We start from the raw sequence: 52,974 nt of genomic DNA on the forward strand, positions 1-52,974 counted from the left end.
CCTCCAATCAGTAGATGTCTGATGTATGTGTACAAAGTACTGGTTTGATACTCATTCAAAGTACTGTAGTTGCAATGAACCTATTCAGAAACTGCTCAAGGAACATGCACACAATAGGACTAAATGTACATATAGTTGGTACCAAATGCACAGGGGCTATACACAATAAATACAATCAAAGTACACGGATGTTTGGAAAGTACACTGCAGGCTCACAAATGGGCAAACAGGTGTTTTACACAGTAGACACTGAATAAATACGCCGTTGCTAAATATCCAATAGTTAAACAGGCTTATTTTGTCGGAGTGTATGCAACAAATGTGTACACGGTAAAAGTGAATACAGAAGAGTTGAAAGCATTCATTAAAATGCTGACTCCCAGTGACTTTTGGGGGGTAAGAATCGAAACCCCATCGCTCTACCTGTAACCTTGGATGAAATAAAGATTTCCTCCTTTACTTGGGACTCAGGAGTCTAAAAATCCATAATCCCCGGGGAGCAAGCAGCTTCCTGCCTTCCTTATTTCAAAGCCCCAGAGGTGTCAGTGTCTAGAGCTGGAGCCTAGTACATCTCCCCCCAACCCCGCGGGCCAGCAGAAGGGGTCCTTTGCAATCGGGCTCCCAAAGCCGCGTTCCGCAGCCCACACCGGTAAGACCAGGGAGAAGGGACACAGAACGCCGGTGCCGGCATAGCGACCCGGTTGAGGTCTGCGAGGGAGTGCCGGTTTGGCTCCACCACCCACGGACACGAGCTCCTCTTCCGGTCTCCATAATGCGCATGCGCATCACTGGCCTTTAAACGTGCACCGCCGGTCCATCCGGAAAGAGGATCCGGCAAACTAATTACAATCTTGTTCCTACGCCGTTGCAATGAACTATTTTCTCTCAATCGGGGGTGGTACTTTTGAGTAACCCCTTCCAAATAGAACCCATAGCAGCCTATTTAGCTCGGTCTCCACTATATGAAGATTTCCTAGGGCTTGGTGTGACGCAAGGTATACGAGGCTCGGAAGGACACCGCGCGGAAGGATTCGGTTTGTTGTGGTGTGGGGAGGGGGAGACGCTGACAAACCAAGATGGCGGCGGCGGCGGCGATGAAGGCCGCGGTGTTTGGGAGGTAACTGTGGTGGCGAAGGCTGCGGTAGTGGGGAGGCAACGACACAGTTTGGAAGAAACGGAGCAGGACGAAGAGGCGGTAGCAGTAGCGTCAGCTTGAGACTCTCAGAGCACGACGGCCACACGCCCCCCTAGGCCCTCGGCGGGCGGCGGCTGCCCCGCTTAGGGCCTAGCCTCCGAGCATTGCCTCGGCTTCAAACAGCGGCGGCGCCATGAGTCCTTAAGGGCGGTCCAAGCCCTCCTGATCCCTGGCCCAGACCTAGGGCCCACCATGGAGCCGGGGTCCGACGATTTCCTACCGCCGCCGGAGTGCCCAGTGTTCGAGCCTAGCTGGGCCGAGTTCCGAGACCCTCTTGGCTACATCGCGAAAATCAGGCCCATCGCAGAGAAATCGGGCATTTGCAAGATCCGCCCACCTGCGGTAAGCCCCGGGGCCGGTTTTCGCCGGCGGCGAGAGGGGAATGAAGCAGTAGGATAGCCAGCGGCGAAGTCTGGGGCGGAGGGCAGCTCGAGGTGGGGAGAGTGGGTGGCTGGGACCGTTGTGGTTGCGGCGCGGATCGGAAAAAGGGTGTTGGGCCAGGGGTCCTCTCGTTGTGTGAGGCCCACGGGTGACCTGGAGTCAGAGATCTACCCCCACTCTGGCTCTTCAGAATCACTCTTGGTTTAAGACCGGGATTCCTAGTGGGCCGGAGGGAGTTCACAGAGAGGCACCCCGCACATCTCTTAGTTAGCCCGGGCCACCTAGGTCGAGGCTGTAAAAATAAGGCGTTTCTCCAATCTGTTGTCATCACTTCCCTTAAGGCACGCAGCATGGTATAGTATTAGTAGAAAGATCGCAGCCCTGAAGGGAGACAGACTTGAGTTCAAAACTCCACTTTGAAGCTTAGCAGCTGTGTGACCTTGGGAAAGTAGAAGTAATCTCTCCGAGCCTGTGAAATGGGTCCCAGGAATGGTTATTTAGAGGATTGAATTAAACTAGGTAGCGTCTGTATGCAGTAGGCACTAGATAAGTGGTAATTATTGTGACTGTGAGGGTGTTTGATGTGGTCATTGGTTATTCCTATGTAGGTTGACTCATATTTACTCATACCCTGCCAGGCCAATTCATCTATGATAATATCCTGGCCTGCTGGACCAGTCAGGAAATCAGTCTCACAGGGATTGCTCTGTCTCCCTTGAGGTGGGTTCAGGGAATTGTCCTCTTATTTTCCTCATCGAAGGCAATGTCAAGGCCTTTTCTGCACATCATCCCGCAGACTTGACTTCCTATGGAGATGTTTGGACCAGTCAGCTTGGTGGTGGGGTGTGAGTCCTTCTCAGATTTCTACTCTGTTCTGGTCCAGGATGTAGGAGATCCCAGAGGATAGGGCACTCTTGGGCCCCCAGAACAGAATGGAGCCGTGGAATTCTGTCCCCTGTGGAACATGATTCACAGGGGTCAGCAACAAAGGCCATAGCTTTCCTCCTAGGCCTGGCTTCAGGCTAGAAGTCCCTCAAGAGCTAGGGCAAGCTGCTGCCTTGCTGGTATGGTGGAAAAATGATGATAATGTTCAGTGATCACTTGGGATTCCAAGCGCAGAAATTGAGCTTTGCTGGAAAAGGGTGTTTTTGAGTGGGTGTCTCCTGGCTGAAATGGAATAGGAAGCTTCATTCCTACCTGAGGAGGGCACCACAGGCCTTCTTATCCAACTTGGTGCTTTCTGGTGCTCAGCCACAGATCTAGGATGGTTTCAGATAGATCTTCTAGGAGGTGTTGGGTAAGCTAATTTCTTCCTTCTTGGAGTCTGGCCATAGATTTCTGAGGTATCCTTGTCCATGGTGAGGGAGTGGCAGTGGGTAGAGGGTCAGGAAGGCTAGTGGAAGGGAGAGGCAGGAGTCCTGGGCAGCCTCAAGGAGGCACTCCCTGAAGTAGTTGGGCAAACCTGTGGGAAAAAGAGGCGTAGGTGACATGGGGGTAGTTGAGGCCTGAATTCCTTTTTTTCTATCTTGGACTGACTTAGGCAGGCTGGCCTTGTGCCGGTGTTGTTATCCTGCTTTGGGGGATCAGGAAGGGAAAGAATGACATGTCCCAGGTGTGCATGGCCAGCAGGAGGCCATCCTTTATTTTGCTTCTTTTCACTGGTCAACAGTGTGCTTCCCTCTAATCCGGGATACCTGGCTGTCTGGTTTGGTTTGGTGTTTTCCTTCTCTATGGCTGCTCGTAGGACACCTTTAGGCAGCTGGCCTTCTTCTGGTTGAAGTTTGAAGTACTTGCTCAAGTGATGCTTGGGCCCAGGGTGGGAACCTGTATATGGGTGGGTGCCTGGGAATTGGAGGTTTGCTGGAGGAAGGATGGTTTCGGGCCTGAATTGCTGGGCAGGTGACTGCTATGCCTGGGAAAGATGGGTGGGAGGAGAGTTGTGGGTACCCTGAGTAGACCCAGGGGAGTTTGGAGGGATCTTACTTTCTTCATCAGGTAGCCAACCTTTTTTATCACCACATCCCAGTAATACCAACATACTGAGCATTTGGCATACAGTAGTCTGGAAATGAAGGCAGGCGGTTTGCAGGGCCTTCCCAGGTATCTGTTGCATCCATGGCTCCTGCTGTAGCATTCCAGGGCTGCCATTTCCTGTCAGGTGCTGATTGTCTAGAATTTGATTCAGCAGGAAAGAAGAGTGCCCGGAGTTTGGGGTTTGAGCACCTTTTTAGCTGGGTTACCTGTGCTGAGGGGACTGCCCTATCCTGATGAGAGGCAGGCGGGCACGGGGAGCTTGTCTGGATTTGAGCCATACCATTTTGGCCTGCGTTTTTTTTTTTTTTCTTTTTGGTCCCTGCTTACTGAGCCCCAGATATTTGCCACCTGCTTTGGCTGGTAGGGGAAGGGGAGTGTGGTCTGTGTATGCATGCAAGTATGAGTCCTCTAGCCCATTTTCTAAAAGTGTGTGTGCAGAAGAGGTCAGCAGATTTTCTTCTCTTTTACTGTCTCCCCCCCACCCATGTGTATGCATATATGTATGAACACTGGTGTCTGGTGTAGTGCAAAGGCCTTGGATCAGAGGTCAGAAGACGTGGGTTCTTGGCTCCGCCACTAACTCAGCATGTAATTTTGGAAATTTCAGTTTTTCTTCTCTGAGCCTCACTTTCCTCGAGCATTGATTTAGGTTACTTTAGGTTCATTTTGCCAACCCAGCAGGAACCAGGGCTCTGGGAAGGAGAGGACTGCGTAGGAGGTTGGAAAGGGGTGTTGGAGAGTGGGTTCTTCACAGCTGACCTTTGGGCAGGACACAGCAAGCTCCAAATTGGCAGGGCAGAGTTTCTCCCACTTTCATGATTCTTACCTGACTTCCCTCCCCAAATCCTCCCATTCTTTGCCACCACGGTCAGGCATCCCAGCTCTTACCCCCACCCCCTGGAGCTCCCTCCCCTGCCTCTTCCTGTACCAGGCAGGTGTATGAGAGAGGATCCACAGGAAGCCTTCCAGACTGGGTGAGTGATACACGTACTTGCTCCCTGTTCCTTGCTCTTCCCTGCAGTGTCTATCTCAGGCCCTTAAACTGAGAGAACAAACATTAAAGGGCCAAACCTTTACGTCCTGCCAGAATCGGAGCTAAGCTACCCTGCATGTGTATTGTGAGGTGTGGTCAGCCTTACACGTCAGGTCATAATGATGACTCCTTTGAATAACATTTTCATTTGAAAACTAGTTTTAATTTTTCTTATTGGTCTTGTGTGGAAGCCAGGGCTAGAGTTCATATTCCCACCTCACAGATGAGAAAACAAGTTCAGAAAGCTAAAATGTCATAGCTAGTAAGTAGCAGATCTAGAATGTGAACCCATGTCTTCTGACTCTAGATCCTGTGTGCTTTCCAGTACTCCCAGGCCTGTGTGTCCTACAGCACATGCCTAGGGGATAAGGAGTTAATGTGGGTGTGGAAAAGGTTTAGGGTCAACAAAACAGAGGCTCCATCTCTTAATTTCTTGAAATCCTGGCACTGTACTGTTGGGTGGGACTCAGGAGAAGTTTCCTAGGGCATGTGCATGGGGCCTTGGGTGTGGACTTGAGGGCTGCTAGACTCTTGTGAGTTCTGGGGGGAGGTAGGGGTGGGTGGTTGGGTAGGATGTTTGCAGGTTAAAGGGTCTGGAGTGGCTAGAGGTCTGGGAAGGTGCCAGTGAGATTCCGAGCTGCTTTTGGTGAGTTCGGTCTTACACTATGCTAAGATAACTCAAGTCCCTTTCCCCTCTCTACCCTCTCAGGACTGGCAGCCACCCTTTGCTGTGGAAGTGGACAACTTCAGGTTTACCCCCCGAATCCAGAGGCTGAATGAGCTAGAGGTGAGAAGACTAGGAGCTGGTGGTGGGGTTGGGAGAATGGATACCTGAGTTCTAATCCCACTTCCCTTATAGTTTCTCTGACTGAGGTACTTTACCTAGCTAGGCCTTTATTCTCTCTTCTGTGAAATTGCATTACTTTAGTGTGCCCAGGGCATGGAAGAAGCTTTAGAACTCTGAATATAACCAAGAGCCAGGGGCATTTAGCATTTGTGATTTGATAGCCCAAAGGCTAGGGACATATATCTCTTTCTCACAAAGGTTTGTTACTTCTGAAGCTCCCCTGTGAACTAGCCTACCCTAGCTGAGTCAACAAAAAGGAAATATGGAACTGGCTGATACCCCTTCTTCCTTGGCCAGCTGAATGTGGCTTCATATATCCAATTCATCCACAGCCCTGTGCTTTCTACTTTCCTTCCATGGGTGCTTGGTAAGGTGGGAGTTTAGGTAGATGGGCAGAACAACACAAGAACTGGGCTCTGTGGAGGCTGGAATGGTTAGAGACTTGGCCAGGGGTCAGGCAGGTAGGATTTTCCTTCTCCCTTTTGTTCTATACAGGAAGTCCAGGCCCTTTTCATGGACAGGTGGGGTTTTCCCTGCTTGAGAATGCCCTGGGGTAGTGAGATTAGGCTCACTGAAGCCATTTCCACGTAAGATCCTGGAGTTTTCCATGGAAGCTCTAGGTTAGGCATATGCTGCCACTGCCTCCCCCATTATTATGTACCCACAAATCTTACTAGATGTCCAAGGGGTGGGGATTAGGCCCAGGCCCAGCTGAATACTTACACCCTAAAAGTTCACTTGTGTTCTAGACCAGAGTTCCTCAGCCTCGGCACTATTAACAGTTTGGGAAGCTAAGGTGGGAGGATTGTTTGAGTCCAGGAGTTCAAGACCAGTTTGGGCAACATAGCAAGACCCCATCTCAGAAAAGAAAAATATATCTTGTCAGGTTTATAGGGGTACAGCTTGGGCAAGATGTTGCCTAGCATGACACAAGGGCAGGTTTTCTATAGAGGGAGTGCTGGCTAATGAGAAGGAGCAGGGATGAGGCCAACTTCAGAAAGCTAAGGGGCTGAGGTCGAGGGAGCACTTCCTTGCCCTTTGAGGGTTCTCACAGCTGAGGAACTGTAGGTTGTTTCTTGGCACAAATAGACCTTAGTTTTTCTCAGCTATGAAATGGAAAGAGCTGCCTTTGTTCCCCCTAATGGGGATCAGGGCAAGGTAGTGAATGGTAGTGACTATCTAATTCTTCCAAGAACCAGGCCCTCTGACTGGAGTGAGGAGGTTATAGACTTGGGGCCTATGGGAGTCCTTCTTGGTTACTGAGATTTCAGGGAAGCATGATACATATCTTGTTCCTAGTCTCTTTGGCCCACATTGGGTCCTGGGTTGGCCAGGTGCTAGTGCTACTCTGATATACCATCTCTTAGTTCTAGGCCATTCTGTCTATAATTATAGCATGCACTTTCACCCTTCAGCCACCATGGAACAAGTTTGGTGGTACATAAGGAGGTGCGTGTGCCTTTTTGGAGCTTTCTTTCTCTGAAACATGCCTAGAGCTTAGATATAATTCTGAAATTTGCAGAGGATCTTCACTGTTCCCCTCATTAAGTCTACCCCTCTGGGGTAAGTGGACTGTGCAGTTATTTTCTGTTTATAATTATTAATAAAAGAAAAAAGGAGTCCACAGTGAAACTGATTTGCTCAAGACAATATAACAAATAAGTAGCAGAGGGAGAGCCAGAGCTCAAGTTATGTGGCACCAAAATATCTTGATGCTTGCTGTGTGACCTAACTCCTCTGAGCCTCTGTTTCCTCATCTGTAGAGGAAATGATAATACTCACATGACCCTGTCAGGGAGATTGACAGAGGACATATCTAAAGCTTTTGGCAGTTGTGACCCTCTCTATTGGGACTTGGGCTTCTCTGATTGACTAGAAGGTGACAAATGAAAGAGAAGTGGCTGGGTGCAGTGGCTTGCGCCTGTGATCCCAGCTCTTTGGGAGGCCAAAGTGGATGGATTGCTTGAGCCTAGGAGTTTGAGACGAGCCTGGGCAACATGGTGAAACCTCATTGCTACAAAAAATACAAAAATTAGCTGGTCGTGGTGGCGTGCGCCTGTAGTTCCAGCTACTCAGGAGGCTGAGGCAGGAGAATCACTTGAGCCCAGGAGGTCAAGTCTACAGTCAGCCGTGATTGCACCACTCCATTCCAGCTTGGGCGACAGAGCAAGACCGTCTCAAAAAAAAACAAGAAGTGAGAACGAGGTGGGGCTAAGCACTGCCTAGAGTCTGGGATCCGGTTCATTGGGAGAAGCCCTAGGTAGTGAAAGTGTGGACTGCTGTATTCCTCTGTTCTCCCCTAAGATTGGACCCAAAGATAGTGGTCAGTGGGAGGGGGTGGCCAGCCTCTTTGAGCCATTTTTTCTTCAGGCCCAGACGAGAGTGAAACTGAACTACTTGGACCAGATTGCCAAATTCTGGGAAATCCAGGGCTCCTCCTTAAAGATTCCCAATGTAGAACGGCGGATCTTGGACCTCTACAGTCTCAGCAAAGTAAGAACAGGTTTTTGTCAAGCACCCCCCCACCTCACCCCAATATCCTTGGTACTGTGGGGGCCCCCTTAGTTTGAATATTAGATCTTTAGGCTGCAATGGAAGGGGCACAGCTTGGTAGCACACAAGCTGTCATGAGAACATCTTGGAATCTTTTGCTGCAATTTGAGATTGGGATAAGGGGATAGCCTCCTGTGAAGTGAGGGACTAGAGTTTCCCTCATTGCCCTTTTGCCCTTTCTACAGGCCTACTCCCTCACAAAAATACACATGGCATATCCATGTCTTTTCCTGCTTGTTTTTTCAGATTGTGGTGGAGGAAGGTGGTTATGAAGCTATCTGCAAGGACCGTCGGTGGGCTCGGGTAGCCCAGCGCCTCAACTACCCACCAGGCAAAAATATTGGCTCCTTGCTACGCTCCCACTACGAACGCATTGTTTATCCCTATGAAATGTACCAATCTGGAGCCAACCTTGTGGTAAGGATGTCAAAGTGGGGCAGGGCGCAGCTTTACCCTTCAGCACAGATTTCCACACTTGCTCTTAATGAAACTGGTTTAGTGGACTGAAGATCTGGGAGTTGGACTCTGCTCTTTCCTAGTGATGCTTGTTCTCTTTCTGCACTGCTCAGGGTCAGAGGTCCTGGAGTTATCTGTACGGCTAGCTTATTTGTTATGTGACAAAAGTTTTAACTGATAGAGAAATCAGATAAGGGAGAGCTTGGGCTAGAAGGTGTGGGAAGAGATGGCGTCTGATTTAGTTGGGGAGATGGTTGGTTGGTGGAGGAAGTGACTGGAAGGGAGGAGTGATACAAGCAAAGGCACTGAGAATTCCCAAAGTGTGTACTTGGGTCAGGTGAGTGGACCACAACTTTGGATGCCACTGGGTGAGGGTAGAGGGAAGTTCTTGCTTTTGCGGGCTGGAGTCCCATGTCCTGACCCTTACCCCTCACCTGTCCCCAGCAGTGTAACACACGTCCATTTGATAATGAGGAGAAGGACAAGGAATACAAACCCCACAGCATCCCCCTACGACAGTCTGTGCAGCCTTCCAAGTTCAACAGCTATGGCCGGCGGGCCAAGAGACTGCAGCCTGATGTGAGTACTCCCCTTCTTCGAACTTAGAGCTTTGAGGTGGAGGGAGTCCTTTCCTTCCCTTTGGCTAAGGCTGTGTTCCCTGTTCCACTATCCCTTCTTTTGTTCTCTGAGTTCTTCTGAGCGTTAGTGTGTGCCTCTCTCTGGCTTCACTTTTGCTTTTTTCTCCCCTCTCAGCTGAGCTGCTGAGCTGGGTCTTGATCTGTTTGTGCAGCCTCTTTTGTATGTCTGCTCTTCTTGCCTGTTTTGTTCCTTTCCGGACTTACTCTGCTCATAGAAGTAGAACTCTTCTTTCTCCTTATACCTGTGTCTTTTGTTTTGTTTTGAGACATAGGGTCTTGCTATGTTGCCCAGACTGGAGTACAGTGGCTATTCACAGGCTTGATCATAGTGCACTATAATCTTGAACTCCTAGGCTTGAGTGATCCTCTCGCCTCAGCCTCTTGAGTAGCTAGGACCACAGGTGTGTACCACTGTTCCCAGCTCCTTATGGCTATGTCTTCAAGCAGAAGCTTATGTGCGAGGCATTCTTCTTGGCACTGGGAATACAACAGAGAACAAGATGGACACTCCCTGGGCTCAATGAAGCATGTAATTTAGCAGATCCTATTAGTCACTGCCATTTGTTGGTAATGCCAAACACTGCTAGCTTTTTCATATATATTATCCCTAACCCCCCTCATAACTATAAGGGAGGAGGTAATATTCTCATTTTACAGTTGGGAAAACTGAGATATCCTGTCTTTTATTCCTTTCCGAGAGAGGGCCGAGGAGGCAGCTCACCTACCCTCAGTCTCCAAAAAGCAACACTGAGTTCTTGGCTTAGCCCATCTGTGCCTCAGCCCCCAGCATATCAGGTGATATGTAGTCTGAGTTATTGTTCTTTTAGGATGGGACAGTCTGCCCCAGATAGCAGTCTTGATTCATTTCCTTCTTTCCTTCCAGCCGGAACCCACAGAGGAAGACATTGAAAAGAATCCAGAGCTGAAAAAGCTACAGATCTATGGGGCAGGCCCCAAGATGATGGGCCTGGGCCTCATGGCCAAGGACAAGACTCTGCGGAAGAAAGGTAAGTCCTAACAGGCTGGGGTGGCCTCACCTGAGGAGAAAAGTCAGGGCCCTAAGTGTCCTAGACCTCTGTTTACAGCCATTTTTCTCTCTCCCAGATAAGGAGGGGCCCGAGTGTCCCCCCACAGTAGTGGTGAAGGAGGAGTTAGGTGGGGATGTGAAGGTGGAGTCAACTTCGCCTAAGACCTTCCTGGAGAGCAAGGAGGAGCTGAGTCACAGCCCAGAACCCTGCACCAAGATGACCATGAGGCTGCGGAGGAACCACAGCAATGCCCAGTTTGTAAGGACCCAGCCCTGACTTCTTAATGCTCTGCTTCTCGTCCCTTCAATAAGCATTCCCCTGCATGGCACTGGACCAGGTCGCATTAACCACAAAAGCGGGCCTCCATGGGCCCTGCCCTCAGTTAGCTTCCTTAATTGGGGAAACAAAGCCAACTCACATGGAACAAAGAGCAAGAAAGGGTGATCAAGTGCTGTCAACATGAAGTGCTGGAAGGGTCCAGAGAAGGAGCCTCACCATTGCTTCAGGATAAAGGCTAAGCTCCTCATTGCCATGCATGATCCAGTCCCTGCTGACCTCTAGCCTCATCCCCCAGCACTGCCCACCTCACTCCTCTGCTATAGCCACACTGAACTCCTTGTAGGTATGTTCATTTTTCCCCGTAAGATGCACTATGCTTTTTCATCCCTATCCTTTGCACATGTTGTTTCTTCAGCCTGGAAGAGATTCCCCCTGTGCTCTGCCCTGTTGCCAAGTTTTGTTTTGCCTTCAGGTTTCAGCCAGTTTCAGGTGTCACCTTTTCAATGAAGTCCTTTCTCAAGGCTATCCCCCCTTATCTCCAGCTGCTTTGAGTGCTTCCTTCTCTAGGCTCCACAGTGCCCTTTATGGACCGCTATTGGCAATTTTTAATTTTTATGAACACATGTCTCTAGAGTACTGTATATACTTGGAAGGATACCATGTCTTGTTTTTGTGCTAGAGTCCAGTGTAGTTCTGAACATGGGTTTAGTAAGTGTTTATTGAATGAATAAAAATGGGAGGATTCAAGACTGGATGATGAAAGACTGGTCTCGCAGCTCTACCTGCTTATTTGGGGAGGGTACATACATGCAGTTGAGCTCCAGACCTAGCATGACTAGCTTGTACAGGACTGTAAATCATTCAGCCAGCAAACACAGTGGATTTCCAATGGAGAACTTTTGCTCTTCTCCCCTGGCAGATTGAGTCATATGTCTGCCGGATGTGTTCTCGAGGGGATGAGGATGACAAGCTCCTGCTGTGTGATGGCTGTGATGACAACTACCACATCTTCTGCCTGCTGCCTCCTCTGCCTGAGATCCCCAAGGGTGTCTGGCGGTGCCCAAAGTGTGTCATGGCGGTAAGGCCTCCCCACTCCACATCTGTGTCATAGGGCTTTCTTGACTTCCTTCATCTGGCCTTATTGAGGGCAGCTTCTTAGCTCAGCCATAGTCTTAGGTTTTGGATCTCTGTGGTGGGATTAGGCTGGGCAGAGCTTTGGGAGAAAGGAGCAGGAGATTCGGCCTTTGCTTTTGTCCTCTAAGAGCTGCCAGACCACCTGGAGAGGTAAGCATCATAATTAGACTGTATGTGGTGACATATAAACAGAGGCTAAATTGTGTGTTAGGAGCTCTGAGATAAACAAGTTCAGAGGAGAGGAAAATGGCTAAGGGTAATAATCAGGGAAAATGTCAGAAATGAGACTTGAAGGATAGGAATTTTTTTTTTTTTTTGAGACGGAGTCTCGCTCTGTCGCCCAGGCTGGAGTGCAGTGGTGTGATCTCAGCTCACTGCAAGTTCCGCTTCCCGGGTTCACGCCTTTCTCCCGCCTCAGCCTCCCGAGTAGCTGGGATTACGGGCGCCCACCACCACGCCTGGCTAATTTTTTGTATTTTTAGTAGAGACAGGGTTTCACCTTGTTAGCCAGAATGGTCTCGATCTCCTGACCTCGTGATCTACCTGCCTCGGCCTCCCAGAGTGCTGGGATTACAGTCAAGAGCCACCGTGCCCAGCCGAAGGATAGGAATATTAAGAAAAAAATGTTCTTTCAAATTCTGAGTTTTTGTTCTTTTTTTTTCTTTTTTAGAAAGTTTGAGGCTGGGCATGGTGGCTCACGCCTATAATCGTAGCACTTTGGGAGGCCAAGGTGGGCGGATCGTTTGAGCCCAGAAGTTTGAGACCAGCCTGGGCAACATGGCGAAACCCCGTCTCTACCAAAAAAGATACAAAAATTAGCCAGGCATGGTGGCGCACGCCTGTTGTCCCAGCTACTTGGGAGGCTGAGGTGGGAGGATCGCTTGAGCCCAGGAGGCAGAGGTTGCAGTGTGCCGAAACCATGCCACTGCACCCCAGCCTGGGCAACAGAATGAGACCCTGTCTGAAAAAAAGAAGAAAAGACGTTCTGGAAAATAGACAAATTACTTGCCTTCCCACCACCCAGTGATAGCCATTGTTAATAGTTTGGCATATTTTTTTCTCATCTTTTTGCTGTTACTTATATGTAACTATAACAAGTTTGAGATCATGTTATATATTTTCATTTGTTACTTCATAACCATTTCTCTGTATTATTAAGTTTAATCAAGGTCTGGAATTTTTTTTGGATGGTATATCATGGGTATAATATTTATATAGTTGTTTTCCTCTTGTTATATTTAGACTGAGGCCGTGATACAGGCTTTAACTAAAGAGGTGGGTGGCTGTTCAGGACTGGGAGGTGGAGGACTAGCAGGAACAGAGGTATAGCAGGAGAGCATGCCTACTATGGGTATAGGAGCAGTAAGGAGAGCAGCTGAAGCAGCAGTAAGGGCCAAGTGGCCAGGAAGTTGGGCAGGTACATTTCATGAACTTCCTACCTTCACCCAAATTCTTGGTGCTTATCTTCTACATTTCCCTCTGGATTTCTGGAGAGCAGACATTCGCCTTATCTTAGGGACTCAACTGTGGTTGTAGAGACCAGGTGTGCACATGCATACATACACACACACAGACATACACAGATGAGGAAAAATCAGGGCAGTGCATATTGGCCTTGGTAGTGGTGGAGATTCCAGTTGGGGAGGAGTTTGGATACCAACAGTATCAAGACTGTCGACTCTACTTGACTCTCTAAGTGGTTGTAAGTCAGTGGATCAGACTGACATTTATTTTTCAAACATAAGCATGGTGTGTGTCTGATTTTGGGGTACATATCGTTCTTAAAATAATGAACATAGGTACAAAATGAGGTAGACCCACATCCTGTCTTCTGAGACAGTCTCAAGAACAGAAGTAGTGGAGGGTTTATACTGTAAAAGCCAGTGTCTTCATTTTCCGTCTTTCTTTTTCCTTTTTTTTTCTTGCGACAGAATCTTGCTCTGTCACCCAGGCTGGAGTGCAGTGATGCCATCTGTGCTCACTGCAACCTCTGCCTCCCAGGTTCAAGTGATTCTCCTGCCTCAGCCTCCTGAGTAGCTGGGATTACAGGTGCCTGCCACCACGCCCGGCTAGTTTTTGTATTTTTAGTAGAGACAGAGTTTCACTGTGGTGGCCAGGCTGGTCTCGGAACTCCTGAGCTCAGGTGATCTGCCCGCCTCAGCCTCCCAAAGTGCTGGGATTACAGGCATGAGCCACCATGCCCAGCCCCATTTTCCATCTTTCAAGGTGCTAGGATATTCATTGCCATTTTCCCAGCCGTATAGTTCTAGTCTGGGCATAAAAAAACTTCCCTAAGCATCCTGCATAGAATCACATTTTAGAGGCCGGGCATGGTGGCTCATGCTTGTAATTCCAGCACTTGGGAGCCAAGGCGGGCGGATCACAGGGTCAGGAGTTCGAGACCAGCCTGGCCAACATGGTGAAACCCCATCTCTACTGAAAATACAAAAATTAGCCAGGCTTGGTGGCGGGCACCTGTAATCCCAGCTACTCGGGAGGCTGAGGCAGGAGAATCGCTTGAACCTGGGAGGCAGAGGTTGCAGTGAGCTGAGATTGTGCCACTGTACTCCAGTCTGGGCGACAGAGCAAGACTCTGTCTCAAAAAAAAAAAAAAAAAGAATCACATTTTAGTGAGAGAGGAAAAATGGTGGCAGAAGAACACCGGATAGCATATTAAAGTCAGAGCCATTTAGATAAAGTCCTAAAGGAAGAAAAGAGCATGAGATGACTCCCTGGAAGTTGTGAGACTGGAATTGAGTTTTGAAGAACCAATGAAAGAAAGTGGAAAAGGACATTTCAGTAGGGAGGAACTGAGCGAAAAAAGCATGATGGGGAATGAAAAGACTAAGCCGAAGTGTGGTAAGAGCAAAAGGTACAGCTATAAAGTAAGGCCTGCCTCAGGGGCCTTGAGTGCAGACCTAGGGCTCTTCTCCCTCCCTACCCCTTATATTCCAGTTCCACTTGTGAGGATTCTTCACCTCCTTGCCTCTGTTTTGGTGACATGTTCTCCTTTGGGTTTTAGGAGTGTAAGCGGCCCCCAGAAGCCTTTGGCTTTGAGCAGGCTACCCGGGAATACACTCTGCAGAGCTTTGGCGAGATGGCTGACTCCTTTAAAGCTGACTACTTCAACATGCCCGTGCATGTAGGTGATGGAGGGCTGAGGTAGTGTTGGGCTAGGATCATAGGTGTTGGTGCCAGATGGTCTCAGCTCACATGGGTCAATGGGTCCAGGGTGTGATGGGCCATGGTCAGCTGCTACCTTTCTTCCCCTAGATGGTGCCCACAGAACTTGTGGAGAAGGAGTTCTGGAGGCTGGTAAATAGCATTGAGGAAGATGTGACTGTTGAGTATGGAGCTGACATCCATTCCAAAGAATTTGGCAGCGGTTTCCCTGTCAGTGACAGTAAACGGCACCTAACCCCTGAAGAGGAGGTGAGTGGATGATCATGGTTACATGTCAGCTGTGTGAACTTAGGCAAATCATTTAATATCTGAAAAACTCAATATCTCTGTAAGATGAGGATAATTATGCCAATCTTATGTAGCCGTGAGATTGAGATGAGATGAAAGAAAACAGTCTGGTAACTGGCATGTACAAACATGAGATGGGTTCTTTCACCTCTGTGAGCCCATTTCCTTATCTCTAAAATGGGGATAATATCTACCTTGCAAATTTGTTATAAAAATTAAATGAGAAGGTATATGAGATCCTGGCTCATCCATAAGAAGTGTTCAGGGAGTGGGGTTTGTATGCACAGGAGAAAATGAGGGCTTAGTTGTGCTTCCAAGAAAGGGTACATTTTGATCCAGAGCAGGACTTTTTTTTAACTTGCAGGTATTTTGGTAGATGGATATATCTGTAAACTTTGCAGAAATTGAAGTGAATAGAATTGAAATTTTGTATGTATGCTTTTTGGTGGAGAGGTAGGGAGAAAACCTATATGTTTCTTAAGATGTTTCAAAAAAGTCTCTGACCTCAAAATTAAGGTTCCCTAGGCTAAAGAAAATGACTTAAGATCTCAGTTCCTTAGCATAACCCTCATGCCCTTTTTACAAATACCTGACCTGGCAGGAGTATGCTACCAGTGGTTGGAACCTAAATGTGATGCCGGTGTTGGAACAGTCTGTACTGTGCCACATCAATGCAGATATCTCTGGCATGAAGGTGCCCTGGCTCTACGTGGGCATGGTCTTCTCAGCCTTTTGCTGGCATATTGAGGATCACTGGAGTTACTCCATTAACTACCTCCACTGGTGAGTGGGGCCCTGGGGAGCCAGGGAATCAAGTCAGTGTGGGCTCCCTGCATGACCAAGGTGTGATTTACTGTGTGTGTCCCTTTTCCACTTGTGCAGGGGTGAGCCGAAGACCTGGTATGGAGTGCCCTCACTTGCAGCAGAACATTTGGAAGAGGTGATGAAGAAGCTGACACCTGAACTATTTGATAGCCAGCCTGACCTCCTGCACCAACTTGTCACCCTCATGAATCCCAACACCCTCATGTCCCATGGCGTGCCAGTGAGTACCCAGGCAACAGGGACAAGCAGCAGGAATGATTTAGTGATGTCCTTTGTGATGGTGGTGGTGGTGGTTGTCATCTAGATTCTGCCCCTGTCCTTTCTTCGTTGCTGTTCTTAATTGGGCTACAGGTTTGACTACTCTAGTAGAGACCCAAAATAATAGTGATTAGATGTACCATATGATGGTATACCCTCTGGGCCATGTGATAGAGGGTAACACCTAAGGGGCGGCTTATTATCACATCTACATTCCAGCCAGTGGAAGAGGGAAATTGGAAAGGGCAGGGCTAGACAAATCTTTCAAGGGCACACATCATTTCCATTCATCTTCTGTTAGTAAAAACTTGGTCATGTGACCACATCTAGCTGCAGGGAAAACTGGGAAATGTAATTCTTATTTTGGATGGTCAAGTACCGCTTATAAACTGGAGGTCATGTTGTTATGGCAGAAGACAAGAATGAATATCAGGGTACAACTAGCAGCCTCTGCCATACTTTGTATACTCTTACCCTTCTCAGAGCAATGGGTAGGTCTTTTTATTTAACAGGTCAAAAGTTGAACCCAGAGTTCTGGGCTATCCTCTGTGTACTTCTCTCTTACCCTTTAAGACATTTTGCTGGGTATACAACGTGGCTTACCTGTGAGAGACTTTATACTCCTGGGAATTTCTAGCATTGATTAGCATCAGCCAGTTTTCTGGTGTGGATCTTAAAACAGCCTGATCACTAGTCCTGTAAGAACAGGAATTAGTAGATCCTGTATCTCTGCTTTAAGTGTTATCTGGGGCTGCTACTCCTCCCTACTCCCTTCCACGCTCTTTGGCCTTGGACACATTACCACTTACTCTAATGCATGAGGTAGTCAATAAATATTGAATTAATGTCTCCTTCAAATATTCCTAGATATCTGTACAGTAGGGCTTTGGACTAAGTCAGTGGTTCTCACCTGCGTTTCTTTTTACCTTCACCTTGTTTTGGTATACTATATGTCCCATGAGTAATATTTTTTTATTATAAAATTTAGTGATATTTAACCAAGGACTTGGGATATCTAGGGAATTGGACAGAAGGAGGTGTCCTATAACAGTTTAGGCAGTCTTCCTCCACTCAGGGAATTATCCTTTTCTCTCTCTACCTCACCCCATTTAAGGATTACCGGACTCGATGATCAAGGGCTTGAGTTCTGCTTCAAAAATAGACATGGGGTCTGACTTTCCTCAGACTTCTGTCTTCCTGACCCATAGCACAGCATCAGTCCTTGTCATGGAAAACTGTAAAAGGGGATTCTCTTGGCCGGGCGCAGTGGCTCACACCTGTAATCTGAGCACTTTGGGAGGCCGAGGCAGGCAGATCACTTGAGGTCAGGAGTTTGAAACCAGCCTGGCCAACATGGTGAAACCCCAGTCTCTACTAAAAATACAAAAGTTAGCCGGGTATGGTGGTGCATGCCTGTAATCCTAGCTACTCAGGAGCCAGAGGCAGGAGAATCGCTTTAACCTGGGAGGCAGAGGTTGCAGTGAGCTGAGATTGTACCACTGCACTCCAGCCTGGGCAACATAGTGAGACTCTGTCTTTAAAAAAAAAAAAGAGCCGGGCACAATGGCTTATGCCTGTAATCCCAGCACTTTGGGAGGCTGAGGCGGCCGGATCACCTGAAGTCGGGAGTTCGAGACCAGCCTGGCCAACATGGCGAAACCCTGGTCTCTAATAAAAATACAAAATTAGCCGGACGTGGTGGCGCATGCTTGTAGTCCCAGCTACTGGGGAGGCTGAGGCAGGAGAATTGCTTGAACCCAGGGGGCGGAGGTTACAGTGAGCTGAGATCATGCCATTGCATTCCAGCCTGGGCAACAGGTGCGGGACTCCATCTCAAAAAAAAAAAGGATTCTCTGAAGGATTTGGGTAGCTAAGAGGCATATATAAGAGGCATATATGTGTGTGTGTGTGTGTGTGTGTGTGTGTGTATATACATATGTATATGTATATGCAGAAGGTCATGGAGCTGTTTAATCCTTACCTCTTTTTAAAAAACTTTATCACAGACTGAAATATGTGCTTTTTGCTTACACCTCCACAGCATTTCTGCTGCTCGTGACTCACCGTCTTCTCTGGCCAGCTACTACTTTGCCACCCAGCTCTCTGTCTGCCCTGCCCTTCCTATAGGTAGTTCCCAGCATCTCCGGGCCCTTTGGACTTGGCAGTATCCCCTTAATTGAAGCATCTGTGATGTTTATGTTCTCATGCTGGCAGGCTGCAGTTTAGCCAGCTGGAGCTCCCCCAGAGGTATCTTTAGCTCCCTGCCCCCACCGCCCTGCCTTCCCCTTTGGTGGGAGAAGGCCATTTCTTTTTATAGATATGTAATGTAAGTATTATTTTCTTTTTTTTTTTTGAGACGGAGTCTCACTCTGTCACCCAGGCTTTAGGCTGGAGTGCAGTGGCACGATCTCGGCTCACGATCTCAGCTCACTGCAACCTCCTCCTCCCAGGTTCAAGTGATTACCCTGCCTCAGCCTCCTGAGTAGCTGGGATTACAGGTGCCTGCTACCATGCCCAGCTAATTTTTGTATTGTTAGTAGAGACGGGGTTTCACCATGTTGGCCAGGATGGTCTCGAACTCCTGACCTCAGGTGATCCACCCACCTTGGCCGCCCCAAAGTGCTGGGATTACAGGCGTGAGCCACCGTGCCCGGCCTATTTTCATTATAAAATAAACATGCCCTCTTCCCAGAAAATGGAAAACAGAAAGTTTGCCCCTATTCTCTCCACCCTAAACATCTAAACATTGTTATGTTTCCAACTGTTATTTTTTATGTAAAATTCGACATAGCAATAATCAGTGTATGGTTTTTATAATCAATTTAGTAAGTTTATTGTTGTAGAACTGCACTGTCCAATTTGGTAGCCACTAGCTACACGTGGCTACTGAGCACTTGAGATGTGGCTAGTCCTCACTGAAATGTGCCAAAAGTATAAAATGCATGTTAGCTTTCAAGACTTAGTACGAAACAAAGAATGCCAAGTATCTCACTTAATACTTTTGTGTACCAGTTATACCTAGAAATAATAATATTGTGGACATATTAAGTTAAATAAAATATATTTAACTTAATTTTACCTGTTTCTTTTTACCTTTTTAATGTGGCTACTAAAAAAATTTTTTTTCTTTTTTTTTTGGAGAAGGAGTCTTACTCTTGTCACCTAGGCTGGAGTGCAAGTGACATGATCTCGGCTGACTGCAACCTCCGCCTCCCAGGTTCAAGCGATTCTCCTGTCTCAGTCTCCCAAGTAGCTGGAACTACAGGCCTGAGCCACTATGCCTGGCTAATTTTTGTGTATCTTTAGTAGAGATGAGGTTTCACCATGTTGGCCAGGCTGGTCTTGAACTCCTGACCTCAGTTGATCCTCCTGCCTCGACCTCCCAAAGTGCTGGGATTACAGGCGTGAGCTACTGCGCCAGTTTTTTTTTTTTTTTGTGAAGGAATCTCACTCTGTTGCCTGGGTTGGAGTGCAGTGGTGTGCTCTCGGGCTCACTGCAACCTCCATCTCCTGAGTTCAAGCGATTCTCCCGCCTCAGCCTCCCGAGTAGCTGAGATTACAGGCGTGCGCCACCACATCTGGCTAATTTTTGTATTTTTAGTAGAGACAGGGTTGTACCATGTTGGCCAGGCTGATCTTGAACTCCTGATTTCAAGTGATCTGCCTGCCTTGGTCTCCCAAACTGCTGAGATTATAAGCGTGAGACACCACGCCCAGCAAAAGAATTTATTTTTTTTATTTTTTATTTTTTTTTTTTTTTTTTGAGACGGAGTCTGGCTCTGTCGCCCGGGCTGGAGTGCAGTGGCCGGATCTCAGCTCACTGCAAGCTCCGCCTCCCGGGTTTACGCCATTCTCCTGCCTCAGCCTCCCGAGTAGCTGGGACTACAGGCGCCCGCCGCCTCGCCCGGCTAGTTTTTTGTATTTTTTAGTAGAGACGGGGTTTCACCGTGTTCGCCAGGATGGTCTCGATCTCCTGACCTCGTGATCCGCCCGTCTCGGCCTCCCAAAGTGCTGGGATTACAGGCTTGAGCCACCGCGCCCGGCCAAAAGAATTTAAAAGTACCTATGTACCGAGCATATTTCTCTTGGACAGCACTGGTCTAGAATGATTTTCGCTTTGTTACTATATGAATTATAACCATTTTTAAAAGTTTCATTGCAGTATGATTTGCTACATACCGTAAAATTCACCCATTTTAAGTATACAATCCAGTAAGTTTATGGAGTTGTGCTACCATTTCTACAATCCAGTCGTAGAACATTTCTACCACCCCAAAAAGATCCCTTATACCCATTTACAGTCACTCCCCTTTCCAGCCCCTAGTCCCAGTCAACCATTCATCTGTTTTCTGTCTATAGATTTGTCTTTTCTGGACAGTTCATAAAAATGGAATAATATGTGGTCATTTGTTTCTTCTCTCACTTAGCATGTTTTTGGGGTTCATCCACATTGCAGCATGTGTCAGAACTTTATTCCTTTGATGACCCAGTAATATTCACCAGTTGATGAACCTTTTGAGTTGTTTTTACTTTTTGGCTATTCGCAGTTGTCATTTTTAACAGCTGCAGAATGTGAGGAGAACTTTTCTAAATAACCACATAGGAAATAGTAAAGTGACATTGCCAGAATCAGGGTGCAGGGTGAGACAGAGTTATGAGCATCAAGTTCTACTCCTGGCTCTGCTACCTGAGGCTTACCTGAGACTTAGTTTTCATGTCTATAAAATTAAGGCTGGCATAGTAAGACCCCTTCTAATTAATTAATAACAAATAAAATTAAGCCTGGTACTAGATCATTCAGTAAATGTTGCTAGAGCTCATTCTTTGTGCAAGGCCTCTCTGGTCAACACTCTGAAGGCAAATAAGCCAGTGCCTGCATTTGTGTATGCATAGCTGAGTGCTGGACAGAGGAGTAAATAAGTGGAATAAAGCATTAAAGGTGCTAAAAAAGAGCAACAAACGAGGTCATTTAGGAAGCGGGGGTTATCAGGAAAGGTTTTGCAGGAGCAGTGTTCCCTGAAAGAAGAGTAAGAGTTTACCTGTCAGAACTGTGACTTAATCATGTGGGCATGGGGATTCCAGTGAGGGACTCTCAGCTGAGGCTGATTTGCATTTTTTGGAAGATAGTTCCAAAATGGTCAGATTTGCATTTTTTGGAAGATAGTTCTGGCAGTTAGTAATTGAGGCCAATGCAATAATACAGGTAAGAAAGAAATGCTGATGTTGCCTCTAAGTAGAGGTAGATTTGAGAAGAAAATATGATGGAGGTGCAAGCTTGATGCATGGTCCAAATAAATGGGGAGATATGTTTATGAATGGGAAGATTTAATATTGTTAAGATGTTAATTCTCCCCAAATTAATTTAGACTCCTGGCAGAGGAATCATTGGGTTGAAGGGTTCTTGATATATGTTAACAAATTTGTTTTCCAGAGAGTAGAATGTATTGATTCCCTTACTGGCACTGTACCTACTTCACTGTGTCTTCAACAAAATTGAATGTTTACCTTAAAAAGCCTTGTGAGGCTTCTCAGTAAAGATGACAGATTAAGCATACACATGGCTACTTCCATTCTGTACTGAGACTCCACAAAAATTACATAAAGGGATTTTTTAAGGTGAAAAAAATTACAGAGATGGAGAATATGAGAGAGGAGACAATGATAAAATTCTTGAAACTGGAAAACAGATAGATGAGAAAACTGAAACATAAGCCAATACTGAGGACATCTTGAGAACCAACCCAGTTCATACCTCTGAATTCCCCAAAGATTTGTTATCGGTGGCACCAGGCATTCTAGGGGTAAAGATGGATGGGGTGAAAGTAAGGATTGGTTCATGTCTATATAAGAAGCTGTGAGGGCCGGGTGCGGTGACTCACGCCTGTAATCCTAGCACTTTGGGAGGCCGAGGTGGGTGAATCACAAGGTCAGGAGATCGAGACCATCCTGGCTAACACAGTGAAACCCTGTCTTTAGTAAAATTACAAAAAATTAGCCAGGCGTGGTGACGCACGCCTGTAGTCCCAGCTACTCAGGAGGCTGAGGCAGGAGAATGGCGTGAACCCGGGAGGCAGAGCTTGCAATGAGCTGAGATCACCCCACTGCACTCCAGCCTGGGCAACAGAGTGAGACTGCGTATCAAAAAAAAAAAAAAAAAAAAGGCTGTGAGATCTCCCGTGCTGGGCAGCTAGAAATGTCTAGTCACTCTAGTAAAAGACTGAAGATTTATTTCTGAAGAGGTTAAAACAGAGTCTCTGGATTAAGTCTTCTAGGTACAATTGAGGGTGGAGTTATAGGGAATGTAATTAGGATTTATCATACTGGATGCTGAGGTTCCCAGCCATCATTCTCCACTTGGCTGTTAGAACACTGGTTGCCAGGCCTTTTTTCCTACAGACAGAAAAAAAAAAAAGAGGGTTTTCTCTGGGGAATCTGACTGGCCTGCGAGGAAAGACCTGGAGTTTCCCAAACTAAATGACTTAGCTAGATCACCCTACAGTGAAGCTTACAGTTGACAAGCTTCATTTGTGTACTCAGAGCTTCCATTCAGCTTTTTAATCTCTTCCTCTTAAATATAAGCAGGCAGCCACAGAAAACAACTGAGAGGCTGGCACGATGGCTCACGCCTGTAATCCCAGCAATTTGGGAGGCCAAGGCGGGTGGATCTCCTGAGGTCTGGAGTTTGAGACCAGCCTGGCCAACATGACAAAACCCCATCTCTACTAAAAATACGACATGGTGGCGTATGCCTGTAATCCCAGCTACTTGGAAGGCTGAGGCAGGAGAATCACTTGAACCCGGGAGGCGGAGGTTGCAGTGAGCCGAAATCGCGCCACTGCACTACAGCGACAGAGTGAGACTCTGTGTCAAAAACAAAAACAACAACAACTGAGGAAACCCTAAAAAATAAACCCCCCAAAAACAGAAGCACCTTGGAGATACAGAGGCTAGGCACGGAGAAATAAACTTCAAAAGAAAAGCATATACTGTAAACATGAATGAAGACCAGAATACTGTTTAAAAAATAGCATATGCAAACAAAATTATGGTAGCAAAAATGAAAAATGTAAAAAGTGTATGTTTTCCACTTTTGAAAGATAGATAGTTGAGGAAATCTTCCAAAAAATAGAGTAAAAAGATGGAAAAGGGTAGAAAAAATTAGGGAATTTTTCTAGGAGGTTCAGTATTCAAATAGGAGTTATAAAAAGAAAATAGATGAAAACTGAGAGGATGAAATCATTAATGAAATCATTCAAGAAAATTTCCCTGAACTGGAGAATCGATTTTCCAGAGTCAATGGGCCTACCCAGTACATGAGTGAAAATAAATTCATGCCAAGATATATCTTGTAAATTTCCATGTCAAACACTGAGACCAGAAGAATCCTATAAGCTCGAGAGAGAGAAACAGGTTTCAAATGCTTATCAAAGCATTAGAAATCAGAATGGCTTCAAACTTTTCAACAGTAACACTAGAAGATCTGAGCAGTGTGCCTTTAAAATTATTTTCGGAGTCAACAACTATGGGAGTTTAAAAAAAAGGATTTTCATCTTAGAATTCTATATACAGTCAAGTGTGAGAGTAAGAATAGAGACTTTTTTTAAAAAAAGAAAAGTAGGTTCTTCACACCATTTCTCAGGAAACTGTTGGAGGATGTTCTTAAGCATAGCAAAGGAATAAACCAAGAACGAGGAAGACATGGGATCTAGGAAATAGGAGATCTGTCACAGGAGAGTGATGATCCAGGGAGGACAGCTGGTCCAGATTGGAACAGATCAGAAGGTTGCATGAGAGACTGTTACAGAAAGATGAAAATTGATAGGAAAAGAGATTTGAATATTGGTCAGAAAGTTAGGGATATATGCATAAAAAACTAAAATTGAGAAACAGGAGGCTATTTTTAACATAGTCTAGAAGCATGTTATTTAAGGTAGTTATAATCAACGCCAAAATAATCAGAAGAGGTGGAAGTGATTGGGTCTGGGGAAGGGAGAATATCAAGGCTGGCAGATTTTATAACAGATCTTTATAGAGCCATTTGACTCTTGAAACTGCATATATAACTGATGAAAGTAAATAACTAAAAAAGCTTGTCCAGCTTAATTAAAAGTGATATTTATAATTTTTGCAAAAAGAAGTTGGAATATTTTGACATATATTTTTAAATCTCAAATCTCCCTGTCATCTCAACACACATCAAAACCTTGAGAGCAGAGACCAGTGGTCCTTCCTTTCAAGAGTTGGAGAGTCTGGGATTCTGTTGTCAGACTGTGTTCTCTGAGGCTTTTGTCTCCTTAATGACCTTGCACTTAAGTCAGGTCTGCATACAGGAAAATCTCTGTCTCAACAGCCATGGCCTTTCTTGTTCCTCAGGTTGTCCGCACAAACCAGTGTGCAGGAGAATTTGTCATCACCTTCCCCCGTGCTTACCACAGCGGCTTCAACCAAGGCTACAACTTTGCCGAGGCCGTCAACTTTTGCACTGCCGACTGGGTGAGTCTAGAATGTGGTGGGATTGGGGGGAGAAGCAGGAGGGTTGTGGAGAACCTGGGGCATCATGGCTGCCAGACTTGGCCACACTCAACCTTGAACCTGCCCACAGTTGCCTGCTGGGCGCCAGTGCATTGAACACTACCGCCGGCTCCGGAGATACTGCGTCTTCTCCCATGAGGAGCTTATCTGCAAGATGGCTGCCTGCCCAGAGAAGCTAGACCTGAACCTGGCGGCAGCTGTGCATAAGGAGATGTTCATCATGGTGCAAGAAGAGCGGCGTCTACGAAAGGCCCTGCTGGAGAAGGTGGGGAGAGTACCCCAGATCAAGCACCCTATTCTGATGGAAGTTCGGGGAGGCAGAGGCAGCAGCACCAAGAAGGTGTAGCCTCTACTCTTGGAGTGTAGTGAAAAGAACTAGACGCATCTTGATTGAAAACCACATACCATTCTCTGCTATACCCTTTACCAGCAACCTTGCTTAAGTCGATTTACTTCATTGTCAGTTTTCCCATCTGAAAAATGGGATTATGATAATGCTCATCTTTTTGGATAGTTGATTGGATTAAAGATAATGTTTGCTTAGTGACTGACCCATGGCAGGTACTGGTATAGCAGCTATTTATCATTATTTAAATGACCCAGGAAAATAGACTGGCATATTAAACCTCACTGCTGATTATGTAGGTGACTGTATCAAGTTACTTGATCTTTCATATCTCACTTTCCCACTCTAAAATGGGAATAAATATCTAACTTGCAAGATGTAAAGTTAGAGTAAGGTGATTTATGTGAAAACCATCTCTCTAACATTGCCTTTGCAATGTTGCAGCTGCTATTATTGATAATGTTAATACATGAAGAAACTGATTGAAATGGAATGTTTCTCAGGAATTGCTATTTTATTACATGCAGATGATTCAGTAACTCAAGCTAGGGCAATAATATTATCAAGTAGAAGGTGGTCCTGCTTTGATTGATTTCTTGTAAGCTTGTGTCAGTTGTGTGTGTAGCTGAGTGGAAGCTGCTACAGAGCTCTAAAGTCCACTCGTGTAGTTTCAGCCATCATCTTCAAATTTCACACTTGCCCAGTTAGGGAATTGACTCTGTGAGAGTCTTTCATAAGATTACAAAGGAGTGCTGGTTCTGTGGGATCCCTTGCTGCCTATTTAGGGTAATACTTTCTTATTTTAAAGCTCATTTATAGCTTTCCTGTGAGTGTGGGCTATAGGGAGAGCTATAGCTACAGTAGCGTTGGAAGTCTGGGGCCTCTCAGTCGTGATGTTAGTTGTTGAGTCCCTGGGCTTTTCCAGGCATCATTTTCGCACTCTGTTCAGTACTGTTATTAAATGATGGCCGTGTGGCTGTGCCAAGCTGTGGGAAGGAGCCGAAGCAAGGTGGGGAGAATAGACTTTCTCATCTTGACATTCAGAATTCTTCACACTTGGCCCTTACCTCAGAGAAGCATTCTGGACACCATAGTCTTGGAATCCTGTAAGAGATTGTATGTGTATTTAAGTATGTTTCTGGGAAGAGGACTCATAGTTTACATCCAATTCTCAAGAGTCCATAGTCAAAAAAACCCCTAGAGACTTCATCCTTAGAATATTCTCTGACTTTAGAGTCAAAATTAACTCAGTTTGGCAAGTTACTGACCCTAAGACTTAGTTTCTGCCTTAGCAAAATGAGATAGACCTGTGGAATATATATTCTTATCTGAAAATTAGAGCTAATAACAGTAAGTAGTTGATGAACACCGAATCTAATTGCCGAGATACTTGTCTGATTCCATAGCTGCTTTGTTATTATTAATCCTCATAACAACCCAACAAGGATGATACTGTTTATCTCCATCTTACTAGATAATGAAACAGACCCAGAGACGTTAAATGATTTACTCATGATCACATAGCATATAAGTGGCAGAGTGGGATTTGGGCTCATAACTTATGCAGAGGTTAGGTGTTAAAGTTGGTGTGTAAGGCAAAAACTGTTAAGAGTCAACATTTCCCATTAAAATCCCTAAAATTGCCTATTAGATATATGCACTGGGTTGTCTCTCGATTACTCCAACATAGCCAGCTTTTTTTTCATTTTTGAAATGGAGTGCGTTTTCTTTATCTGAGCAACAGATGAAGTCATTGGATTAGGTTTGGAAGCCATATTGTTGGGAGAAAATTATTATATCTCTTTAAACCCTGAAAACAAGCACATACAGTTGAATTTCTCTAAGTTATATATGTACACAAGTATCTCCTGCCTACTAAGTGGCCAGCGTGGTGCCTGGAACACAGTGGGCGCTGAGTAACTGGAAGCCGATATTGTTCCCCAGTACACATAACTAGCCAGGCCTGTCCCTTGGCCACTTCCACATATTGCCACCTCTCTGGTATCTTGGTCCACCACTTTCCTCACTTCTCACCCACAAGGCCCTTTCTGCTGATCTGGATCTTACCTGATTTTTCTTCCTCTATAAAATTATCCGACTCAGCTCACATTGATCTTGCCCTGGTGTATCTGATTCCCCCAGCTTTGAGAGTCTCGACTTTACAAAGGGCAGGTATGCTCCCTGGGGTTTGGCCTCTTAAACCCCGTGACCCTCAGCATAGATTTGAGTCTAAAGTAGGGGTCGGTGGTGGCTGAGATGGAGGATTCTGCTACCTGGTTCTGGTTATATATAACACATGGGTTAAATGCCCTTAGGGCATCACAGAGGCTGAGCGAGAGGCTTTCGAGCTGCTCCCAGATGATGAGCGCCAGTGTATCAAGTGCAAGACTACGTGTTTCCTGTCAGCCCTGGCCTGCTACGACTGCCCAGACGGCCTTGTCTGCCTTTCCCACATCAATGATCTCTGCAAGTGCTCCAGTAGCCGGCAGTACCTGCGGTGAGCGTGGGCCTTTCTGGAGGAAGTGGGGCAAGAAGGAGGATGCAGAGCTGGGCCAGACATGTTCTTGCCTGCCCTCTTCCTCCAGGTATCGGTATACGTTGGATGAGCTTCCTGCCATGCTGCATAAGCTGAAGGTTCGGGCTGAGTCCTTTGACACCTGGGCCAACAAAGTGCGAGTGGCCCTGGAGGTGGAGGATGGGCGGAAGCGCAGTGAGTGATGGGGGGATGGAGGGACTCCACAGGCAAGTTCTATTCCCTTTCTTCTGTACTCTGACCACCTTCCTCTGCCTTTATTCAATACTGCCTACTCCTTGCTGCCCTCATTCTTCTTCCAGGCCTTGAAGAACTGAGGGCACTAGAGTCTGAAGCCCGTGAGCGGAGGTTTCCTAATAGTGAGCTGCTGCAGCAACTAAAGAACTGCCTGAGTGAGGCAGAGGCTTGCGTGTCCCGAGCTCTGGGACTGGTCAGCGGCCAGGAAGCTGGGTATGACAGCATGAGGAGTCAGGGCGCACATAAGGTGCTGAGGATCCAACACCTAGGAAAAGTGCTGCAAGGGGTAGACTGTGAATACCATTTGGCAGAATGGACATCATCAGGAATCTGCCAGGCACAAGAGTGTGAGATGGCCTGGAAGGTGTTGGGGAGGGCAAGGAGACCAGGCCACTTAGAAAGGACAGGAGAGCCTCCGTGATAAGAAAGCTAGAAGTGTTTATTTTTTATCAGTACCTGGAAGTGGCCTGAGAGAGAGGCTGAGGGGTTTTGTGGGAGGCTTACGGGTAAGAACAGGACACAGATGTATAAACCTGATCCCTGCTACACAGCTTTAGAATTCACAGTAGAGGATGGATTGCAAAGTGTAGCTCTTGTTACAACCCATTAGTTTCTAATTCTTTCCCCTCATAATATGAACATGCTCTATAATTTAAAACCTTCCTTCTAACCTGGGCAATTGGGGCAAATTTGAAATATGCGAGATCAAGGTGGACAGGTGTGGTGAAGAAAGGTGTTGGGTCTTAGCATAGACATGGAGGGAGGGCACTGGGTTTAGACTTGAAACCTCACATGTGATACTCCATAGCCCCCACAGGGTGGCAGGTCTGCAGATGACCCTGGCTGAGCTCCGGGCCTTTCTGGACCAGATGAATAACCTGCCTTGTGCCATGCACCAGATTGGGGATGTCAAGGTGAGGATGCTTGGAGTGCTGCTGAGGGATCAAGGGGACTGGGGGACCTGAGCAGCAGGCTACTCTTGGCTCCTTACAAAAGCTTAAAGTGTTCAGGCGAGACTGGACGCACATGTGAGAAAAAGAACAGGTGGGAGGGGTGAGGCAAGGGTCTAGTGACTGCCTGTTAGAAATGGGCCTTGAGGGTCAGGTGGCAAGGGTGTGAGTACAGGATACAGAGTCCAGGTAAGGTTTCCTGGAGGAGGGGTAGAGGAGGAGGAGGTAACAGGGTGCTTGTTGGGCTTGGAAAGTGGAGGGGAATTCATGAAAGTGGAGGAGGAGTGAGATGGAGAGGGCAACAGACCCCACAGTGGTGAGCACGAGGGTTTATGTGAGGACTAAGCATAGCAATTTTTAGGGCAGGGAGGTTTCTTGGTGCCCTGAGAACAGAGCATGCTGAAAAGTTAAATAAAGCATAGTTTAATAATTATTAGTTAATTAATCTCTAAGGGTGGGGCCCAGGAATCTGCATTCTTAACAAATTCCCCAGGGCATTCTAATGAGCAGTCAGTGTTAGGAACCCCCACTGTCTTAGAGGTTGGAGAAGGAGAGCCCAGCCCATGTTAGGCTCCTTTGCCCCAAAAGCTTAGAGGGTAAGAAGGTAGGTGGGACAAGGTTCCATCTGGTGGTGGAACTCCTCAGTGGGCCCAGCTGAGGAGTTTGTTCTTCATCCTGTGTCCTGGTAGGGTATTCTGGAACAGGTGGAGGCCTTCCAGGCTGAGGCTCGTGAGGCCCTGGCCTCACTGCCCTCCAGTCCAGGGCTACTGCAGTCCCTGTTGGAGAGGGGGCGGCAGCTGGGGGTGGAGGTGCCTGAGGCCCAGCAGCTCCAGCGGCAGGTGGAACAGGCGCGATGGCTGGATGAGGTGAAACGCACACTGGCCCCCTCAGCCCGAAGGGGCACCTTGGCTGTCATGCGAGGACTGTTGGTCGCGGGTGCCAGTGTAGCCCCTAGCCCTGCTGTGGATAAAGCCCAGGCCGAGCTGCAGGAGCTGCTGACCATTGCTGAACGCTGGGAGGAGAAAGCCCACCTCTGCCTGGAGGCCAGGTAGGTCCAGCTGCTGCTTCTCTTCCCTGCCCTATTCCAAACATCCAAGTTGAATGGAGACCCAGAGGATGATTCCCATGGGTGGCCTTAGGTATCACACTCCTGTGTTACTGTATTGACTCTCCCCTGTTTTGTTCCCTATCTTGTCGTTTTTTTTTTGTTTTGTTTTGTTTTTTTAAACTGTATACTTAAAGGCAGAGAGAGGCTGATGGAGAAGCAGAAATGCACAGATAGAGATTATCTAGAAGACTAGCGCTACAGGCTAATGTGCGCATACCGAGAAGCCCAAGTGACAGGCAGATGGGCAGATGTTGGTAGAAAGACCCCACATAGGGCAGTTGACAAACTGCAGCAACAGATTACATAATACAGGTTGTGTATGTAGGCATTGCCAGCAGGCCAGGAGACTGGCAGACAAACAGAGGCACAAGAGCTATGGCAGAAGGATGAAGTTGGGTGCATGCGGTCTTGGGGAAGCAGGGACTGGCAGCTACCCTTAGGCAGAATGCAAGCAAGTAGGCCCAAGCGGCAGCAGGAATAACAGACACCCAAGGGGCCCATGCAGATATATCTGGTGGTCAGGCTGGGCTTCTGGTCAGGCAGACCACATCAGACTGAGTGTTCTTTTTTTCCCCTACCTTTAGGCAGAAACATCCACCAGCCACACTTGAGGCCATAATCCGTGAAGCGGAAAACATCCCTGTTCACCTGCCCAACATCCAGGCTCTCAAGGAGGCTCTTGCTAAGGCCCGGGCCTGGATTGCTGATGTTGATGAGATCCAAGTGAGGACCCTGCCATCCCAGGCCTTCAGTCCAGCTGGGAAGAGATAGCATATACAGTGGGATGTGCTGGCTTGCTGGGATGGGTTGGGTTGGCTGGAGAGAGGAAGGGGGCATGGCATGTAGTCAGGAGGCAAAATGTGCCTGATGAGCAAGGTGAGAGGAAGAGTGTGAGGCTGGCCTGAAGGAAGAGAGGGCACTGGTTAGGATGAGATTGGTGGGCCAGGAAGGCAGGTAGTATGGGACTGAGCAGGGCAGGGGCGTGGAGGAGAGGAGAAGAGGCAAACTACAACAGAAGGCTGACGAGATACTTGGGGCTGAGCCAGTCAGTAGATGCTGGTGTTGTGGGAGAGAGCCAAGTGGGTGTTCCTTAGGATGACACCTGTTTTTTTTCTCCCTCAAGACCGCCCAGTTCATCTTTCCAGCTCAGGGCCAGGCACAGAGTAAGCATCAATAGCACTGGCAAGTTGAACTGAGCTGTCTCTCGCCCTTGTCACTAGAATGGTGACCACTACCCGTGCCTGGATGACTTGGAGGGCCTAGTAGCTGTGGGCCGGGACCTACCTGTGGGGCTGGAGGAGCTGAGACAGCTAGAGCTACAGGTACTGACAGCGCACTCCTGGAGGGAGAAGGCCTCCAAGACCTTCCTCAAGAAAAATTCTTGCTACACGCTGCTGGAGGTGAGGCCTGGGACCTTGACCTAGAGCGTTTCTTAACGCCTGCCCTGGCTTCTATGAGATGGCTCATAAGATAACATGGGTTTTGTGGGGGCACCAGGGAGGGAAGGAGAGGGCAGGGGATGTAAGGGAAGCCCAGTCATTCCCTCTCTGTCTGCCTGTCTCAGGTTCTCTGCCCGTGTGCAGACGCTGGCTCAGACAGCACCAAGCGCAGCCGGTGGATGGAGAAGGAGCTGGGGTTGTACAAATCTGACACAGAGTTGCTGGGGCTGTCTGCGCAGGACCTCAGGGACCCAGGCTCTGTGGTAAGGAGCTTAGACAGAGATGGGGAGAAGGGCTTGGTGATGATAGAGTCTGAGCTGGGTGGCCATGCATAGACCGCTTGTCCACTGAGCCTCAGTTCTCCTGGTTTGGGAGTAGGGGTGTTAAGGGGGGGCGGGGGCAGAGAAGGGAAGGGATAGGCTGCTGACCCACTTTGTTCCTGTCCTGGGTATGGCAGATCGTGGCCTTCAAGGAGGGGGAACAGAAGGAGAAGGAGGGTATCCTGCAGCTGCGTCGCACCAATTCGGCCAAGCCCAGTCCACTGGCATCATCGACCACAGCTTCCTCTACAACCTCTATCTGTGTGTGTGGGCAGGTGCCGGCTGGGGCGGGAGCTCTGCAGTGTGACCTGTGTCAGGACTGGTTCCATGGGCGGTGTGTGTCAGTGCCTCGCCTCCTCAGCTCTCCGAGGCCCAATCCCACCTCATCCCTACTGCTGGCCTGGTGGGAATGGGACACCAAATTCCTGTGTCCACTGTGTATGCGCTCAAGGCGCCCACGCCTGGAGACCATCCTGGCACTGCTGGTAGCCCTGCAGAGACTGCCTGTGCGGCTGCCCGAGGGCGAGGCCCTGCAGTGCCTCACAGAGAGGGCCATCAGCTGGCAAGGCCGCGCCAGGCAGGCTCTGGCTTCTGAAGATGTGACTGCTCTGTTGGGACGGCTGACGGAGCTCCGCCAACAGCTACAGGCTGAACCCAGACCTGAGGAGCCTCCTAACTACCCTGCAGCCCCTGCTTCTGACCCCCTCAGAGAGGGCAGTGGCAAGGATATGCCTAAGGTGAGCTACTCAGCCCAGCTCTTGTCCTCAGATTCTTGTCTCCTAGCCCCTACCCCGGTTTAGGCTTGGCCCTGCCCCTTGTTCTCCAATTTTCAGTTTTCTTTGGACCAGCCTTCCTACTCCATTCTGCATCTGTCCAGATTCCTAGACTCTGCTCCCTGCTGGCAGCCTGTCTTCCCTCCTCCTCCAGTAGGCGGAGGGTCTCAAGTTTGGGGTTGGCGGAGGAAGAATAGGGCCTGGTTCTTCAGTTCAGTCACCCCTACCTATTCTTGCTCTCCTTCGCAGGTCGAAGGCTTACTGGAGAATGGAGACAGTGTGACCAGTCCTGAGAAGGTAGCCCTGGAGGAGGGCTCAGGTAAGAGAGGTAGGTCTAGGTGTGGTATGGGTAGGCTGTTGACTGCACATCACCAGAGTGACCCATGTAGTCCTCAGCTCTGTTGTAGTGGTGGGGATAAGACCAAGGGCAGCCTCTTAACACAGCTTGTTTCTGCAACCTCCTAGATCTGGAGCTGCTGTCCTCGCTGTTGCCACAATTGACTGGCCCTGTGTTGGAACTGCCTGAGGCCACCCGGGCCCCCTTGGAGGAGCTCATGATGGAGGGGGACCTGCTCGAGGTGACCCTGGATGAGAACCACAGCATCTGGCAGCTGCTGCAAGCTGGACAGCCCCCAGACTTGGAGAGGATCCGCACACTTCTGGAGGTGAGGAGAGGGGTCATGGGCCGGGCCAGGAGGTCAGACCGAGTAGGGAACCCAGGCCTGACCACTGGCCCACAACCTGTCTTTCTGCCTATCTGTAATCACAGCTGGAGAAGGCAGAGCGTCACGGGAGTCGGGCTCGGGGCCGGGCCCTGGAGAGGCGGCGGCGGCGGAAGGTGGATCGGGGTGGGGAGGGCGATGACCCAGCCCGAGAGGAGCTAGAGCCAAAGAGGGTACGGAGCTCAGGGCCAGAGGCTGAGGAGGTCCAGGAGGAGGAAGAGCTGGAGGAGGAGACTGGGGGTGAGGGCCCCCCTGCACCCATCCCCACCACTGGCAGCCCCAGCACCCAGGAGAACCAGAATGGCTTGGAACCGGCGGAAGGGACCACTTCAGGCCCCTTGGCCCCTTTCTCCACTCTGACTCCCCGGCTGCATCTGCCCTGCCCACAGCAGCCGCCTCAGCAACAGTTGTGACAGTGGCTGAGCCTAGCACAGACCCTGACAGAAACCCCCGCCCCTCGGCCTCAAGGATCCTCTTTCTGACCATCAAGCCTGCTTCTTAGGGGGTGGGCAGGTAGGGGGGTGGCCATCCCCCCTACCCGCCCACTCCTGAGTCCCTTGACTTTTGTATTCTGACTCCAAGGTATTGTTCAGACCTCAGCTCCTGGGGGCCAGCCCCTGGAGTCTTCCCTCCCTGGTAGCCTCTAACCAGCATTCCCAGACACCTGAGGCAGATAGATGGATGGGCTGGTGGGCAGGGGGGTGGCTGGGGCTGGGCCATCACCATTCCAGAGACAAGGCCAGTGTATATGCAAACTGGGGGACTCTCCTCTCCCTTCTCTCCCCAGTTCTGGTCCTGGCCAGGCCATGCTACACTAACCCCTGCCCCCACTCTCCTCCCCTCTTTTCCTTCCTTCCTACCCACTTCTCCCTCTCCCTTCCCCTGACTGTTCCACCCAGGAGGAGGAAACTTCACATAGCCGTGCTCACAGTTTTTTATTTTAAAGGAATTTGGCTGGGGAGCTGAACAGGGCTCCCTGTGATCTGAAGAAAGCTTTTGGTGCTTGTCCTCACAACCACCTCAATCCTCCCTCCCTGTCCTCCCCTGTCTCCTTTCCTCCTCCTGGGTTCATGTTGTAATAAAAAAAGATTGTTGGTGTGTAATTAATTTGTTCAAAAGGAAAAAAAAAGCAAAACAAGAAACTTGGTTCCAACTGAAGCCTATTTTAATTTTATTTTATTATTTTCCTCTTGTTAGAAATAAAACCCTTAGAAACATTTTTTGGAAACATGTTTCTGAAGTGCATTTCTCTTAGACGGGGAGGACAGTGCTTCCATCACCAGTCAGTGGAGCAGCTGTAGTGCTGGCGGGAGCACTAGGGCTGAAGCCAGGGAGCGCTGGGTTCTGAAATCAAGTTCTACCAGCTTCTTAACCTTGGGCAAGACGTTCTGATCCTCCCCTGACTAACCCCAAGCCATTTTCCCTCAAGTCCAAACAGATGGGCTTGGCCCGCTCACCCAGACTCCTACACCACAGCCTCCCCCAGTTGATGCCCTCCAGTTTATCCTCCTCAAGCTCCCAAAGGGATTTTTTTTTTCAATGGCTTTATTGAGATATAATTTACATACCATAAAATTCACTTGTTTGAAATGTACAATTCAGTGATTTGGGGGATTTCTAAAGTGTAGATCTGATTATATACTGCTTAAAACCTTCCATGATGCTTTATTGCCCTTAAGATTATACATAGAATCTCGTTCTTTCTAGAATGTTTTCCTGTCTAACCCATATACTGCATAATTCCCTGATTTTTCTCCACAGGTTATGCCCCTGATGAATGGGGACTAAAGCTCAGATGTGTGGTCATTTGCAACCCCTGAGTTCACTTTTTAAAGACAGCTTATTGAGATACAATGTACATACCATACAGTTCACCCACTTAAAAGTATACAATTAAATAGCTTTTAGTATATTCAGAGTTGTGCAGCCATCATTGCAAAAAAAAAAAAAAAAAAAAAATTTAGAACATTTTCATCACTGCAGAAAGAAACTCCATATCCCTTAGGCATCCTTTACCCCTCATCCCATTTGCCTATTCGGGACATTTTACATAAATGGAATCGTATAATATGTGATCCTTTGTGTCTAGCTTCTTTCACTTAACATAGTGGTTTCAAGCCCATTAATGGTCCCATAGTGGTTGGAAAGATCTCCCTTCTGAGTCCCAAAGTCTTTAAGATGAGGGTGCTGGACTAAATCAGGGACCATCAACAGATTGTTTACATGTTTTTGTGGGTGTTTGCATGCATGTGTTTTTCTGACAAGAAGACTAACCAGCTTGTATCAGATTTATAAAGGGATCCTTGACCCTCCAAAGGCTAAGAACCATTCTTTGTGGTCTTGAGTGTTGTGTGTTTGGAGTCTGCCCCATGATATGAGGATACAAAGGAGGAAGCAAGAGCATGGAAGCCCTGCTAAGCCAGTCAGCTTCCCATCATGCCTGCCTCAAGGGCTTTCCCTCCTCTCAAGGGGCTGTGAGGAGGCTGAAGGCTAAAGGCTGGGTCCTGATTCCTAGCCCAGGAGCTTAGCACACTGCCACTCTTATTTTGCTTTCTCATTTGAACGTTCATGGGTTTCATTCCCCCTTCCCAATATTTGCAGTTGATAGGAACCTAGTGGTAAATAAGAAAGCCCGCCCTCTTCTGGCAGCTTTGATTGGTGGGAGGGTCTGGCTCAGCCCTGCTTTCATCTAGTCTCCCAGTTGGGACCCTAGGCTATATAAGTAAGGAGAGAGATGGGAGTCCGTGGACAACCCTGCCGGGTCCAGTTTGACTCCAGGTCTCAGTCCAGGGGAAAAGGCTGACCTTTTGGCTGGAATTGATCATGAAAAGGGGGTTGGAGGAGCTGACAGGAGAGGTGAGTGTGAGAGCTGGGATGGGCAGGAAAGGGCTCAGCCTCAGCACTTTACCACTCCCAAGGCAGTCAGCCACAGGAAGTGGCCAGACAGGAGAGGAAGAGATGGTGCCTACAACCTGAAGCAACTCCCAGGTTAGAGAACTGCTTGGCTGGGGGCCTCCCAGGTATAGGCCCATCCTTCACCAGTTTTCAGACCACCTTTACCATGTTGGCACATCCCTGTCGCATCCCTCACACACTGTCTCCTTCACAGCAGACACGCATTCCATGAACTCTGCAGGAGAGGCCCTAGCCATCATCCTGCAAGACCCAGATCAAATCTAACCCCTTCCAGAGAGCTTTCTCTGGTTCCAAATCTGCCCTCTTTCCCAGACACTCCCCTAGAAAGGGAGGGGGACTGGCTCAGGGGACCCCCTTCACCTCAGATAAGGAGCTGGGGAGAAGGAGGTCAGGGAAGCAGTGGGTATCTTCTCACCTCAAAGTCATTTTCTATTATAGAGATATCACCTAGCTGCCGAGTCCTCCCAAATGTTGCCATATCCCTCAGGATGGCTCCTGAATCTGCAGGTGACAAGGGGATGGGAAGAGACATCACTTCTATTAAGGACTTTACCCAAACTCTTCCTTCAGGCCCAACTGAACCCTTCTTCCCCTTCTCCTTAGTGCCTCCACCTGTGCCTTACATGGTGTCTGAAACACTAAGATTAATAGGTCTGTCTCTCCTCCCACCCCCAAGCTCTGGAGCTTCTGGAGGGAAGGCAAGGCCTAGGCCTCAGTCTGTTTCCACTTCCAGGCCAAGGGCCCGCAGTCTAGTTTTAGAAAGAAGGAGGTAGGAGCATCAGTTGGAGCCTCACACTGTGCATATGAACTCTGTTTCCTTTCCGTTGCAGAGTCCAGTGGTACAGGATACCACCCCTTGGGAGTGGCGCCCGGGGTCTGAGGTACATGGTCAGTGGGTCCTTGAAGGGGCAGACGCTAACTAGCCATGCTTCCCAGAAGACCTGAAATTGTGATGGGAGAAGAGGAGTTAGGAAGCAGAGGAACAGGGTTCTTGCCCCTGGGGCACTCACATGAAAGGGAGGGGAACAGCCCCTTGTGAACCTCCACCTGGGTGCTCAGCTCCATTTGAGATATTTCACAAAGTCCCCAACAGACACAGGAAACAGACCCCTAGGAAAACAGGCCTCACCTAGGCGTATCAGCCTGGCAGAGCTGGGATTTTCACCAAATCTCTGTGACCCTAAGGCCTGTGCTAGACAGAAGGGGTCCAAAGTAATCAGCCTGCCATCAGGAAATAGTTCACAGTGGGAGCTCAGTGTTGATCTCTGCTGTTGGTAGGTTGGGAATTCAGCAGTGCTAGGGCCACAGTGGCCTTGGTAGGTTAGAAGTTCATATTGCCAAGGTGCATAACCTCCACGCTTATCTCTATTGGTTATATGTTTGCTACATAACAAATTACCTCAAAAACAGTGGCTTAAAACAACATTTTATTTCACAGTCCTGTGGTTAGCAATCTGGGCACAACTTAGCTGAGTTTCTATTTCAGGGTCTCACAGCCAGCAGAGTGTGAGCTGGGGCTACAGTCATCTCAAGACTTGGCTGGGGAAGGATCTGCTTTCACGCTGACTCATGTGGCTGTTGGCATATTCAGTCTTGCTGGCTGTTGGCTGGGGGTCACTCTCAGGTTCCTTGCCACGTGCACCTTATCATAGGGTGGCTCACAATATGGCAGCTTGCTTCATCACAGCAATCAAGTAAGATGAGCTAGAGATAGAAGGAGAGTGCCCACATGCCAGACAGAACTCATAGTCTTTATAACCTAATCTCAGATGTGACATCCTATCACTTTTGCAATATTCTATTCGTTAGAAGTAAGTCAGTTACTGCTGGGCACGGTGGCTCACACCTGTAATCCCAGCACTTTGGGAGGCCGAGACGGGCGGATCACCTGAGGTCGGGAGTTCCAGACCAACCTGACCAACATGGAGAAACCCCATCTCTACTAAAAATACAAAATTAGCTGGGTGTTGTCGCGCATGCCTGTAATTCTAGCTACTCAGGAGGCTGAGGCAGGAGAATTGCTTGAACCCCGGAGGCAGAGGTTGTGGTGAGCCGAGATCGTGCCATTGCACTCCAGCCTGGGCAACAAGTGAAAACTCTGGGGGAGGCGGGGGAACAAGAACAAAAACAAAAAAGTAGGTCAGTTACTAGGTCCAGGCCACACTCAATGGGAGGGGATTACACAAAGGTGTGAATACCAGGAGGCGGGGGAGGGGGGGTCATTGGGGGTCATCTTGGAGACTGACTACTATAGTTTTTCCACTGGTCCTGGTGATTCATGTTACTTCCACATGCAAAATACATTCACCACTTCCCAGAGTCTCTAAAAGTCTCATCCAATCACAGCATTGCCCCAAAATCCAGAACATCTAAATCAGGCCCATATATGAAAGAGGCTCTTTGAGTATGGCTTCTTAACTACTATTTGTCTCCATCTTTAGATTTGTGAGACAATTTTTTTTTTTTTTTTTGTAAAAAATTATTTTTTGGCCGGGCACTGTGGCTCACGCCTGTAATCCCAGCACTTTGGGAGGCTGAGGCGGGCGAATCACGAGGTCAGGAGATCGAGACCATCCTGGCCAACATGGTGAAACCCCGTCTATACTAAAAATACAAAAAATAAGCCGGGTGTGGTGGCAGGCATCTGGAGGCTGAAGCAGGAGAATCACTTGAACCCAGGAGACGGAGCTGGCAGTGAGCCAAGATCATGCCACTGCACTCCAGCCTGGGCTACAGAGGGAGATTCCATCTCAAAAAAAAAAAATTTAAAAAAAAAATTATTTTTTATTTTTATGTTGTTATAGAGACGAGATCTTACTATGTTGCCCAGGCTGTTCTCAAACTCCTGGGCTCAATCCTTCCACCTTGGCCTCCCAAAGTGCTGGGATTACAGGCATGAGCCACCGTGCCCAGCTGATTTATGAGACTTAAGAGGCAAGTTATCTGTCCCCAGCACACCCAACGTACAATGGTGGAATAGCCATAGAACGACTACTACAGACATTCTAGTTCAAAAAGAGGGGAAATGGGAGACATAAAGGAGTTACTGGTCTAAAGCAATTCTGAAATCCAGCTGGGAAAATGGAAGTTTCTTGATTAGATGTCAAGGCCTGGGAATAATATTCTAAGGCTCTGCCCTCTGACCTCTTGGTTTTACCCTCCGTGCCTTCCTTTTTCATGAAAGGCAGCACGTTTGCAGCTGAACAGTTTCCCCAGTTTGCTTCCTGCCAGTAGAATTTTGGGAGTCCAGTGGGTTTTTTCATTTTGTCCTGTCTGTAACCAGCTGCCACCAAGAAATAGTTCCATAGGGGGGCTTGGGTTACTGTTCTGTTGGCAGGTTGGGCACTCAGCAGTGGCTTATAGCCAGATTGGTCTTGGTGGAGGTCCATATTTTGGAGCCTGTGCATGACCTCCATGCCTGCCACCATGGCCATTTTGTTCAGGAATCCATTGGGCAAAGAAAAGGGTGACAGATAAGAGGCTGACTGACATCACAGAACAGGACACCTACCTGTCTACTTGATTGAGCTCCTTTTCTGCAGTGGACTCTCTCTCGTGCTCATTTATGTGGGACATGAATATCTCTCCCCATTCCAAGAGAGACAGCCATATGCTTTTCCTCAGACCTTGTCAATAATATTTCAGTCCTGTTATTTCCAAGTCCTTCACTATTTAGCCGAATCATTAACAATTACTCATGAAACAGTGGAAACCTATCTATACCTCTGACCAGCTATGTGACCTGGCAGTTGTTCTACTGGGAGAATTTCCCTTCTCACTGTCCAGGATCAACCCTAAGTAGGGCTGTAACGCTACAGCTAGCTACTTCAGCAGGGCCAGCATATCGTGCAGGGCCATGTATAAACCAAGCTGGAATAGAATATTGTATCCCTTAGTCACCTGGTCACAGGGAATTCCCCATGAGGCTTCAGGTGTGGGTGAGAGAGGGATGGCAGTACAGCAGATTGGAGTATGACTCACTTGCTCAGGCAGCTTATTCATCTTCTAGGCCTGCTTGTATAACTCTATATTCTATTTGGTGGAGTGCTACTGCACATAGATAACTTCATGGCTTGATGAGACAGTTAACACACAACTCACCATGGGGAGCTCAGCTTGCCTGGGTCACTTGGAGTCCTATGCTCAGCCATTAATTCACAAAATAGATCCACTTTTCCATTTTTATTTTTCTCTGCTCCTGGGACTTCTGTTACCACGATATTGCCACCTCCAATTTTATCCCCCATTTCTTGAGTCTTTAACTTGCTCTTCAGCTGTAGTTCTCCTCCCCTTTATGCCATCTATACTGTGTAGATTCTAATAGTATATCCAAGAACTGGAGAAATCACCACAGGATTTCTTCTGGGCCCAGTGTAAGAAAGACTCAGATCAAAACTTCATGTATAACCCCATCCCACTCTGACTGATGGGCCTCAGCGGCAATCTGGATCACCAGAGATTAACATTAATTCAGAACCAATATCCAGTCTATTTCAAAAGGCCTGGATATTTCCCTGTCCCCAGTGTACAGTGACTGTGGCTGCAGGTATCTGTGAGGAAAGCAAGGAGGGAGATTTTGCCATACACACTTGTGAAAAGTGTAGCAAGGTCCTTCTTCAGATGGACCCTCCCCTTCATTCAAGGGGCTCTGGTCTATGAACTGGGGAAGAGGCTGGGATGCCACATTTTTGAGGACAAGATCAGGCCTCCATTTTCCAGAGTAGAAGATTATTGGGGTTATATAACAACTAGAACTTTATCAGGCTACCTATTTTGGTCCTAGGGAAACTATCCTTAATTATCGACTGTTACAAACCTCCAGAGGTCAAACCTGATTATTGCTATGGCTCTGCTATCCATTATAAGAATGAGACCCAACTTCTCTTTGGAGATGAACCTATCACCTCCATTGAAATCAGGGAGCCCATTCATGATTTCTCACCATGACCCTCATCTGCAGAAATAAATCATTTCAATGCTTTATAATACTGGTACTCATTCATATACTAGTTAAGGTAAATCTAGCTCCTGAGACAGAAAAAAATTTTCTGGGATTTAAGACAAGTTTATTTCTTGCTTCTGTAGTATTCCAAAACAGGTGTTAATAATTGAGTTTCCCTCTTCTAAGTGATGATTCAGAGGCCTAGGCACTTTCTGTCTAGAAGGTCTGCCGTCTTCAAAACATGGTCATCATTGTATTTATTGTCATCTCCATCCTAAATAGCCAGAAGAGGAAAAGACCATGTGGGAGGTTACTATGAGCCGGATGTAGCACACATCACTTCTCATATTCCATTAGCTAGAACTCAGATAATGGGCATACCCAATTGTAAGGGACACTGACAAATGTAGTCTAAATCTGTCCCTAGGAGGAAGAGGAAACAAGTTTAATGACCACTTAGGTAGTCCCTACCACAGTGTATTTCTCAAAGTCCTGTGAAAGGAATGTCAATGTCCACATAGTCAAAAGGGTGAGTTGAATGTGTTACACATGACTAATCGATTCCAACATTCTTATTGCCCTAAACAATGGATTCCCCTGCCTACACTGTACCATGGAATTTCTGGCATCTTAACCTCATTTAACACAAGCTACTGTTGAGTAGAGGTTTTGGACAATCAATGGAACAACTCTTAGAAATACTCCTAGCTGCTTCAACTAACAAAGTACATCCAAGATTGCTGATGAGTGTACCCATACTGAAAAGTTTGGCCCTACCCAAACCAGATAAAGACATCACGAGAAAATAAAATTACAGACAAATATCCTTTATGAATATAGATACAAAATCCCCAACAAAATACTAGCAAACTAAATCCAACAGCATATTAAAAGTAGGATACGTCTTGGCCAAGTGGGATTTATCTTAGGAATGCAGGAATGGTTCAACATAAGAAAATCAATCAATGTAATAACATCACATTAATAGAACAAAGGAAAACAAACACATGGTCATCTCATTTGATGCAGAAAAGGCATTTCAGGCTGGGTGTGGTAGCCAACACTTACAATCCCAGCACTTTGGGAGGCTGAGGTGGGAGGACTGCTTGAAGCCAGGAGTTCGAGACCAGCTTAGGCAACATAGCAAGACCCCATCTCTACAAAAAAATTTTAAAAATTAGCTGGGCATGGTGATGTGTGCCTGTACTCCCAGCCACAAGGGAGGCTTAGGTGGGAGGCTCCCTTGAGTCCAGGAGTTTGAGGCTGTAGTGAGCTTTGATCGTGCCCCTGCACTCCAGCCTAGGTGACAAAATGAGACCTCGTCTCTCTTAAAAAAAAATCAAAAAGGCATAGAGCTAATAAATTCAGCAAAGTTGCAAGGTGCAAGATCAACACATAAAAAGTAGTTGTGCTTTTATACACTAGCAATGAGCAATTCAAAATGAAGTTAAGAAAACAATTCAATTTACAATAGCATCTAAAATAATAAAATATCTAGGAATAAATTTAATCAAGGAAGAGAAAGACTTGTACATTAAAAACCATGAAACATTGGTGAAAGAAATTAAAGATCTAAAGAAATGGGAAGGCATCTCATGTTCATAGACTGGAAGACAATACTGGTAAGATGTTAATACTAGCCAAAGTGATCTACAGATTCAACACAGTCCTTATGACAATTCCAACAGGCTTTTTGCAGAAATGAAAAAGCTAGCCAGGTGTGGTATCTCATGCCTGTAATCCCAGCACTTTGGGAGGCTGAGGAGGGCAGACCACAAGGTCAGGAGTTTGAGGCCAGCCTGGCCAACATGGTGGAACCCCGTATCTACTAAAAATCATTTTAAAAAAATTATCCAGGCATGGTAATCTGTGCCTGTAATCCCAGCTACTCGGGAGGCTGAGGCAGGAGAATTACTTGAACCTGGGCGGCGGAGGTTGCAGTGAGCTGAGATGACGCCACTGCACTCCAGCCTGGGCGACAGAGCGAGACTCCGTCTCAAGAAAAAAAAAAAAAAAAAGAAATGAAAAAGCTGATCCTCAAATTCATACGGAATTACAAGGGGCCGTGAATAGCCAAAACAGTCTTAGAAAAAAAAGAACAAAGTCAAATGGCCAATTTTTTTTTTTTTTTTTTTTTTTTTTTTTTTTTTAACGTTTTTCCTTTGTTGGAGTGCAGTGGCGTAATCTTGGCTCACTGCAGTTTGAAGCTCACTGCAGCCTCAAACTCCTGGGCTCAAGTGATCCTCCTACCTCAGCATCCCAAGTAGGTGGGATTTAAAAGGCATGTGCCACTACACCCAGCTACTTTTTTTTTTTTTTTTGTAGAGACAGGGTCTCACTCTTGCCCAGACTGGCCTCAAACTCCTGGGCTCAAGCAGTCCTCCCACCTCAGCCTCCCAAAGTGTTGGGATTACAGGCGTGAGCCACCACACCCGGTTAGCTTTTTCATTTCTGCAAAAAGGCTGTTGGAATTTTCATAAGGACTGTGTTTAATCTGTAGATCACTTTGGCTAGTATTAACATCTTATCAGTATTAAGTCTTCCAAGTCTTGCACAGTGTGAGCCATTGTGCCCAGCCACCAACTGATTTTTTACAAGAGTGCCAAGCCCATTCAATGTGGGGAGAGATTGGTCTCTTCAACAAATGGTGCTGGGACAACTGGATTTTCACATGCAAAAGTATGAAGTTGGATGCCTACTTCACACCATATACCATTAACTCAAAATGGATTAATGACCTAAATTTAAGTCCTAAAACCATAAAACTGGAAGAAAACATAGGAGTTAATGTTCATGACCTTGGATGTAGCAACAGTCACCACAAGCATGAGCAACAACAGAAAAAACAGATAAATCGGACTTCATCAGAATTAAAAATTTTGTGCATCAAAGGACATCAAGAAAGTGAAAAGACAGCCTACAGAATAAGATAACATATTTGCAATCATATATCTGATAAGGATTTGCTATCCAGAATATACAAATAACTCCTACAACTCAACAACAAAAAGACAAGCAATTCAATTTAAAAATGGGCAAAGGAGGCCAGGCGCGGTGGCTCACGCCTGTAATCCCAGCACTTTGGGAGGCAGAGGTGGGCAGATCACCAGAGGTCAGGAGTTCAAGGCCAGCCTGGCCAACATGGTGAAACCCATCTCTACTAAAAATACAAAAATTAGCTGGGCGTGGTGGCATGTGCCTGTAATCCCAGCTACTTGGGAGGCTGAGGCAGGAGAATCACTTGAACCTGGGAGGTGGCAGCTACAGTGAGCCATGATCATGCCACTGCACTCCAGCCTGGGCAACAGAGCAAGACTGTCTAAAAAACAAAAAAGGTACTCGGGAGGCTGAGGCAGGAGAATGGTCTAAACCCGGGAGGCGGAGCTTGCAGTGAGCTGAGATCCGGCCACTGCACCCCAGCCTGGGCGACAGAGCAAGACTCTGTCTCAAAAAAAAAAAAAAAAAAAAAAAAAAAACAAAGGATCATGTCTTTGTGATTAGGAATTAAAAAAAATGGGCAAAGGACTTGAATAGATATTTCTTCCAAGATATAAAAATGGCCAAGAGCACATGAAAAGATACTCAACATCATTAGATCAGTTACCACTTCATACCCACTAGTATGGCTATAATAATAATAATAATAAAATAATAAGTATTGGAGAAGATGGGGAGAAATTGGAGTCCTGGTACAGAGAATTATATGACCCAGCAATTCCACTCCTAAGAATATATCCAAACGAACTGAAAACAAGGAGTCAAAACATATTTCTGAACCAGCATTCTTTGCATCATTATTCACAATAACCAAAAGGTAAAAAACCCCAAGTGCCCATCAACAGATAACTGTATAAACAAAATGCAGTATATACAAATACTGGAATATTATTCAGCCACAAAAAGAATAAAGGTTGGACACATGCTACAACATGGATGAACCTTGAAAAAATTATTCTAGCTGGGTGTGGTGGCTCACGCCTGTAGTCCCACCTACTCAGGAGGCTGAGGTGGGAGGATCACCTGAGCCCAGCTGGGGAGGTCGAGGCTGCAGTGAGCCGTGATTGCTCACTGCACCCCAGCCTGGATGACAGAGTGAGACCCTGTCTCAAAGAAAATATTATTCTAAGTGAAATAATCCAGACACGAAAGGACAAATATTGTATGACTCCACTTAAATGAAATTATCTAGACTAGGCAAATTCATAGAGACAGAAAGTAGGTTAGAGATTACCAGAGGCTGCAGGTAATAGGGAAATGATTGCTTAATGGGTATAGAGTTTCTGTTTGGGGTGATGAAAAAGTTTTGGAACTAGATACTGTAGTGGTGATGGTTACCGAACATTGTGAATGTAATTAATGCCATCTAATTGTACACTCAAAAATGGTTAAAATGGATTTTTGTTTTGTTTTGTTTTTTTGAGGTGGAGTCTCAACTCTATCGCCCAGACTGAAGTGCAATGCTGAGATCTCGGCTCACTGCAGCCTCCATCTCCTGGGTCCAAGCAATTCTCTTGCCTCACAGCCTCCCGAGTAGCTGGGATTACAGGTGCCCACCACCATGCCTGGCTAATTTTTGTATTTTTAGTAGAGATGGGCTTTCACCATGTTGGCCAGGCTGGTGTCGAACTCCTGACCTCAGGTGATCTGCCCGCCTCGGCCTCCCAAAGTGCTGGGATTACAGGCATGAGCCACCATGCCCTTCCAGAAATTTTTATGTTATATATAGTTTACCACAATAAAAAAGTTTGGCCCAGCCAGCGCGGTGGCTCACGCCTGTAATCCCAGCACTTTGGGAGGCTAAGGTGGGTGGATCACCTGAGGTCGGGAGTTCAAGACCAGCCTGACCAACATGGAGAAACCCATCTCTACTAAAAATACAAAATTAGCCTGGCCTGGTGGCGGATGCCTGTAATCCCAGCTACTCAGGAGGCTGAGGCAGGAGAATCATTTGAAACCAGGAGGCGGAGGTTGCGGTGAGCCAAGATCAAGCCATTGCACTCCAGCCTGGGCAACAAGAGTAAAACTCCGTATCAAAAAAAAAAAAAGGTGGCTCACATCTGTAATCTCAGCACTTTGGGAGGCCGAGGCGGGCGAATCACGAGGTCAGGAGATCAAGATCATCCTGGCTAACACAGTGAAACCCTGTCTCTACTAAAAATACAAAAAATTAGCCGGGCGTGGTGGCGGGTGCCTGTAGTCCCAGCTACTCGGGAGGCTGAGGCAGAAGAATGGCGTGAACCCGGGAGGTGGAGCTTGCAATGAGCTGAGATCACGCCACTGCACTCCAGCCTCAAAGACAGAGTGAGACTCCGTCTCAAAAAAACAAAAACAAAACAAAACAAAAAACTTTGGCCCTATCAAAAATTACACTTCTTTTTCCCTGATCTATCATCCATAGAATCAATTCTCACATATTATGGAGGTTTCTTTTTTTCTTTTTTTTTTCTTTTTTTTTTTTTGAGACATGGTCTCACTCTGTCACCCATATTATGGAGGTTTCTGCCAGTATAAACTAGCTACATCTTATCATTTGTGTGTGTGTGTGTGTGCTTTCTCCTCATAGGTTTGACTTTACTTCCTGGGATGTACAGGAATCTGAATTCAGTAATGGGTCTGGAGGCAACGAGAGATGATACGGGTGGATATTGAAAAGATTAGCCTAACAGTGAGAGGGTCCCCAAGTCAGGCAGGACCAGCCCCATAGACTGGGGAAGAAGGGCTGCTTCTGCTGCCAAGGGAGACTCAGTGAGGGTTGGGGTTTAGGGTGCTCAGATCTATCCAAATCAATCCTGATGTTCCTAGTCCTATTCTCAAGGTCCCATTTTTCCCTAATCAGTGGCCATGTTTTTGCATATGAGACCTGGAGATCTTATGAATTCAACCTGCATTGTAATTCAGCAACCTGCAGGATTTGGTTTTATGTCTGATTTCAGGCTGCATCAGTCCTGCGCCTGGAAGAGATAAAAAGATTACTTAAAAAAAAAAAAAATATATATATATATATATATATATATATGTGCTGGGCACGGTGGCTCACACCTCTAATCCCATCACCAGCACTTTGGAAGGCCAAGGCGGGTGGATCACTTGAGGCCAGGAGTTCAACACCAGCCTGGCCCACATGGTGAAACCCCTCCTCTACTAAAAATATAAAAATTAGCCGGATGTGGTGGTGGGCACCTGTAATCCCAGCTACTCGGGTGGCTGAGGCAAGAGAATCGCTTGAACCTGGGAGGCAGAGGTTGCAGTGAGCCGAAATCATGCCACTGCCCTTAAGCCTGGGTGACAGAGTGAGACTCTATTTCTTTGAGCAGTTTTAGGTCCACAGCAAAATTGAGTGGAAAGTATGTATCCCATATACCCACTGCTCCTACACAGACACAGCTTCCCCCACTATCAACATCCCCAGCAGAGTGGTACATTCGTTATAGTCAATACATTGGCACATAATTAGTCAAGTACATAGCTTACATTAAGGTTCACTCTTGGTGTTGTACACTCTATGGGTTTTGAAAAATGTATAATTATATGTATGCACCATTATAGTATCATACAGAGTAGTTTCATTGCCCTGAAAATCCTCTGTGTTCCACCTATTCATACTTCCCTCCCATAACTCCTAGCAACTTCTGATTTTTTTTTTACTGTCTCCATAGTTTTACCTATTCCAGAATGTTATTATTTAGGAATCATATAGTATATGGCCTTTTCAGATTGCCTTCTTTCATGTATTAATATGCATTTAAGATTCTTCCATGTCTCTTGGTGGCTTGATAGCTTATTTATCTTTATTGCTGAATAACATTCTGTTGTCTGGATGTACCACAGTTTATCCATTTACTTACTGAAGGGCATCTTGGTTTCTTCCAAGTTTGCGCAGTTGTGAATAAATCGGCTATAAATATCCATTGCAGGTTTTTATGTAGTTATAAGTTTTCAAATCACTTTTCAAATATAAAAGAGTGTGATTGCTGAATGGTAAGGTAAGAATATGTTTAGTTTTGTAAGAACCTGCCAAACTGTCTTCCAAAGTGGCTGAACTGTTTTGCATTCCCACCAGCAATGAATGAGAGTTCCTGTTGCTCCACATCCTCATCAGCATTTGGTATTGTCGGTGTCCTGGATTTTGGCCATACTAAGAGGTATGTGGTGGTATCTCCCTGTATTAATTTGCAAACCCTAATGACATATGATGTGGAGCATCTTTTAACATGCTTATTTGCCATCTGTATATCTTTTTTGGTGAGGTGCCTGTTCAGGTCTTTTGCCCTTTTTCTTTTTCTGAGGTGGGGTATTGCTGTGTTGCCCAGGCTCATCTCCATCTCCTCAGTCAAATGATCCTCCTGCCTCAGCCTCCCAAGTAGCTGGGACTACATGCGTGTGCCACCATGCCAGGCTTCTTTTGCCTGTTTTAAAATCGGGATGTTCCTTTTCTTATTGTTGAGTTTTAAGAGTTATTTATGTGTCTTAGATAAAGAATCAGATATGTCTTTTGCAAATACTTTATACCAATCTATAGTTTGTTTTCTCATTCTCTTGACAGTGTCTTGTTTTTTTTTGTTTGTTTGTTTGTTTGTTTGTTTGTTTTTTGGAGAGGGAGTCTCGCTCTGTCACCTAGGCTGGAGTGCAATGGCACAATCTTGGCTCACTGCAACCTCTGCCTCCAGGGTTCAAGCCATTCTCCTGCCTCAGCTTCCCAAGTAGCTGAGATTAGGCGCTTGCCACCATGCCCAGCTAATTTTGAATTTTTCTTTTGAGATGAGTTTTGCTCATGTCACCCAGGCTGGAGTGCAATGGCACGATCTTGGCTCACTGCAACCTCCACCTCCTGGATTCAAGCGATTCTCCTGCCTCAGCCTCCCGAGTAGATGGGACTATAGGCACCTGCCACCATGCCTGGCTAATTTTTGTGTTTTTGGTAGAGACGAGGTTTCACCGTGTTGGCCAGGCTGGTCTTGAATTCCTGACCTCACATCATCCACCCGCTTCGGCCACCCACAGTGTTGGGATTACAGGTGTGCGCCACCACACCCGGGTTTAATTTTTGTGTTTTTAGTAGAGATGGGGTTTCACCATGTTGGCCAGGCTGGTCTCAAACTGCTGACCTCAGGTGATCCACTCACCTCGGCCACCCAAAGTGTTGGGATTACAGGCGTGAGCCATCGCGCCTGGACAGTGTCTTTTGCAGAGCAGAAGTTTTTAATCTGAATGAAGTCCAGCTTATCAATCATTTCTTTCATGGATCATGCCTTTGGTGTTGTACCTAAAAACTTACTGCCATACCCAAGGGCACTAACATGTTCTCCTATGTTATCTTCTAGGGGTTTTACAGTTTTGCATTTTACATTTAGGTGTATGATCCATTTTGAGTTAATTTTTTGAAGGGTGTAAAGGAGATTTCTTTTTTGAGGGCAGTGAAAGAAGCTCTCCAGTGTCTGACCATGCCTTGAACTAAAAGTTTACAACCATGATCTTGCCTTTAAAGAGTTTTTTCTTAATTATGTCAGCAATATGTATTTATTGTTGTTCATAAATGGTCAAAAGATACTACCTATTAGACTAAAACAAAGTATAGCTTCTCAAATACAGCATCACATAGAGACAAAGAATGAAAAGGCCAGTCATGTGTATACTTTAAAACACCCATATATACACATATACCCTCATGTCCAATACAAGCAAATGTTCTCCATACTTTGCTTTGAAAGCAGGAAACATTGAGTTGCAGAGGTTCTAAGATACAGAACATATTGAACACATTTCAGGCATTTAAAAAATGCACTGAAATAGCAAGAATAAAGTTTTTTTCTGGCCAGGCATGGTGGCTTAGGTGTATAATTCCAACACTTTGGGAGGCTGAGGCAGGAGGATCGCTTGAGTTCGGGAGTTCAAGACCAGCCTGGGCAACATAGTGAGACCCTGGGTCAACAAAAAATAAAATATTGGCTGAGCATAGTAGCATGCACCTATAGTCCCAGCTACTCTGGAGGCTGAGGTGGGAGGATTGCTTGAGCTCGGGAGGTGGAGGCTGCAGTGAGCCGTGATCACGCCATTGCACTCCAGCCTTGGTGACAGAGTGAAACCCTGAAAAAAAAAAAAGGTTGTTTTTCTTCAAACATTTTGATCCGAGCTAAAGCAAAGAGTACATTAGAACAGACCAGAAAGATGTGTACAAGTAGATCTGTTTCCTTCTCAAACATTTAACAATTTACTTATTAAACATTAAGCTGAGTAAGTTTAAACCAAATGACATAATAACTGATTATTGCTCCAAACAGGAATCTGTTGTTTCTTAGTGTCTATAGATAGAAGTTTCACAGATGCAAGGACGTTATTTACCTGAAAGATCATTCCTGTTACAATTAGAGGGCATTCATGCAAAAATTGTTTCCTGTTTTATTTGCCTTTTAAAATTGTGAAACATGATACGAAGACATTTCCTTATGTAATTACAAAATCATTAGTACACCTAACACAATTCACAATCCTTCCTTACTGTCATCATAGTCAAATGAACGTCACTATATTCAAATGTTCCCAATTTAACTAAAAACATATTTTGAAAAATTATTTACAAATAAAACTTTTTTTTAAATGCAGGGTCTTGTTCTGTCACCCAGGCTGGAGTGCAGCACAATCATAGCTCACTGTAACCTCAAACTTCTGGGCTCCACTGATCCTTCAGCTTCAGCCTCCTGAGTAGCTGGGCCTACAGGCATACACCACCATACCTGGTTAATTTTTATTTTTTTCAGAGCAGGAGTGAAAGTTTATTTAAAAGCTTTAGAACAGTAAGGAAAGGAAAGAAAAGAAGGAAAGTACAACTTGGAAGAGGGCCAAGTGGGTGACTTGAGAAACCAAGTGCACCTAATTTGAATTTTTTGGTAAGAGTTAGAGTCTTGCTATGTTGTCCAGTCTGGTCTCCAACTTCCAGCCTCAAGTGATCCTTCCATCTTTGCTTCCCAAAGTGCTGGGATTACAGGTGTGAGCCACCACACCCGACCAAAATGTATCTTTTAATAGTTAGATTGTTTGATTCAGGATCCAAACATTGACTTTTATGGTCACCACTTCCTTACTTTTCTTTAACATTTTACCACTTAAGCATGACTTCCTATTTGTGTAGTTTAGTTTTGCCTGTTTTTATTAACCTCATAGAGTCATAACAGTATGTATTCTTTTGTGTTTGGTTTCTTTCATTCAACATTATGCTTTTAAGATTGATCCATGTTTTAACATGTAGCTGTGCTTTATCTTCTTGCCTGTATAGTATTGAAATCAACCCAGTTTTCACACTAAACCGAAAATTGAGAAACTTATATTTGTTTTTATCTGAGTTCCTTTCTCAGGAAACCAATAATCAGGCCTCCCAGAGAGAATCGAGGATCTGAAACCTCCCATATCACCACATCTAGAGAATGAGACACACCTGCTGCCTGTTGACAAACTCCTCTTCTTTATACCTCCCGAATTTCTGTTTTCCTGCATATGGTTACGGTGAGACACCAGACCCCTCATCCAACCACCTGCTGCCTGTTGACCAACTCCTCTTCCTTACCTCTCCCTAATTCTTGTTTTACATTCCTTCCCTACTATAAAAACCCCTAACTTTAGTCAGTTGGAGAGATGGATTTGAGACTGGTCTCCCATCTCCTGGCTGACATTACTGGCATTAAAGCTGTTCTTCCCTGGCAATATTCATCTCAGTGATTGGCTTTCTGTGCAGCAAGAAATCAGACCTAGGCCGAACCCCTGGTGTTTGGCAACAGTATTTCATTGTATGAATCTGCCATAATCTATCAACTCTACTTTTGAAAGGCATTTGGAACATTCTGATTTTTAACTGTATAAACAATGCTGCAAGAACATTTTTGTACATATTTCCTGGTACACATAAACAGACTTTTTTTTTTTTTTTTTTTGAGACAGAGTCTTGCTCTGTCGCCCAGGTTGGAGTGCAGTGGTGTGATCTCGGCTCACTGCAACCTCCGTCTCCCAGGTTCAAGTGATTCTCCTGCCTCAGCCTCCCGAGTAGCTGGGACTACAGGTGTGCACCACCACACCCAGCTAATTTTTGTATTTTTAGTAGAGATGGGGTTTCACCATGTTGACCAGGCTGGTCTCAAACTCCTGACCTCAGGTGATTCACCTGCCTCGGCCTCCCAAAGTGCTGGGATTACAGGCGTGAGCCACTGCGCCCGGCCCTAAGCGTACATTTCTGTAGGGTGTATGACTTATTGGGACAAAAGGTATACACATCTTTAACTTTTCTAGCTAGTGTCAAACTTTCCTGAAGTAGTTTTACTAATGTATACTCCCAACCAGCAGAGTATGAAAGGTCCTATTATTCCACATACTTCCCAACCCTTGGAACAGTCAATTTTAAATTTTTGCCAAGCTGAGGATTGCAAAATGGTATCTCATGTGGGTTAAAATAGGCATTTTCCTGATAATTAATGAAGTTGAGCACCTTTAATATTTTTTTCTTTTTAGAGACAGGGTCTTGCTCTGTTGCCCAGGCTAGAGTGCAGTGCCACGATCATAGCTCACTGCAGCCTCGAACTACAGGGCTGGGCTCAAGTAGTCCTCCTGCCTCAGGCTCCTAAGCAGCTGGGACTACAGGCATGCCACCATCACGCCTGGATATTAAAAAATTTTTTTTGTAGAGATGGTCTCACTATGTTGCCCAGGCTGGTCTTCAACTCCTGGTCTCAACTGATCCTCCCACTTGGGCTTCCCAAGTTGCTGGGATTGCAGGCATGAGCCAGCACACCAGGCCTACCTTTTCATATTTTTTACTGGTCATTCAAGTACTCTCTTGTAAAACTGTTCGACTCTTTTGCATATTTTTCTATTGATTATCTATCTTTCTCTTGTTGAATTGTAGAACTTCATCTTACAATCTGGATATGGAATCTGATTTTAAGTGAGGCAAACATATTTTCCCATTTTGTGGTTTTCCTTTGTACTGTTTATGGTGTCTCTGGGTGAAGAAGTTATTATTTTTGATGGAGTCAATTTTAC

General features: G+C 46.6%; 1 protein-coding gene across 13 annotated transcripts; it reads left to right on the plus strand.

Moving 5' to 3' along the window:
• Positions 1-850: 850 nt before the first annotated feature.
• Positions 851-51,645, plus strand: KDM5C (lysine demethylase 5C). Of its 13 annotated transcripts, none has more exons than XR_003117366.1 (27): positions 851-1,537; positions 5,353-5,430; positions 7,861-7,983; positions 8,290-8,460; positions 8,944-9,078; positions 10,021-10,144; positions 10,242-10,423; positions 11,364-11,522; positions 14,601-14,720; positions 14,852-15,010; positions 15,651-15,832; positions 15,932-16,094; positions 24,506-24,625; positions 24,735-24,929; positions 27,326-27,507; positions 27,596-27,720; positions 27,846-27,993; positions 28,589-28,694; positions 29,420-29,778; positions 30,423-30,561; positions 31,059-31,238; positions 31,403-31,540; positions 31,735-32,334; positions 32,620-32,698; positions 32,836-33,035; positions 48,011-48,092; positions 51,300-51,645. XR_003117366.1 is itself a non-coding variant. In XM_025372121.1 (26 exons), the coding sequence occupies exons 1-26, from the start codon at positions 1,388-1,390 to the stop codon at positions 51,339-51,341; spliced, it is 4,350 nt and encodes a 1,449-aa protein (XP_025227906.1). In that variant the 5' UTR covers positions 851-1,387; the 3' UTR covers positions 51,342-51,645. The 13 variants fall into 13 exon arrangements, 10 of the variants coding, with proteins under 10 accessions (XP_025227906.1, XP_025227905.1, XP_025227907.1 ...); XR_003117367.1 differs by having other exon boundaries at positions 8,947-9,078; positions 32,620-32,689; XR_003117368.1 differs by lacking the exon at positions 7,861-7,983 and having other exon boundaries at positions 32,620-32,689.
• The last annotated feature ends 1,329 nt before the right edge of the window (positions 51,646-52,974 follow it).

The sequence above is a fragment of the Theropithecus gelada genome, chromosome X, assembly GCF_003255815.1.
Source record: "Theropithecus gelada isolate Dixy chromosome X, Tgel_1.0, whole genome shotgun sequence".
Taxonomy (NCBI): Eukaryota; Metazoa; Chordata; class Mammalia; order Primates; family Cercopithecidae; genus Theropithecus; species Theropithecus gelada.

What these genes read in the sequence shown, in the direction of transcription:
- KDM5C (XM_025372115.1), top strand. Translation starts at nt 1,388, where the DNA reads ATGGAGCCGGGGTCCGACGATTTCCTACCGCCGCCGGAGTGCCCAGTG. An exon ending in AATCTGGAGCCAACCTTGTG is followed by an intron (nt 8,461 to 8,943) that starts GTAAGGATGTCA and finishes ACCTGTCCCCAG; the next exon opens with CAGTGTAACACACGTCCATT. An exon ending in GCCCAAAGTGTGTCATGGCG is followed by an intron (nt 11,523 to 14,600) that starts GTAAGGCCTCCC and finishes TTTGGGTTTTAG; the next exon opens with GAGTGTAAGCGGCCCCCAGA.